The sequence below is a fragment of the Lycorma delicatula genome, chromosome 12 (assembly GCF_047948215.1).
Source record: "Lycorma delicatula isolate Av1 chromosome 12, ASM4794821v1, whole genome shotgun sequence".
Classification (NCBI taxonomy): domain Eukaryota; kingdom Metazoa; phylum Arthropoda; class Insecta; order Hemiptera; family Fulgoridae; genus Lycorma; species Lycorma delicatula.
Window position 1 is genome coordinate 23760651 of NC_134466.1, and position 72089 is coordinate 23832739.

At 29.9% G+C, this 72089-nt stretch overlaps 2 protein-coding genes across 2 annotated transcripts; one reads left to right on the top strand and one right to left on the bottom strand.

Moving 5' to 3' along the window:
• Positions 1-4133: 4133 nt before the first annotated feature.
• Positions 4134-13043, bottom strand: ND-B8 (NADH dehydrogenase (ubiquinone) B8 subunit). The gene is made up of 3 exons (XM_075380081.1): positions 12902-13043; positions 6849-6955; positions 4134-4385 (listed from the first exon to the last, which is right to left on the bottom strand). The coding sequence occupies exons 1-3, from the start codon at positions 12985-12987 to the stop codon at positions 4303-4305; spliced, it is 276 nt and encodes a 91-aa protein (XP_075236196.1). The 5' UTR covers positions 12988-13043; the 3' UTR covers positions 4134-4302.
• Positions 13044-13255: 212 nt separating this feature from the next.
• P58IPK (dnaJ homolog subfamily C member P58IPK) lies at positions 13256-57890 on the top strand. The gene is made up of 11 exons (XM_075380080.1): positions 13256-13449; positions 13780-13893; positions 22033-22157; positions 24208-24282; positions 28392-28532; positions 33122-33303; positions 36175-36325; positions 37916-38108; positions 41456-41624; positions 49250-49362; positions 57426-57890. The coding sequence occupies exons 1-11, from the start codon at positions 13371-13373 to the stop codon at positions 57563-57565; spliced, it is 1482 nt and encodes a 493-aa protein (XP_075236195.1). The 5' UTR covers positions 13256-13370; the 3' UTR covers positions 57566-57890.
• The last annotated feature ends 14199 nt before the right edge of the window (positions 57891-72089 follow it).

The following is a 72089-nucleotide window of genomic DNA, read 5'->3' on the forward strand; positions in this document are numbered from 1 at the left end:
TTTTTAACAATAATATGTCTTTTTTTATATTTTTATAATTGTTGAAATTTATGTGGAAAACCACGATGAAAATAATAAAAATAAGTAAATAAATTCAATAATGTAGACAGTATTGTATTTACACTAGGTTAAGTGTGTTGTAAACTTTTCTTGTGTGATAAGACCATATTTGGCCTCTCAGATAGCTAAAACTATAAACATTTAATCTGATCTGTGTAAGAGGACAATTAATTCTACTGAATTGAAAAAAAAAATAACGAACGAGAAGCGAGAGGTTGAACATGATAAAAAGTTTACTCGGTTTAGCAATCGAAAAACTTAGATAATAATATTATTACTGTATATACTAAATTTATAAATTATAAAAAAAAAACTACAATAGATAATAAAAGCAACTAAAAATTCTTAAGTTTTTCTAACGCTGACTGCCAATGTATCGGCTCTTAACTTTATTTAACATCCTTTTTATCGAATCATCACTCAATTAATTAGTTGGATGCAATTTTTCACCCCTATTATGTTTTGTACTGATCGTTTAATCTCATTATATTTATTAAATCATAAGCTCAATTATCTAATTTATATATTCCTCTGTTTTATAAGGAGTGAATTTTTATCAGATGCTTCCTAAAATGGCAAATCCATTCTTCCATTTTCAAGAATATCTAGTATTCCATTCTGGGTCTATTATAACGTGTAACATGTTATGACTATAATGCTTTCTTTTCATCAACAAAAAAAAACTTTTAAAAGTCTTAGCCAGATCTGTCTGAGAAAATTCTGTTACAGTTATTTCTTGACTACCATCATTTAATCTATTTCTGTCACAGTTAATTGATGCACGACTGAATGATTTATCTTGCTTGCATCATTCTGTTTCTGCTGTTTAGTCTATTGATACGCAGTGTATTGGTTTCCAGCTGGCTTCTTTACAAAGCTGGAATATATTGTTGCAAACTGTCGTGCCTGGCCCACTGAAATTCAGGTGACATTTAGCCATACAATTGTTACAGTCACTGTTTTACTGCAGGGTTTGGCTGTACAGCCCAAGTCATTATTTTCAGTCAGATAAAGTATCTTAAAATTATTACCTCTATTATCTCAAGAGATCTTTAAAATACATCATGGCTGAAAGAAAGACTGGAACTGATAATGTAAAACACCAAATTAACGTAATCCTGTTTGTTGTGAAATAGTCCATTACATAAATTTGTGCAATTTAAGGGCAGATAATTCAAAGGAATAAAGTTGTGTCTGTTATTTTATTGAAAATTCAGTTAATGATAACGTGCTTATTGGTTAAGTCATGTTGCTGTATATTGGGAAAGATTCAGTTAAGTCTCTGAAATTATTCCATTATCATTAATAAAAAATAAAATAAAAAAAGAAGAGAAGTATCCTTCTTCTGTAGCTCTGTACTTAATGTTGTGTGTCATATGAAGAAGTCGATCCTTTTGATTTCAGTTTAATATATATAAAAAAAATTACCAATTGGTTTTGTAAATAAAAATTTTATTAAAATAATACATACAGTGCATCCAGAAAGTCGCTGTTCTTTCACGGCGATAGGTTGGTTGCTCTGTGGGTTTGTTGGGCATTGCTCAGAAATAAACCAAGACTTCAGTTGTTGAGTTGCGATTGAACGTGCTTCGTTTTGTTTATTGAAATCAATAGTCATGAGAAATGTAATGGTTTTTTTCGGTAGAGGAACATATTTTTCTTGTTAAACACATTTTTCATGAAGGTGTAAGTATACTGATTTAGTGAAGCACAAGTTTTCAAATGCTTCTGTTCCTCACCAAAATTCGGTTTGAACTGTTATTGATAAATTTCAGGCAACAGGCTCTGTTGAAGATGCCGATTGAAATGGAAGACCACCTAAACTAAACGAGCAGAAGCTAGTTGATATTTTGGATGCTATGGCCGAAAATCCATCAAAATTAATGCTGAAGTTATCATAGCAGCAAGATATCGGACTTGCTACTGTACATAAAGCTAAGAATAGAACTGAAACTTTCATAAGAACTAAAAATGTAATATCATAAGTATAAGTTCTTTTTACTTAAGTTATATGCCTGTAATCTGATAATGTTATCGTAGATATAAATATTGTTAGGCTGTTCTTATCAAGGTTTTGCTACAGTGTCCCTTGATACAATAGGGCAAATGCCAGAACAGGTCATTTAGCTTTCCGTGGAATTTAATCTTTGTTATCCTTATTTACATTTAAAATAATAAAAATAAATATTATTTATTTTAAATTTTATTTTTTGTAATCTCATTACCTGTTTAATGCTCACTTAATATGATCCGTTAACCATTTAAACTAGAAATTTAGCTCAAATATTGCGATACATCTACATATAAATATAAAGCATTGATAATATAACATTTTGAACTCATTTAAAGCAGTGTAGTATGTATCGCCGTTTGATAACTAAACATTCATGAAGCGGGATATGATCCTGATTGCATATTTAAATCACACAATACAACCCAACTTTAACCAAAAACAATTTGATTATTATTATTATAGATTTAGTTAATACATTAGCGCAACTGATTCAGGACAATTATTGTTTAAATATATTTGATATATTGATTATTGTTTAAATATAATTTTCGATGTCAATGTTATCCAACAGTCATTACATAAAAAGCTGTTGCTGTTAAGTAATATGTTATGTGATTATTATCATAAGATGTAAAACAAATCAGTTTGATAATAAAACTAAAGAGAATGACGACTATTTACATATTTAACAAAGTTTTGACAGTTTGAGGAATATTGAATTTCGATATCGATATCAAAATTTTGGAAAGTTTTACTAAATATATTATCATTGTCTAGTGTAGAAGCACTCTGTAAATTTTTATATACTGAACTAAGAAATTCCATTAGAATAAGCCGTACTCTTTGAGAAATGTGTTAGGTCTCAAATCAGCCAATTTTGTTTCTCACCTGAATTTGAAAGATATTTCAAGAGGTAACATGATTAAAATACGTAACCGTTGCGATGCCAAAGAATGGAATGATGAAACTCCTGGGCTTTGCTGTGCCTTAGGAAAAGTAGTTCTTGAATGATTCCAATATCCTCCTGATTTCATTAAAAATTTGATTTTGGAAACTCATCTCTTAACTAAACTTTTTATTTTATCTGGTAAGTGGTGAATCCAACATACGAAAAGTTGTTTGGGCAAAAGCCCACACATAATTACTAAAAATTATTTTGAATTTCTGTACTTATATTATGCAGACAAAGCCACGTCGGGGGTGGTAGTATTATAATATACATTTCAATAATATATAAATTTCATACATCATTAATAACACAAATTCATAATTAAATTATATTACAATAAATATAATTTAAATAGAATATATAAAGTAATCGACAATCACTAACATGTTTGTAAAACAAATTGATTATATGGCTTAGATTTAATTTTCTAAGCATTTGGCACTGATGGTATTAATAAAATTTATATAAAATAATATTTTCACTTACCAACAATTTTTAATTTAAGTAATTAAATAATTTTAAGTAATTTAATTTAAGTATCCGAGCGCTTTAGGATCACTTCTCCATCATCAGAGATTATATGAAGTTATTAATTTATATTTATGTATAATAAAAGTTAAAATTGTTACGTTCATAATAGTCGATTGTCAATTAATAAAATAAGTTATATGTTAATAAAAATATAACGTCATATCTGTAAAATGTTTACGACTATTAGTAGTCGTTTAACTTATATAATAGATAAAAAATGTACATTTCCAGCATGATGACGCGCCTTCCCAACCTTCTCTTGTCTCGTTTCTACTCACTTAAATAATCATTTCTCGTAGAAATGGATCAATTGCAACTAAACTAAGTGATAGGGCCTCTTTTAGTTGAACATTCTGTATAAGAGCATATATTGGTAGAGCTGGAAAGATAACTATCTACAAGAAACATAATATTTAACAAATTTTATAACTATATATAAGAGTTTTTTATTTAACTCCTAAATACAAACTAATATGACAAGATTATTAATCTAGTTTGAATGACATACAAAAAAAATTAGTTACAAGACCTAATTTGTTATACAGGTATATTTTATAATGTAAATAAATTGACAAGTAATTCACTAATACACATTTAATTTAATCAGAATAATGTTTATTAATCTATATACATAAACACAATCTTATTTAAGCAAAATAAATTCAAATACTAGTAACAAATTAATATAGATTTTTATAGTTAAAATAAAATATTACAGATTTACATAATTATATACTATCAAATTAAGTTACGATGATAAATTTTTGATGGTGTCATAAACACAATCTTGTTCTAAGAAACTTAACGGTACACATTTTTCTTCACCATAGTCTAAAAAAAAGAAAAAATTACAAACAATAAACTAATAAAAGCAAACATCTTTTATGCAACAGCAAAAATGAAAATCAGTATAACAAATTTCTTAATTTCAGTTTACTGTACAGAGTACAACATTTAATTTTACCTATTCTGAGTTGGCAATACTGGTTATATGAGTTGTGGAGGGATTATTAACAGTGATGGTTTGGTTTTATGCGGAACATTGTTTGTATTAAGCAAAGTTGATCGTATCCATACAGTGAGAGTTTTGTGGGACGTTTAGTGATGATCGACAAACACGGGGTTGTACCTTCAAGAGATGCATCAATGACATAAGACTAGATCCATACAAAATAAAACCCTACATGTTGAAACACCATCTGGTCGCCTGAAAATATAGAGCAAATGAGAACAACCTGTACGAAGAGTTCATATCCATCAACGTGGCAAAACAACACTTGAATTTGCTGGAAAATGCAGAAAACATTTTACACAATAATCTGTATTTTTATTCGTATAAACTGGAAATTTTAAAGGCATTAACTGTTACATAAAAAGTGCTTACTGTCGATTGTTTGTAACAGATGGTGACACATGATGAACTGAGAGGTTTCTTATTGTGAATAATGAAGCAATATTCTCACTAAATGGATATAACAAACAAGATTTCTGATATCGGATATCTACAAATCCACACCAATAACATAAGCAGCCACTACAGTCTTAAGAAGTTATCGTATACTGTTTCAATACAGGGAATTATTATATCCTATGTTTTCAAGGGTGATGACAGTAAACACCAAATATTTATTTTAAATGTATGTTGGAAACCTTCTTGTTACGAAAGTTGAGATGGATGCCGCAGTACATGCAGCACAACTCTCAAAGAAAAACTATATGCTGCATTCCTTGGGTGATTTCTCTCTAAGTGTGTGATAGGCTCTCTCATTCATTGAACCTTATTACAGTAACTTTTGTAAGTAGTTGTTTGATATTGCCTAAAAATGGTGTATTTCTATCATTTATCATATAATATAAACAACATTTAACAAATTAGCATAAAGGTAATTCTTTTTTTTTATTAACTGAAACCACACATGACTATTAATTCCCCCATTACTCACAGATTGTGCCAACATCCATCAAGTTATTACACTAATATAATCTCAATGTTATTTATGCAGTAAAACTATAAAGGATGGAATTTTTTTTGTCTTCAGTCACTTGACTGGTTTGATGCAGCTCTCCAAGATTCCCTATCTAGTGCTAATCGTTTCATTTCGGCATACCCCCTACATCCAACATCCCTAACAATTCGTTTTACATATTCCAAATGTGGCCTGCCTACACAATTTTTTCCTTCTACCTGTCCCTCCAATATTAAAGCGACTATTCCAGGATGCCTTAATATGTGGCCTATAAGTCTGTCTCTTCGTTTAGCTATATTTTCCAAACGTTTCTTTCTTCATCTATTTACCGCAACACCTCTTCATTTGTCACTTTATCCACCCATCCGATTTTTAACGTTTTCCTATAGCACCGCATTTCAAAAGCTTCTAATCTTTTCTTATCAGATACTCTGATCGTCCAAGTTTCACTTCCATATAAAGCGACACTCCAAATGTATACCTTTAAAAATCTTTTACTGATGTTTAAATTAATTTTTGATGTAAACAAATTATATTTCTGATTGAAGGCTCGTTTCACCTGTGCTATTCAGCATTTTATATCGCTCCTGCTTCGTCCATCTTTAGTAATTCTACTTTCCAAATAACAAAATTCTTCTACCTCCATAATCTTTTCTCCTCCTATTTTTACATTCAGCGGTCCATCTTTGTTATTTCTACTACATTTCATTACTTTCGTTTTGTTCTTATTTATTTTCATGCGGTAGTTCTTGCGTAGGACTTCATCTGTGCCGTTCATTGTTTCTTCTAAATCCTTTTTACTCTCGGCTAGAATTACTATATCATCAGCAAATTGTAGCATCTTTATCTTTTCACCTTGTACTGTAATTCCGAATCTAAATTGTTCTTTAACATCATTAACTGCTAGTTCCATGTAAATATTAAAAAAGAAATGGGGATAGGAAACATCCTTGTCGGACTCTCTTTCTTATTACGGCTTCTTTCATATGTTCTTCAATTATTACTTTTGCTGTTTGGTTCCTGTAAATGTTAGCAACTGCTCTTCTATCTCTGTATTTGAACCCTAATATTTTTAAAATGCTGAACATTTTAGGATGGATAAAGAAGATAAATAATTAAAAACAACATAAGCTTTCATGATAAAATAATTTTACTAAGGAATATAAAACAATAATGATTGTAGCAATAAATAATTTAATAAATTACTTGGCATAACTGATGCGGTACAGGTTCAGTTCTGTTTCAATTAAGAGAAATGCTGTTTTAGTTTGTTTACTTTCTGTACATTCTCTAGTATAAGATATTTTAAACAAATTAACAAACTTACCATATCTTGCCCATACAATGGGCTCGATACCACTGCATTCCCTAATAAGGATAGGAAATTTTGGATTTTCTTTCTTTATTGGTACATATGATTTTTCAATAAATTCCCTAAAACAAAAAATACAAATAAGTAATGATTAGAAATCATAAAATCCTCAGACAACCCTAACAAAGATAATTGTTAATTAATGCTTTCCACAGCTACTTTTAAAAATGATCTCTTGTATTTTTAAAACAAATTAAGGAACAGTGGAACCTAAAAAAAAATTAGCAATACTCCAACCTCAAAATTGTATATTTTTGGTATGAGACCACTACTTGGAATGTACTGTATGCTATTTTTGAATATTAAACGGCTACCATTTAATTTTGTCACAGCCTGAAGTTTTTAAATTAACTTTTTTTTTTTCAATGCTCTTTATTAAAAATGGTATTACAAACCTACCATTCCATTTAACATTTTTGAGTTCCACCTCTTGATAGGCTTGGGGGTGAGGTGGATTCAAATGAAAAATGGATCATTTTGAGGTGGTAATATAGCGACATCATTTTATCGAGTACATCATGACATAATACAAGATAATTACACTACAGTCTACAATACAGAGATACATTTTATTTGATTCATGGAATGTAACTATACGCAACTGATAGAAATGTCCACCATTTTACTGAAGGCAGGTCTGAGCGCTTCACACCATATTTTTTGAGATAAATTCTAATGTAATTAATCATGTACAACTGTTGGAAATGTCCACAGTTTTACTGAAGACAGGTCAGAGTCCTTCGCACCATATTTTTTGAGATGAATTCAATTAGCCCTGATATTCTATGAAGGGTGTCAAAAACTATGGTGCGATGGGTTCGGACCTGTCTTCAGGAAAATGGTGGACATTTCCAACACTTGCTGTAAGACATTACCAGTTGTGCATAACGACATTCCATGAATTGCATCAAATATGAGTATCCCTCTGTATTATAGTCCATAGTGGTATAGTATCATGATGAGTTCAATAAAATGATTTCGCTATGTTTGTTAAATCTAATTTTTCTACGTTTACCTGTAAAATTGTTTATTATTTAAAAGTTCCCACGCTCTATTAAGACCTTATATATGCTGCATTATTTCACAATAATAACAGGTATATTAATTTTTTGCTTTATACTATCTGATCCAGTTTTTCGCTATGACACCAATTCCTACAGTAATCAGAGTGAATTTAAAGAGTAAATTGTAAATCTGACTTAGTAAAAAACGCAATGAAAAAACACTCCATTCTTAACTATTTCAGTGAGCCTGGCACACTGTGATTATTATTCTTGAAAACAGACTCCTTATTTTAAAAAATAACTTGAATTACTGATAATGAACTAAGTATTCACCTTTGTTATTTTAGTTAATATGTCAGGATAGTTATCAGCGAGTGAAACATCTAAAATTAATAGGTTTATTTTAATACTAACTTACATACAATGTGTTGCTTGGGGTCATAATTTCTTCATAGGCTCACCAATCTCTCTCTCTCGTTTTTTTTTTTATAAAAATTGTCAATAACATTCCACAACAAATATAGATATCCTCTGTATTCCTTCTTGCCAAATTTAACCTCTCAAATCTAGTCTGTTTATTGTCCTACAATAATACGATTTGAATGAAAACATGAGGAGCTTTGAAGAATAAGTATGTACTTAACCTTTCAAATAATAGACTGTACAATACATAATGCAACTATACAAATATGTACAATTTAATTTGATTTAATTTAATTAAATTAATCCTACCATGAGCATTGAGAAAGATGCTATAGACAGACGTAAGTTATATAGACATACATACAAATGTACAATATACAAATAACTAATGCAACTAAACAAAGCATTTTTTTATCTTTCCTCCTGGAAATCAGATAAAGATGTATTTTGGGGGTTTTTACATAAAGCTCTCCGTGAAAAAAAAAAACAGGAATACTAGGTTAACACCACACCACTTGAGTGACCATCCTTGGGGCCTTGTTAACTGCGACTGCAAAAGAATTCTAACAGGAAACTGTAATCAGTTAGGACCAATGGTATCCGAGGAATAAGCATATCCTGACCTCTCTTCTTTCCTGTTAATGTTATGGTTTCTATGATATTAGCTGACATTCTTTTCACATTGATATTCTGGTACATTGTAAATTTTCTGTGAATCTAAATTGTGTTAACAACATAATATTCCACAATGTTCCAGAATTTTCAAAAAAAAATCTAAAATATCCCAGAATGATATATACATGTACAATGATCTATTATTTTCAAAAATTTAAATAATGTTCAAAATTGTTACAAAATGCAATAATGTTAAAAAATATTTGAAAACGATGTAGACTGCACCAAAATGTTCTAGAAACTTTTAGGAAGTTAAATAAAGTAATAAAGTATAAATTTCCAAAATGTAATAATGTTGAAAATATTCTACAATATTTTCAAATGTTGCAGAATTTTAACCTTTTATGTTTCTCCCCCTCACCATTCCCGCAGTGATTGCAGTAGAGATGTCTAACACCTACAGTATTTTTGCTAGGTTAGTAAGTAATAATTGTTCCAAGTTTGGTTGAAATCAGTCCTGTGGTTGAGATGTGAAACAAACCTACATATATCCATACCCACATGACCTTTATTTGTGTTGTGTAATCAGATTTGTCTTCTAAATGGATCAAACTATCCCTAACAGTTCTATTACTTTAATGTCTAAAATGCTAAGAATCCCTTTGTAAAAAGTGAACTGGTGATCACTATCTTTTAAAATTTTTATGTCTGGAATAATTTTTTACATCCTCTGACCCCATTCCTCTATAGCTCATAATAGTTCTTCTAAACAACAAACACTAAGCCTAACGTTAACACACAATAATTTAAATTTCATAGCTATTTCCTTTTAACTTGACATAAGATTCTCTTATTTTCAAAATTTCATATTTTTCTTCCAATATCGCCTTTCTTGAATTTTTTAAGAATGTTGTTTTTCTTTTTTCTCTCATTATACTAATAAAAATTAATTGTCTAAGAAGAATATATTAACTACCTTAATTACGCCATTAAATTATTTGTTAGTAAATAATGAGTAGTCATACTATGAAGTTACATAAAACTATAAATGGATAATATGAATGAAAAGCTAAACAACATACTGAAAAAGCCAAAAGACGGGCACACTGCAGAAGTTAAGCACAGTAACATAAGAATATTAAGTACTATTCAGGATAGTAAATATATATATTTACTATTCAGGATACCACAACAAGTTTTGTTTTCCTACTAATTGGTATATTATAGATTTAATGTTTTAAACACTGAGAAAACCATTATTTTGCAATTGTTTGAGGAAGAAACAGCTGTCTATGATAGCAGGTTATGTGGGATAATTTCCCATATTACCGGGTTATTGTATAAGTGTAAGTCAAATAGAAACAGGAATTATGTCTTCATGGCTTGCGTATGAACATAAGCGAGTTGGCATGAAGGAATACTGACAGTGGAGATGTGGGAAATGGATTCACTTTTCTTTGGTCAGTAATGCCTTGTCACAGTAAGAAGTTAAATCATTGGTTGCACAACAAAAACAATTTCTCACAAAATCTTTGTCTCTTTGAAGACAATTAGCACTTTATGGTCAATGAAATCAATTTGGAAGGGTATATTAGTTATGGAAGTACCCATTCCATTATTACAAAGTACCTTTTGCTTCTACAAAGTCTGTGTGGTTCCAAGACTTATCACACAAGATCAGAAACAGGCCCGACAGGAAATTTGCCAAAGGCTCCTGAATTGATTTTGACAAAAGGGAATTTTTTTTGCATTGAATAGTCCCATGTTGAGACATGGATTCAACACTACACTTCCAAGTCGAACTCTGAGGGTATGGAATGGCATAGAATGGAGAGCCTTGACCTGGTAAACAAACATGACCTGTAATGGCTAAAATGTTTTTATCAGGTGGAAAAATCCAGCAAACTGAATTTTGGGACTGAAAAAGTATATTGCTTGTCAATTTTCTCCACAAATGTTGCACTGTAAATGCTGCTTTTTATTGTCAGCTCTTGCAGAAAGTGAAAGCTACCTACAGAAATAAAAATTAATGCCAGCCAATGAAAGATGCGCGATTCTTGTTCATAACAATACTAAGCCTAACACAGCCATTAGCACTCAGGATAAACTGTATGAAATTTACTGGGAAACCTTAGAACATTCCCTGTCCAGAATTATCTCCCTGTGTTTGTTTTTGTTTTTGAGCCATTTAAAGAAGCTCTGGGTTGACATTGTTTATAAGGCAACAACAAAGTAGAGTTCATGTGCCTCGTGATACGTTCACATATTTTTTTATGAAAACGGAATTAAAAAGCTCCCATACATGGGAAAAATATTTTTTTTCAACTTTAGAGATACTCCAAAGAAAACCAACAAATATATTTTGTATTTTTATTCTGTACTAACAAAATGTTAAAAGCAGAGGGCCAGTTTATTTAAACTGATATAATTGTTACAGACTTGATAATACTGTAAAAATATTATAAATATATATGTTTTCATGTTTATTACAGATCATTGTAAATATAAATTCTGCTAAATGCTTTACAAAATGGTGTTTATGATTCTAAAATTGGGTGTGTGTATTTGTATATACCTCATACCAAAGCCTTTCAGTATTTTGTGTATAGATGTTACTTATTGGTTGTATCTGGATCCTTAATATTATTTTACGGTTCATGCTGTAGAAATTAAACCCTTCTACATCGATAAAATTGTATGATTGCCAGAAGTTACTGATTACAGTTGTACATGGATATATCTGTTTCTTGATAACTAAAAGCAACATATTGATGCCATACTAGTATAGAAATTAGAAAATATTTTCAACTGCCTTGTTCTACTCCATTAAAACACCGACTTTTCCCAAATTTTTTTTCATACACCTCAACTAACTTACTTGATCCTCCTAGATTTAAAATGTTTTGCTGTACTACAAAAATGCACACCTCTCAAAAGTTAAGACTAGTTCAAGGCAGATTTTGCTAGATATTCTGAGCTTGTTACAGATTAAACCCTGCCATGGCACATACAAAAGCACTCAAAATGGCATACTTTTTTACATGGAAAATTATTATTTTGAACCATGTATGTCTTAATTGTAAAATTTTAATACTGCATTATTTTCATACGTTCTTCCAGTTATGTGTCACAGTAATTGTTATACATTTATTATAATGAAATACTATGATTTTTAGGGCCATCATCACTATCACACTTTGGGCATTTATATTTTCTCATATTACAATAAGCTCTTTCAAAAATTTAATTAGTTTTAATTTTCTGTAATTAGAATAAAATTAGCAAAGTCATGGTTGTAATAAAACATGTGGCCATAACTAAGAGTAGGATAATAGCCTATACTGATATTGATAAGATCGTGATACATAATCAATGCTCAAGAATAATGTTACTTGTCTTTCCAACCTTTTAAGTACTAATAGACATTCTTATCCAAGCTATTTTCATGATATTTTACATTATTAATAAAACAGAAGATGTCTTTTAATAGTAAACAATTGCTAAAATTGTATATTTAAAAAATTTTAAATAACCATCACAAAATTCACTTGGCTTAAAAATACTAAACTATATTTTTTAGGTTGTTTCATTTGCTTTAACTACATCAATTTTACTTTATAAAGTTACAAGTAATATTGGGATGCAAGAACAGTCAATTTGAAGAGACAGATAAGTTTAAATTTAGAGAAGTAATAAAATAATCCAAGATAATAAAATTGTGTAAGTACCAAAAACATTATGGTTATACATTGTGAATAAAGTCCTTAAAAATATATCTGAAATCCAATTATATCTTATTTTTGTATAATCATTATTATTATATCCTTATTGATTACTCGTTCATTTGCAAAGGAGGTTTAGAGGTTAAACATATATGTAATACTTCACATTTTACTGACAACCCACTACTAATTCTGCTAATAATAGAAAACAATCAATAAAATCCCCAAAAAAATCTTTATTTACCTGACACCTTTACTAGAAGGAGATTTCTGACATAAATGAATTCTAAGTTCTTTCAGACAAGACGAGAATCGGATAGTTCTAGCCATGATTAGTAAGGTTAAGTGTACACTACAAAGATTGTTAGTACATCGAGTATCAAATACGGTGACCACAGAGAATATAATTAGGATATTTTTAAATTGATATAAGTGTGGTATTTGTATAGCATTGAAATGTATATGTTAAATTTTCATATAATGAAAAACTTTAGTAAACTTCTAAGATCTAAATTTCATTTAAAGAGATAATGTAATGTAATTCAATCCATTTATTTTAAAGAAATTAACATAGCCTTGGTGTACTCATCCAATCAGAGAAGACCACGATTATTATGGAGTCCGGATGGTCGTAGTAAACATTAGTTTCGTTGATAAGTGCGAATTTGAAGTTGTAGTCGTAAACATCTAGTCTTTAAGTAGTATTAAGAGTAATGGAATATTTTCAAGCTTTTAATTGGAGATTATATTCATATTGGATTTTTCTAGTATCGTTCGATGTTGCACTTCGAGGTAATACATAACCTAAAACATCGAATAATATCTTTAATAATTTTTTTATAATTATTGTCTTTACAATGGTGTTATTTTGCGGTATTCAGTAATTTATCTATTATTATTTGATGCTTTGGTAATATTTTATAACTTATGCAAATTATATACAATTACGAGACTTCATACAATTCAGATTTGTTAAATTATATACACATATTTTTTTTTGTATAAATGACTGTTATCTGAAGTGTTTTTTTTAATAATTCATTAAAGTGTTATTAAAAGTACCTTTATATTAATTTCGGTATCATAGTTTATATAACTAATATTTTGCATAATAATTTGTAGGTAGTGATGGCTCTGTTTCAAAAGCAGAAATTGAAAAACATCTTCAAATGGGTAGAGATATGTTAGCTAGAGGACAGTTACAAGATGCACTTTCACATTATCATGCGGCAGTAGGTAAGTTACAATGAATATATGCTGTATTTTATGTGCACTGTTTGTTTTTTGTTAGTACTACTTTTTAAGGTTATTATAGCAGTATTTATAACTAAACTTTAATAACAACTAACCATATCAAATTTCATAAATACAACAATTTTAATAACATAGTACAAAATGTTTTCTGTCACACTTGTAACTGTCATCAGTGACTGGTACTAATGTTATTGTTGCACTTTTTTTAAATGTATTTTGAATATAATAATATGATGAGAAATGTTGGATATGAAATTGATCTAGTCATTAAGTATTTTTTTTTTACGTATGTGTATGTATCTCTTTTTCATCTATATTAAGATATATTTATGGACAGTTATTTACAACTCGCCAATTTATTTCTAGCTCTCCTGTGAGTTAAAAAAAATTGTCAAAATACTACTAGTATACTTAGCAAATAAATGTAAGTGTAAAATGTATACCATGGATAATTGAGTAAACTGCTGCTGTACATTTTATACTAGTATAAAACTACTGATAATGCCGGAAAAATCTGTAGTGTTCAGAATCTGGAAAAATACTGTGTTCATATTATGTTCAGTAATATTTATTGATAAAATCTTACCTGAAACGTGAGAAATCTGATTTGTTAATTCTAGTCTAATAGTCAGAAAAATGTCATCGTGCATAAATAACAGGTCATTTTATTGTTTTTCTTTTTAATTATATCAATTTTCTTAAAATAAAATTCTATACAAAATTTGTAATAATATATTTATATTATTAATTGGCAATTTAACAAAGTTATCTTGTATTAACTTAAAAAAAATAATGTTTTTAAACTTATTTTTTTGATTTTATTGACTTTCTTTAAAAGAAAAAAAATATTAGTGATAACTAATGTTAATTTTGGGAATATTTTTTATATTTTCTTGTGAAATAACATAAAAATGGGTGGAAATTTTACCATAAGTAGAATCCAAAAAAATTGTACTGCATTATATTACCTATGCAGCAAAATTCAGGATGAAATCAGTCAGCTGTAACTTGGAAACAAAGGATTTCTGTATATATCAGCTGTTCTCCAGCCCTTGAAAGTCAGGGAAAGTCAGGTTTTGAAAAATTACCATAAGTCAGGGAGATCTATTGAAATTTCTAAAATGTCAGGGAAAACTTCAAAAATTCTATTTGAGCAGAAAAATTACTTAAAAATAATGACTGAAAAGCAGTCATTATTTTTCCCATTGATGAGGCTTCAGTCATTGGAAAAAAACAAAAGAAACAAATTCTAGAAATTACTTTTTGCAAATTATACATCTGATTCAAGTTTGAAATAAACAGTAGTAAAATGCATATTTGAGATTGAGCTTTGTACATGAATTTGGATTCTATTCAGCGACTTTTCAATAACATTTGACTGGATTTAACAGGTTTCTTCAATGGGGAAACAAATCTTATTCAAATTATGTAAAGTTCTAGCCTGATCCCATTGAGATGAAATCAATTGGATTCGGTGGGTTTTTTAAGCAGAGCAGTAAATTTTAAATACGTAAAACAATTTGCACATGAATAAGAAAGTATTCATGCTGGTAATGTGCACATACAGAGTGTTGCTTGAGGAAACCGACATACTTCACAGGTGTATTCCTTTCATCAAAATAATGAAATAAATTTCACATGAACATAGGTCTGAGAACGCTTCATTAGTGAGTTACGTCTGTGAAAGATTTCGCCCAGAATCCATTCAGCTTCACCAGTGAAATGAGGTTATACTGAAATTTTTAGAATGTTAATTGAGGGGCGAAATTGATAATTTCCTATGGTTTTTGACCAAAAAATTGAATAAAATAGGTTCCATAACTGTACTTTCTGTAGTTTTCATGATATCTGAAGTAAAATGAAAACTTTGTTGTCTGAAACTGTTTTTTTAGGTTTGCAGTACAATAACCTTGTTAAATGATTAATGCGTAAAATGTATTAACAATACTTATTACTTAACAAGTTCATATTTTATTGAAGAAGAAACAGAACAAAAAATAAATGAAATGACTGAACATAAATGAAATGATAAATGAAATGATACACATAATTGTAATTTGTTATTCTGTTTAATTTTGTTTTATTTATTTATTTTTTTAATTTAATTTTCATACCCTACAGATACTGTTCAAAATGATCTTAATAGTTTTTGCAAAATCTAATGTGACGCATAACATCAAAGGAATTTTCTAATAGTATCACAGTCATTCTTATGATGTTCAATAGCTTTTAAAATTTGGGTTAATAATTCTTCTTTGGAATTACATTTTTTTGCATAACCAAGTTACTTTACATAACTCCCAAAGGTAATAGTCCAAGGGAATTAAATTGTGGAACCGAGGAGGCCACTTTGACAAATCCATCTGCGCGGAAAACTTGAGTGTAAATGCTGTCTAACATCTTGTGAGTAAAAAATAAGGTGGTGCACCGTCATGTTGGAATAGCAGTTGCTACCTTTTTTCAAGATGTACATCTAGCAAAAGTAGCAGTTGATTTTGTAAAAATTCTTTGTTCACAATACTGGAAAGGCGTTTTTGAAAAATAAATTGTCAAATTAACTGGTCCCTGGTTATACCACACCATACATTTATCGAAAATTAAAAGTTTGACTCTTTACGTGGGTTCGTATTTTCAGTTGATCACCTATGAATATTCTTCAAATTTTGTATTCCATTTCTTGTAAAAATAGATTCATCTGCGAATAAAATGCATGAGTAATATTCTGATTTTCTTGTACCCATCAACAAAATTTTAGGTACTTACCTATTAACGCCACCACAGCTACAGCTGCTGTTTAGTTTATGTTGACTTCGTGTACTGACAAATCGTACGTATATCAAAATAACCGAACTAAATATAACCTACGCTCGCTAACCTCTTTCGTATTAACGCCACCGCAGCTACAGCTTTATTTAAAAACAAAGTAGTCAATCGGATTTCAGTGGATTAACATTAATTGGATTTTGGTGCTATAACATTAAGGTTATATTATTAATAAGTTGTATATATTATGCATATTTAATGTTAATTATAAGAGGTTAGCGAGCGTAGGTTACGTTTGGTTAGGTTATTTTGATATACGTACGATTGTCAGTACACGAAGTCAACATAACCTAAACAGCAGCTGTAGCTGTGGTGGCGTTAATACGTAAGTACTAAAATCTTAATTCACCATCTCCTGGTTGAAGATTTTCAACACTTTGCAAACGATAAGGATAAAAGTTCTCTTTCTTTACTGTTACTACAAGATATGCCTGTTGTTTGATTTGCTATTCAATTAATGTTGAGTTGAGGGCTGCCGCTGTACCATTTGAATGATATTTTCTTATTCCAAGTACTGGCTGTTCTACAAGACATTCAATGAAACAAACAACTGTTGGAAAAGATCCATTAGTTCATAAGATATTGAAAACTAAGGAGAATGTTTCGTGAGTAGATATTCTTCTATTCGGAAGTCTTCATTCATATTCACGATTTGCAGCCTGGCTATTTCCATTAGTAAAACTGTAAACAAAAACAATATCTGCATATTCTTGATTTGAAAATTTGAATGTAACTCACTTTTTTAAAAAGGCATGAATGCTTTATACAAATCGCAGATAAGATACTAGTTATGATTAATAATAAGTTAATTGTTGAACAGCTGTACAATAGTTTTGATTAAAATTTTGTTTCTGAAAAGAACAATGTTGTTCAATAAACTTAAAGAACTTTCGATTTGTATTCTTGAAATTCTTTTTGTAGAATGTTTTAAAACATTTTGTATATATTTGATTAACTAAATACTGAACTGTATTTGTTTCATATTAACTGTCTTTTTTAAACAAAGAAATGAATGGATTGCAAAAATTTTCAGAGAAAGTCATTTTATTTATCTTTGCTCTTTTTCTTTTTTGGTAAAATATGATTTTTTAAATGTTTACTTGATTTTTATTGGGGTTATTTACCTTTCTCTATTTTTACATTTAAATTCTCTATAAGTTTTGTTAAATATATTTTATGCATTTCTTAGTCATTTAACAAAGTTATTGTATTTCAAACCTAAAAACACCAGTTTTCAGACAACAAATTTTTCAGTTTTATCTCGATTATCATGAAAATTACTGAAGATACAGTTCTAGAACCTATTTTATTCAATTCTTCAGGTCAAAAACCATAAGAAATGTTAATTTCACTCCTCAATTAACATCCTAAAAATTTCAGTACAATGACCTCACCTCATTTCACCGGTGGAGCTGCATTCCGGGGGAAATCTTTTGCTAGCCATAATTTACTAATGAAGTGTTTCCAGGTCTATTTTCATATGAACTAGTTTCATTATTTTGATGAGAGGAATACACCTGTGAATTATGTCTGTTTCCTCTTGTGACACTCTGTATTACGGGTGTGTGAATATTCAAAGGTTTTCGAATAACTGTTGAGTTGAGTATTTTAGAATCAATTAGAGATGAGTATTTAAAAGAATTTTTAGTAAGAAATATTTTAATATTCATATAATCTCAATCCCCAGTTATTTTTGTGAATAAGATTAAAATACTTGTACTGTGAAATATATTTTCGTATTACATTGAGATTAATCTTGTATTGATGATATTAGAAAATATCACCAGTTATTGAATTTCCAAGTTAAAACATCATAATTGAATTATTTCAGTAACCTGTTAACATTCCATATGTAATATCATTGCATATAATGGATTTTTGAAATAAACGATTCAGTTATGAACTATTTTGAACATTGTTTGGAAAAATATTGTTAGACTTCATCCATATCATGGTTATTTTAGTCAAGGAAAATTCTGAAAATGGTCTGGGAAAATCGCTATCAAAATTTTGTGGAACCCTGCACATGTGTTATATAGCTTTTTTCTTACTTTTAACTGAAGAATCACTTCCAGAGTAAGCGTTCTTTCTTGGTAAAACGCCTTTTTATTTCATAAAAGAATTGTAGGGGTTTAAAACAAGAATTATATAAAAACAAAATTACTTATTTATATTGTTTAATTTGACATCTGAAATGTTTTCATAATCAATAGATTTTAATATGCTTTTCTATATGCGATATAACTTATCTTCTGTTATGGTTGTAACCACTTACTTAATTTTTTCATTTATGAGGTTCATACCACACAGTTTTTATGATTAAACAATATTTTTAATGTATTTAAATAAGAAGGAAAAGAATTTGCAATAAAATTAAGACTAGACTTCTTGAAGGCTAGTGTATGTGGCTTTCTCGGCCTGTCCATCTCTCCGTTTTCAAATTTTTCATTCAAAGTCCAGTTAATGAATGCATTAAAGTATTGGCGCCATCTAGATGGAAATAAATTCATTGTACATATTTGATTCATCTGGTTAGTCATTTAACATCAAAGTTTAACATTTACATCGATAATCTTTTCTCCAAAAAAGAAAGACATGGTTTATATGATTTTTATCATTGAACCACACCAAATACCAAGCATTAACGTCATTTATGTTGTATGCTTTTCCATATCAGTTTTCAGATCCCCATTCACGAATTACGAATATAACACATTTACGAGTTCAGCTGCTGTAGATGAGTGCAGCTGGAGGGGGCCACATTGAACATTTATGAATTGTATCTGTAAACTATATTGTGAGTATAATCAGATGTAATTTGCCTCATATTTGTCATTAATTCTTAATTTGGAATATAGAGCTACGAAATTGAGTCTGTAATTTTGAATTATTCTGTATTTCTCTTAAAATTTCCATTCATCTTCTGACATTGTGAATAGTGACCCCGACCGATTGAAACGCACCACATGTTTGTAGTGATTTTTCAATTTCTTAAAGTTCTGTAGAATTTCCAAACAAGAAATTTTTGTAACTGTTTGGCTTTCCTCTTCAAAACAGTAAGTGCCTTAAAACATAAGAAATCTTTAAGCATTTGCCATTAACCATGATAGGACCATTTTGAAGGACCTCCTCCCAACATGCTGTGCAGATTTACCAGTCAGGTACATTAAGCTTCTTGAACTATCATATTTTTATTCAGATGAAACTTAAGTTTACTGTTAAAAATTTATCAGAATTTGGTTGGATTGCAACCAAATTGTTGGAATCTTGTTTATGGGTGTTACGTATAGAAGATTTGTAAGTGGTCTGTCTTTTGATATTTTTTAGCTCCAAATTCCAAAATATTCCAGATAGTTTCATTGTAATATTTAATCTGCGTTTTGAAAATTTCAACCCTCTGCAATGGATTTGAATGGTTTTTATTACAGAACAACAGCATTTAAATTAATCATGAAGTGAATAAAGCTTTCGTGTGTTACAATCACAGATTCATTTTTTTATTTGTTCAATTAATTAGCATTTTAGCAACAAATACATAGTACGTACCTTTCCAAGCCATAACGATAACTGACAATAGCTTGGCATTACAGTGCTGAAAGTTCCTCTTCCACGATAACCCACCTTCTTACTTCAGTAACATTGAACTGAGTGAAATATTATTACCACATCCACTGTATATTATATAAATAATCTTGTAAGAAAAACCATTTCACTACAAAAAATGTGTTTTTACCCAATAGGACGCTGGGTAGCCATTGCGATGCACCACTGTTGATGCTCAGCTGTGAGTTCCTTGGGTATCCACTCAAATAAACTTTACGGTTCCCTAATTCATCACGCTCTATTACATATGATGATCTGAAACTGATATCCAAGAGTTCTGCCACTTGTACTGGTGTGACTCTTTGATCGTCCCTGATACTGGCATCCAACCGTTGGATATTTTCTTCTGTGCAGGATGTTTTTAGGCATCCTCTTGTCTGTTACACTTGCGCATCCTTCTCTAAAGCAGTCCACCCACTCATGTACCTTAGAATCAAGGTGCTTATTTCATACTGCGCTGACAGTGGTCCACCAGTTTGATTCCATTCGACCACAGAAATGGTGCGCTGTTTGTGCTATATTTGTGGAGTGGTGCATCCATATGTGTGACCTTTTTCCCTCGTGATACTCGACTGAATGAACCAGTTTTTTATTTACCATCATATTTCTCTTCTAATATTTTATATGCATCTGTTATATTTTTATACTCTTCCTTGAGTTAAATGTGACAAATTTTTCATTCGTGGATTTGTCCTTTTGTGACGAACAAGTTAGGTCTGGTTTACCATGCTTGTCACAAATAACGAAAATCAAATTTATATATTGAACTTTTTTTTTTTATTAGAATCATTATTTCTATGGAATACAATTCTACATATTACACAAACTAGTGCAACCACAGATCCCAGCTTTGGCTTGATTTTCAACCTCCATCGCACAAGAGAGCATCCACAGTACCCTTTCATTGCATTGAATCAGGTCGAGCTATTAAAGTAAATAATTAATCTGATAAATAAACTTTTAAACCCCAGAAAACTGAGGGGGTTGAAAGGGACCCATGTTGTAGTTAATATCATTTTTTTTTAAACTTTAAATTTGAAGATTTTTTTAAATTTAAATTTTCAAGACTGAAAATCTAATTTCAACTAGTATTAATGTAAACGACATGAGAACATATTTAAAAATGGGGTCTCACATGAACCGACTTAAAATTAACATTTTTTAATTAAAATTTCTCATACCTGGTTATCAAATGTGGCTGTAAAAAATGTCATACAGCTCTGTCCGAGTCAGGAAGTCAAATGGGAACAATATTTATCTAATAAAAATTTTTATTTTTTTTTTAAGTAATATTTTAAATATGTATAATTTTGTTGATAAAATATGTGTAATTTTCATCACTTCCATGATCATCATTTGATCATAGAGGTGAAATCGGACCTAAACATTTAACCTGAAGATTTTGTTCTTTTTCGCAGTTGCACTCCAAATATTTCATAATTAAGTCATTGATATTTAAAAATCCAATGCTGTATTTGAAATAAAGATCTTTCAAGAGTAAAGCCAGAAAAATTAAGCAGCTGTTTTCCAATTCTTAAAAAAGCATGTGATATGTTATGGTTACTCTTGTTAAAAAAAAATAATTGTTTCAAGTTGAAATAATTTTAGTTACTGAAGTGTTTGAATTTATTCTGCTAAATTTATTATAAGTATGTAAAAAATAATTATAATTGATTTTCCAATTTTTTTTTTCAGAGGGCGACTCAGAAAATTATTTAACGTATTTCAAACGAGGAACTGTTTATTTAGCCTTAGGAAAGGCTAGGTTTGCCATTTTAGATTTCAACAAAGTCTTAGAATTAAAGCCGGATTTTGCAGCTGTATGTATATATTTTTTTAATTTTATTATTGAATTAAAATATTTAATTTATATTAGAATTGTGTCGATTAAGTATATTTTTTAATAATTATGAAATGGTCTGCATTGATTAACTGCAGTCATAGTTGTTTGGTGTATGTTTGTATATAACTTCTGACTTTGTTATGACAGGTGTTTCATTTTCTAGTACTGCAGAATTTTATTAAAAAAATATGTAGTTAAGAAAATATGGTTAGTGTTATAAGAAAATATTTAATTTACTCAAATATTTCAGCTATAGCCTTAAAAAAAATTGACTGGATTTTTTATTCTTAGATGTATTTAAGGATCCTTCATTCAAAATTCTATATGTACAGGCATTCATTTATTTTCAAAAATCTTGCCTAATTAAGAAAGTTCAGCTAATAAAAAATTAAAATCTAATTGTAAACTACTAATTTCTGTAATGTATTCTATAAAATATAATTAATACATTTGTAATCTTATTTTTGGGTTTTATTTCTGTATAATGTGTTTTGTTTTCTTCTTTTTTTAATATTTAAATATTTTCCCAACAGTTTTTTGTTCTCTCTTTTGTAATAAATATATAACTTGAATAGATTAATTGTCAATGAAATGTATTTATTTATTTATTTCAAACGCGATAATATTCCATGAATATAAAAAAATAATATAATTTATAATAATATACAAGTAGCACCCCGTGCGAGGCTTAACCTAATGTATTATGTGAGCATCCCGTGTAAGTCTACACCATGATGAATCCTATTGTGTGAAGCTAGACCAACACACACACACAAGAGTAAATAATATTTAAAGCAAAAAAAGTAATTGGTGTGTCTAGGTTTTGAACTTGTGATCACCGGTTGACTGCAAGATGCGGCTGACTGACTCGACCGTTAAACCGATTGGATCCAGTGACTCCCCGATATATCAAGTGAAGTTTGTTTTATGTCGTGTGTGAAACTACAACATTAGTTAGTAGCAAAAACTGTCACCCATTTCCTCACCACCATACCATCACCTAACCTTTTTTTTTATAACCTCCAGGTTCACTGTTAGGTATTGCTTCAGAGGATGAGGTAAGTGATTTATAACGTGTGTGAAAATGTGCCTGACCAGGATTCAAACCCAGGACCTCCAGATGAAAGGCCAAGAAGCTACCACTTGCACCATGGAGTCCGGCACCTAACCTTGCAAAATTTTGAAAAAATTGACTCAAATCTTCCTCCCTACCCAGAAATATTAACCCCATAATTTTACCAACAAATTTCCCCTCACATACAAGTCTCTGAACAAAATTTCATCAAAATCAGTTTATCCAATCAAAAGTTATTAAGCTTCAAACTTCCCAACACAGTACATATGTATGCCCCCTTTTTTTTGGACAAAGGATTAAGAATAAAAGGTAATCCAGAAAGCTTTTTCTCTTAAAATTCATTCAGCAGTTAATATTTGGTTCATTACTGTTCAGCTTTAGTTAACATTTGTTTAAATCACTAAAAGACGAACGAATATTTTCTGGTATAACAGATTGATTTTTTTCAGAAATATTATTACGTTTTTCATTTACTGAATTATGAAAAAATATTTTTTTTTTACTAAATGAATTAAAATAACGTCGATGCTTACGCGTGGAAATATTAAGATGGAAATTTTGTAGCGAATGAATTTATAAACATAATCTTCAGAAAAATCATTATGTATTACGATAAGTATTAACTTAAAAATTATTAAACACTATTCGTAATTGGTTAAGAGAAAACTGATGTGGTGTAGAAAAATGGGTGTCTGATGAAAAATTAATAGGAACCAAAAGAGATAATAATAATAAATAAAAATTGTTTCATTCATAATACAATAAAAATGGTAGTACATTCATAAACTATTAATATTATTCTGTTAGTAATCGTATATACTGTGTCAGGTTATCAGTTATTTTTTTCTCATTAGAGATGTATTCACTGTTATTTATTTATTTTTTTTTTACTTTAGTATTTGATACAATATATTTTTAATAATAATTTATTTTGATTGTTGATTTGATTCAGGCTCGATTACAAAGAGCTCACGTTTTAATGAAACAAGCACAGTTAGATGAAGCTAAAGAAGATTATATGCATGTGGTGAGTTCATTTGTGCAAACTTTTTTTATATGAATTTATTACTTATTGTTTTTAATTAATTACTATGAAAAATATGATTATTTCACACTTTTTTATATTCTTCTTTTATCTTCTTAATTATTTAATCTTATATACTAATTATTAAAATATTGAATGCTTTTCTAAACACTATTTTTATTTTAATAACTTCATTAGCAATTATCAAAGAAATCATTTTTCATTGCTATCATATTAGATAGACTGGAGATCGTGGACTGATCTCTATATATTTCTTTAGATTTTCATCATTCTTTGTAAAAAACTTTCTTCAGTTCTCTTCTTTTTTTCATATCTTTTAATTTTCCTGATGAATATAGCTAGATTAGCTAAATTAAAAAGGAAAGTATGGTATGGTGATCATTCAGAAATGGGGTATTGGATTTTTTTTAAAATGTTTTTGTTCTAGAATCCAACTAATTCATCTAGATCAAAAAATATATGTATGTCTGTGTGTACATATGTACAAATGTGTGTTGTACTGCTTTCAGCCTTATATCTCAGGATTGACCCAATTTTCTTCAAATTTAGCTCAAGTGTTTCTATATGTGGGGCATTGATCGTATTAATTTTTTCAAAATTAATATTAATTTATTTTAAAATTAATAGTTAAGTAGATATGGGATTTGCAAAAACCTTTTTTGATTTTCATCAGAGGGATTTTAGTTGAACACTTTAATAAAGCAAATTTGTTACCAACAATATTATTTCATAATTCTTAATTTGCAAATCAAAATTTTTTTTCAAAAATAAACCTCCACCTTATAAAATTGAAATGTGTTTTTTTGTTCTTTCATTCTGTCTCTCTTTGGTTTTAATATTTTTCAAGTTTTTTTTTTTAGTTTTTATTTCATATACAGAATTATTAAGAAATTTTTTTCACTTATTTAAGCTTCTGTTGAAGGGTGTGTTAGATATAGAGAAAATTTTACTGAAGCATATTTGTTAAGCATAACTTATATATGAATATTTTCAGAAAAATGTTTCCTAAAAATTATTCCCCATCTCTAAAAAATATAATACTGTTTTTCTGGCTCTCTTTTAATTTTTATTATTAAAAAGTTTTTTTTTGTTGCTTAAAGGGCTATTAAATTAGCTTTGGCAGCCATATCATGTTTGGAAAATGAAAAGCAATTTTTTTTAGTAAATTATAAAGATATTAAATTTCTGTATAGAAATTTCTATAAGAATATTTTGATCACTTCTTTAGACTGTAACACATTTCTTCAATATTACGAATATGTAAAAGTCAGAAAAGATTAAGTCAGACTTTATGAATTGTTAGTTTTTGTTTCTTGCTGGAAGAGTTACAAAAGAGAGACAGTGATTTCTGCAAACCAAAATGTTGGTGAGCACTGTCATATTGAAAAATGATTCAGTAAAAACATCTGCTTGGTTGCATGGTTTTGAGTACCTGACAAAGATTTTTGACAGTCTAATTTTAACAGTCGGCAGAGATAGCAGTTCCTTGCTCTAAAATGTCAACATTTATACAATTGCATGTAACATTATTGTACGTTTATTTTTTATAAAATTGGTCTTCCATAATATGTTTTATATTATACACGGATAATTAGCCATTACTGAACATTTTTCAACAATGATGTATAATTTTCTTTACACCTTATGTGGTAAGCTTTTATTTATTTGGCTCGTGTAAAAAAATTGTAAGATTCATTTTTTCTTTACTGTAATCATGTTCAGTGCAGTTTTTTTTAATGTGTCTTCATTGGTTTAAAAACTTATATTGAGATCAGTGTAATCTAATTTTACTCGAAAAGAATCATTTCTTTCTATAATTTCAGACCAAGTAGTTTCAAGCAACATTTATGATAAATTAATGGATATTACTTTTAAATATTACACTTTTGTGTTAATTCTATTGATAATTAACAGTAATTAGTATCAGTGTAACTGATCAGTATTTTATTGTTATGAATTTATTAATGAATGAATTAATGAACACTGATGGTAACTAATTCAGGTATAAATAAAAGTGTTTTTAACATAGCAAAAGGATTTAAATCTGTAGAAAAAACTGTTTCTCCGACAGAGACAGGAAAAATATTAGAAAATTTGGCATACGAGGTCTGTTCAGAAATTAACTGAACATTTGTAACTACACGTCAACAGAGATATTTAGTGACATGCAGTTGGCAGCATTGTGTTCCGCATAAACTCCTCTGTAACCACACATTCTTGGATTGTTGATATCTCATTTAGTTCTCCTGTTACTATTATTTAAGTGCAACATGTGTAGGTGTTTGTAATGTGCAATTTTTTGACGATTGAACTTCTTGTCTCAGTGTTGTAGCTGTAAACCCGGTTTTAGTTTTCCGATGATTGTTTCATCGTCATTGGCTTGTTAAAGAAATTGCTGACAAACATCCACTTGATGTTCTTTCTGCTGATCGGTCATGGAACGAGAAACAAACTTTGCTGCAACTCAATACATGTTCAGTTTTTTAGTCAAAATGTCAGGGGATGATCTGGTCGAGATACTAACCTCTTCTACAAGTTCTCTGACAGTCGATCGGCGATGTGCACACACCAGATCGTTGATTTCCTGAGTGCGGTGTCATCAGTTGAAGATAAAGACCTTCTTGGTCGAGGGTCATCTTCGATTGACTGACGACCGCTTTTAAATCATGAATACCATTCGTAACATTGCATACAACCCAGATCATCATCTTCGTAAGCTTGTTTCAAAATTGAAACATTTCCAAGAAAGTTTTTTCCAGTTTCACACAAAATTTTATTTTATATCGTTGCTCTTGAAAATCTCACATTACAAAAATCACTACCAACACTAAAATACGTTGCACTCAAATAACAATAACACAAAAATTAAATAATCCAAGAACATGTGGTTACAAAGGAGGTTATGCGGAACACAATGCTGCCATTTAAACATCACTAAATATCTTCATTGGTGCGTAATTAAAAATGTTCGGTTATTTTATGAACAGACCTCATATAGAGTTAGTAAGAAATGTCATTTGAATAAATATTCACTCTTATTCTTTTTTATTTTTTAAACGTGCTTTGTATATTCATTAAGATTTTTAGTTTATAGCAGGTAATAGAGATATAAATAGAACAGCTGTATTTTGTCTTATGAAACATATATTTTCTGTTAAGTATGATTGTATGGCAATTTTTTTTATTGCTTGTTATTTGGTATGTATTGCCCAAACTTTTGGTTTTACTTTAAAACAAGAGAATGTTGGTGTCAAGTTTGATTTGGATATTAATGGATTTATCTGTATTCTCTTTCCACTGCTATGCTGATCATTATCATCAGGCCATAATCAAACATCCTTCTTATAGTACCAAGTTAGTGCTATATGATTACGGTTTGCTTCTATCGCTCAAGGAGGTGTTGTTAGGTTCAGTGATTTGAAAGTAATAAATTAGTGGAGCTTTATGTTAATTTAGATCAAACACAACCTACTATTTTTTGTATTATGGGAATCAAAAAAATATCTGTTTTAGTGACAGGAGTATTTAGAAGTTAATGGGAATTATATAGAAAAATAAAATTTAAAGAATTATTCATTAAGTAAAAAATGGCAACTATTGGTTTTTATTTGACTGATCCTTAATATCTAAAAAATGAAGTAGATTTTTATTGGAGATTAATTATTTGTATTTTAAATAAGAGTGATATTAATTGTATATGCCTTACCAAGCATTTTCAGTAATCTTAAGGGTGCTGTTCGAAAGTGGGATGTTTAATTATATCAGTTTTAATACGAGGAGTGCTGTTAATTTTTGTATCTATATTTCAAAAAACGTTTTTAAAGTGATTTATTACTGACTGATTAAATTATCATTTGGAGGGTTTTCCTAAAAAAAAAAAAAAAAAAATTATATATTAAGCTATGTAAGTTATATTAAGTTGATAAAATTTTTATTAACCTTCGCAGATTTCTGTGTGAATAGTTAACTTATTATAGTTTAATTGTAAATATCGCATAACATCTTATGTAATTAGTGTTAAATTAATAATAATAATAGTAATACTATCTTGTTTTTAAATATTCAATTTAAAAGAAGTTTTCTTATTTTAGTATAACGTAGAAGGTAATGAAGAAGCAATAACAAATTATTATAAAGCTGATGAATTAAAAAGTGAAATTGAATCAGTTGATTCATTAATGAGTGTGAAAGATTATCAGGGAGCAATTGATGCGCTGACTAAAGTTATTGAGGTAAGTTTTTCCTTAAATTGCTAACAATTTTTTTAATATTAATTTTCTTTACAGATGATAATGATTGATATAGATTGTCGCTGAATGGCTTTGATGGCACATGGCACTTAATAACCTTGTAGTAGCTCTGAGAACTGTTGTCATTGACTGGCTTCAATGGTAGCCCTGAAAAGAGCCGTTTTTTGCATTAGCTCTGAAAAGAGCTCTTGGGTCCAGAAGCTGGTCTCCGGCAAAGTCGGGAAGTTGCAGGTCGTCTGTTGAAATCAGACCGGGCTTCCCCTTAGTGGCAGTTGGGTCCCCACTACAGCATGGCAGTGGTGGCCTCTGAACCCCGCAGTGTCAGGTCAGCATTGATTATTTTTCACTGGTGCAGACAAGGCAGTTCTTCCCGAGCGATCCCACTCTGGGCTGGTACCTGCTGCTGAGTCCGCTGGCCAGGGTGATTGAAGCGAAGGTAATGTCTGTGTCCAGCGGCACTCTTGGCAGGCTGGCCAGGTCTGGCAGGGATGTTTGCATCTGCCAGGAGGTCCCATGTTGAGGCAACCAGGGAACTTCTTCTGTCTTCTGCCATCTTCTTTTTCTTCTTGGTCTTCTCCAGGTGGTGGTCGACGAATTAAAAATTCACTCTCGTGCACATTCTTTTATTGGAGCCTGAGAGTGGTGGTTCTGCAGTGCTGCTATAGTGGGAGAACTGCATGGCGAGAGTAACGCTTGTACCAGTGCATACGTATACTGTGCTCTGGCTGATATCTGAGCTGCTATTGATTGTCACCGTCAGCGGCAGCATCTATTTTCCTATTACATTTTATAATGTAATAACTGACACGTAATCAAAGATACTACAACGAACAACTTACAGACAACAATACAGTTTGTACATACTAGCATGGCCACGAACGACACAGTTTCGTCAACCGTAAGGAGAGATTTCCCGGCTCTCTTTACTTTAGAGATATCCGTTGTAAATACTCTTCAATTAAATATATAAAACCATTTTCGGGTTTTTTGAATTTTGATTTTATAAAGGGTACGACGTTGCGGCTCAACCAATACAGCCACTGTTACTGTATGTGCGATTCAACTGGCTGCACCTGTCTTCTGTTACTTGACTAAAAAGCATAACATAAAAAAGTAATTAAAATATTTGCTTAAAAATTAGAAAAGGATTACAATCATCTCTTCATGGTGTTGGTCAGGTAGTACAAAGAATCGAGCAAAATACATTTTACTCGTACGATGTACGGGAAACCAATTATAACTAATATTTTTAAGACAGAGACTGACTGTTTTGAAATCCACAATCTTAGATTACTCAAAGTTTCAGGTTCTTTACTGATCAAATTGTTGCTCTGAAGAAATTCAATACACTGATAGATTTTATAAACTGAACAAGCCTTAATTTTTATTTATCATTATTACTTTTACAAGCTTGAGTTTAATGAAGACAATGGGATCCTAGGGGCAGAGCCCTTTAGCTAGATAGGAAGTTTGAGTAAATCAAACCAGGACCAGCTAAATATCCCCTAACCGTGACTGGAAACACACGTAAGTATATAGCGCAAGCGAAATGACTAGGATGCTTATATATATATATAAGCATAATATGTATATGAGAGGTTATCTCTAAAGTAAAGACAGTTTCATTGTAAAAAAATTTATTCTGAAAACTATAAATATTTTTTATTTCTCATAAACTACATACCTTATACTACTTCTTTATATAATCGCCACATGAATTAAGACATTTACCATAGTGACATCAGCTTCAGTATACCCTCATCGTATTCTGCCACCAGAACATTAACAGCATTTTTAAGTTTGTCAGCCACCAATTGCTTATCACTCAAAAATTCTTTCAATTCCCCAAACAAATGGTAATCAGAAGGAGGTAAGTCCAGACTATATGGTGGGTGATCGTAACTTTTCCATCCAAATGTTCTCAGTAAATCATGTGTCGGACTTGCAACACGTGTACATGCATTATCAAGCAGCTGCCCATCTCATTAATATTGAATGGCGCATCATAACTTACGTAGAGTTTTGCAGTAGGCTTCTGCATTTATAGTCATTCCACGTGGCATAAAATCGATCAGCAGAATGCCAAACCGATCCCAAAAGACTGTGGCCATCAGTTTGCGTCCAAATGGCTGTGACCTTTGTCAGTCTGGTTGGTGATTGAGGAAGATGTTATTCACTTTTAATATGAAATCAATGTTTCATTGCCGGTAACAATTGAATTAAGGAATTCATCATCTTTTTCTGCGTGATACATCAAAAGTTCCAAAGCAGAACCTATTCAAATTTTTTTATGATGTTCCGTTAAGACGTGCAGCACCCAGTGTGCACAAACTTTTCTGAAGCCTAAATGATCATGAACAATGCGATCGATAACAGCTCTTGAAACATCAGGAAAAAGAAGCCAGGTCGGAAATTGTTGAGCAACGATCTTTTCTAATTTCATCATTGATGTGTTTCAACAATTCCAAGATGATTATCAAGGGCCTCTCTCTGAACGTTCTTCATCATGCACATTAATTATATTATTTCTAAACCTTTCACATCATTTTTTGTATGTTTCTTTCGTTCATTACATTATCACCATACACAACAACCAACTGTCTTTGAATTTCTGCCGGCTTAACGTTTTGATGGTTTAACCATGTATTTCACAATCGGCTGCAACTGATTTTCCTATTCATTTTATAACTAATAACTCACACGTAATCGAAGATACTACAATGCGACAACTTATAAACAATAATGCAGTGTGTACATTACTAGTGTGGCATGAACGACAGCAGGTTTGCCAACGTTAAGGAGAAAAATTTCCCAGTAGTCTTTAGAAATATTACTTGTATGTAGCTTTGTTTTTTTGTGAACTTGCTCTTGAATTTGACACTGTTAATACTGATTCTCATGCACTTCTGTTTTTCCATATTATTTTTTGTATAATGTTATAAGCAGGTATATTTCATATTCATGAAAATTAAACTGAATAAATCATTAACTACTAACCTCCGTTTTTATATATATATATATATATATATATAGTAATTTGGCTTTTATTTGACTTTATGACATGAAAAAGTCAGTGTTAGTGTAGCTAGCTTTTATCTGGGATCTATTTCATAAAGCTTGACAACTCAATAGATGATTTGTAACAGTCTTCTATCTGAGAACTTGGCAGGTTTCTTTTTCATAAATTGTAACATTTTGGAGAGAATTGTCAAAACAGCCTGTCAGTTTTCATAACAATTATCAGATTTTCATTTTAGGATGGTAGACAAATTGTGATAATTTTTCTGGACAGATTTATTTTTCATAAAATATAAAACCGGCATAACTTTATTTCTTATAAATAAAATAAAACTATTTTCAATTACATAAATAAATAATCATAAATTAACAGGTTGACTGCTATGAGATCTGATTTAGGGTTTAAAATTATATGTGCAGCCGGGCTATGAGACCCATTTTGATGTGTCAGTTAACAGTGATTTTCAATTTTTAAGGCCTTTATTGCATCTAAATTTTTTTTTTTTATTGTGTCTTGTGTTTTGCAGGACCAAAATATCATACTCTAATAGAGCAAACAATTCCATTGTGTACTCCTAATTAGCTTCTTCATGCATTGCCAAAAGTTAGTAAGCTGTTTCTCAATAATTATAATTTTTACATTATCGTTATAAAATAACTGTTGATTTTTACAAAATAAATTAAATTGGTAAACATTTTTTTTATTTAGGTCAGAAAACCTGTATCAAGGTGATATGCTGTGCATTTGTCCCTGGATTGTTTTTTTCTAAATCATCTATTGATGGAACTTATTATAAATAAAACCTTGTTAATAGTGTACAGAAATTCTTTTAAATATTTTTAAAAAACTGATACTTTCATTAGAAATATTTTATCTTTTTCCATTCGAAGTTCCTTCTGAATTGCTAAAAAATAAACTAAAATTTTATTAATGATTTTACAGAAAATTGGCAGGAATTTGCAATAAGAAACAAGATGCAATCAGGCAATATAAGCAAAGGAACAAATTGTATGAGTGTTATATTGGTTTGCAGATAACATTCTATAAAAAGTTGATGCAGATGCTTATGGATTATAAAGAGCAGCTGTTCATCATATTTTCTCTTATTAAATTTAAAATGCAAATTCTTTTCATCACTTATTTTTACGCAGTTAGAAGAAACAAAAGACAAAAGATGAAGTTAAAAATTATAATAAACATCAGTCACTTTTCATAGCCTACAGGCATTTTAACAATTGTCAAGCCTTTATAAAACAGTGAAGCTTTAAACTATGACAAATGTTATAACAATTACAATTTTTTACTTGTCAGAAAATAAAATTATAAAATTTCAGTCAATTTTGACAAATTTATCTGATCGTATGCTTATCAGTAGGGCTTTTTTCGAATCTCAATTATGCAAAGCAGTTTTTCATTCAAAAATTCATTTCTCATTTGTAATTAGGATTCAATCAGTAGTTGTTGTAAGAGTAAATAAGTAAATAATCTTTGTAACTTCTTTTCAATTTGATTTAGTAATAATGAAATTTTATTTCCATTTTTTATTTTGCAGTCGTGCCCGTGGTCATCACGTCATCGGGAATTGAGATCAGTTTGTCATGTGGCCCTTGGTGATACGATGTCTGCTATATTAGACTTAAGATCTACGACAAAATTACAACCGGATAATACAGCCGGTTATTTTAAATTAGCTATTCTTCATTATCAGTTGGGACAGCCACAAGAATCGTTAAGGTATTGAAGTAAATTGAAATTAAGTAATTGATATGGATCAGAATTCTTAATATTTGTTTAGTGTTTTTTTTTTGGATTTAATTTTTTATTGATTGTTAGACAATTAATACTTTTTATGTAAAGCGTATTTTACAGTTTGTTGCCTTCAATGTTATAGTTGCTATGTAAGAAGAATTGATAATTTACCATCTAGTTAAAATATTTTATAAAAGAGATACAAATTATAAACTTTTCATTACAGAAAGTATTAATAACTAGAACATTGTTGTCTATTACTTTTTTTAGGATGTGTACCATTTTCATTTTCACTTCATGAACTGTAAGGAGTTACTTTACAGTTCAATTGTCATTCATTGCGGATAAAAACATTGTGATAACTTTTATTAATACAGTGGGTGCTATTATGCTCAAATGCATTTGTGTGCAGTAAACTATTTGAAAACTTATTTTGTATGTAGTTTGTAGTAACTATCTGACTACAAACTAGTTCTTGCACACCAAACGATTGTGCAAATAATAGAGTTATTCCTGACCTTATTCTTGGTTGTTTTTAATTTTTATAGAAAAAGTATTTTTTTCTTTTTTGTTATAGCATATTGTATTTAACTTGTTCTATGAAATATTAACTCTTTACCCGTCTTTGACAGAATATTTCAACATTAGCAGATGTGTATGATTAGGGTCTTTGTTGGAATATTCTGACATCAACACACTTCTCCGGTTTTGATTCTTTTTGTCATAATATTTTGTCATTTTAGTAGTTTTATGCAATGATAGATAAGGCTAGTTGTTAGTGTTTTAATATAGTGTAAAGTGAGAGATTTTCATGTATATTTGATTGTAGTCAGCTGACCTGGCTGTAGTGGTGAGTTGTTGATTTACCATGTTCTGTGTAGTCAGATTGTGAGCACTATATTTCTTATTATATTGTGAAATTATAAATATATCAATATATAAAAGTATGTAAATGTTTTGTGTGTAGGGTAAAGTTATAAAGATAATCACATAAATATTTTGTATATATACATGTGACAGAAATTCTGCATATATCTCATTGTGCGTGCGTGTCCGTGTGCACGTGCATGCATGTGTAATAAAATACATTTTGCCTGTAAAAAAATTGTTTTTAATTACACATTAGGTTATTATTAATCAAAATACATACATACAAAAAAACATTCATATCTATAAAAAAATTAACTGGTAGGGGGTTTAAATAATGTGCCGTTCCTATCTAATTAAAAATTCCTCGGTCTGTTGAGGGTTCTGTCAGCTACCTAGTGTGATGTTACTGGTATCTAGTAAAAGCTTTCCTTTAGGTAGGGTTGTTTGTCTCTTAATGTGGTTTCTTCTTTCTAGTTGGTCAGCTACTGAATGAAAATAACAAAAATTGTAAATGATAAATCCACAAATAACAATGGACTACTGCAGTTCAATAGGGTATGACTGGGTACTTCTACAGCGTGTAAGTAAAATAATCATGAGGTTCAAACAGTCATAAGTTCGGAACAAAGCTTGACATAAAAACATTGTGATCACTTTACATGTAAAGTGAAAATGTCCCAAAATTTCAACACTGAAACAAATTCTAGTACCAGCACATGAGGGCTTTGTTACAAGTTCAATAACTGCATGTAGCTCATTAGTCGCCATGATTACAGGGCAGAGGAAGGTTCAGCTTATTTTGTAGCTTGCTAAATTTGACTCGATTATACTTATCAGGTGTAAATTTTGTCTTGCATTTAATGAAGGACCACCACATGAAAATAACATTTGCCGATGGGGCAAACAACTCATGAGATGCAGGCAGCCTACTGAAGCCATCACATCTAGGACAACCACATATTGAATACTGATGAGGAATGTCAGGTCTTGTCAGTGTATGAGAAGACCAATGAAGATATCAAAAAACGCTATTTACATGTGTAAAAAAAAAAAAATCAGTTCCATAAGTGTTCTGTAAAGTTAGGTAATCCAAAAACAACTGTTAACGGTAATTAAAAAAAAATTACTATGCCTTACTGGTAGTAATATAATTCAAATGTTACCATCTGAATTATATTACTTCATTACAGACATTTGGATAGGTTAGATGATGGAGAGTTTTTGAATTTTTTTTTTTTTGTGTAGTTACATTTCATATTTTGGGAATAGTACATCGGCATAATGTTCGAATACAGGGTACTGAACCTCCACATATCATTAAGGAACATTTATGGGACAGTCCAAAAGTTAATTTGTGGTGCACAACTGTATGCCACAAATAAGTTTAAATGGTTATTAGTTTCTTCTTTTTTGTTTAAAAAAAAAAAATAAATATATATATTTATAACAACAAACCTGAAACAGCAACCTGGATAAGTTAAAAAGATGTGCTGTACCTCAAACACTGAAGAATCCATTTTTTTCAATTAGATGAAGCTCCTTCACATTTGTGTGGAATTACTTAATCGAAAAATTAGGATAAGAAGATTACATTGCCTTTTATCCATGGTCTCCAGATTTTATCCATATGGATTTTTGTATGTGGAGTTATGTAAAGACACAAATGTTCTCTGTTCTTAAAAGAATTTAGTCGATTAAAAAACCAGTTCACTGAAGCTGTTTCCTTTTCCGCACTAGATGTTTTCTGTTCTGTATGGCAAAATTTTGACAGTTTCTTTTTATTTTTACGTTTTCTTCATGTTTCTACCGTGTTTTGTTACTAAACATTTGACTGTTTGAAACTCCACTATTATTTTATGGTTACAATATAACCATTTTCATTTATTTGTTGGTGCGTATATGTTAGTGTTTTCATTTAATGTTAATTCTTTTTTTTTTGTTTAATGCTAAAGCTAATTAAAACTTTTTTACATTGTTTTTTTACAGAGAAATAAGAGAATGCCTTAAACTAGATCCTGATCATCCAGAATGTTTTCCACATTATAAAAAAGTTAAAAAGATTGATAAATTTCTTTCAGATTGTCAGACTGCTGTAGATAATAAAAACTATAAGGATTGTATAGAGAGTGCACTTAAGGTAAGAAATTGTTTTTGGGTGGGGGAGAGGGTTTTAATCAATATGAACAATTTTTGTATTTCCACTTATTACAATAAGCCTACTGATCAAGTTCATGAAACAAAAAATCCATTATTTGTTGGATTAAGCAACTAGAAAAATTACCCAAATGTAATATTATTTTAATAAGTAATAAAGTATTAATATATTGACACTTATGTAAAATGCCATGGACATTATAGATGAAATGTTATGGTCATAAAGAAAAAAAATTTATATTCTGTTTCATGAAGATTGTGTAAAAGCAGTATCCATTTTATAATTAAAGATACAATGAACTGAGATAAAAAGTTTTTGAACAAAACTATTTAACCTAAACTAATGTTACGCTATTTTACTTCATAAACATTGTATATACAAGGGCACTAGGAAAGTTTTGCAGTACAACGGAATACATCTTCACAGTTATGTTATGCTTGTTTATCATCATCACTTAAAAAATGCCTCCCTTTCAGTCTGTTCTTCACCTGCGGGAAAAGCATAAGTCACATGGAGTGAGGTCAGGACTATAGGAATGGCACTGTAACAGTTTTATTTCAGTGCTGGCTAAATACTGTTGAGAAAATTTTGGATCGGTGCACCGAAGCACATTATTGTAGTAAAAAAAACCACCGTGTGTCCATCCTTGATTTGGGTGCAGCTTTGTGAGAGCTTTGACAACTTTAGGCAGGCGTTCCTCAGTATACATCTTCCCTGCACTGTCTTCTGAGTTTCTAACACAAGAAGCTCTCGCACTAAAAAATATTACATTACATTGAAGTCATTCCCTTAAAGGGAATGACTTCCCCTTTAAGGGAATGACTTCACAACATTAAATCATTGGAATCACGTTGATTAAATGTTAGTATTCAGTTTTTAATTATGATGACATCATTAACACAGCTAAAAAACAAATAACACTAAAACAGCTAGTCTGTAACAAGTCTAAATTAGCATATGTTTAAACTAGGGGAGAGGAAGTGAGAGTGTAGAGAGAGAGAAAGAGAGAGAGACCGCAAGTGCTCCTTTAATGTTTAATTCAAATACATTGTTTTAGGTGATGATATGACTGAAATTGAGAAACTTTTCAAAGTTTAAAATCACAAATCACTTTTATTTTAATTTGAATTTATTTATTTATTTTTTTTATCCAATTTTTGTGATTCTCTTTTCACCCCTTTTTTAACATTCTTATATGTAATTTATTTATTTTTTGGCCCTTTAAATTTTTATAACAACATCTTATGTAATTATTATTTCCTTATAAATGTGGTTTTTAAGTCCGTTCACCTCTAAAAAGTTTCTTTTTTTTAGAGAGGGGAGAGTCCAATCACAATTTTTATGCTATTTACTTGCACAATGTTTAAATGTGTGTTAAAAAATTTTTTAACTTTTAAAAAGTGTCATCTGTTGCTTGTGATTGACAAATGATAACCTCCCTAGTAGTCAACCTTAAAAAAAAATTGGGCATTAAACTGTGGAGCTTTTTTTTTACATTTTGTTAATGGTTTAGAAAAAAATTATCTTTTTCTAATTGTTTAATTGAAATGTTTTTTTTTTTTTTTGTTTTAGATGTTAAAACTTGAACCTGATGTTAAAATGATTGTTTATGCTGCCAAAGAAAAATTATGCCACTGTTATTTACACGATGATCAGATTTCAACAAGTTTATTATATTGTACAGAAGCTCTTGCTATACATAAAGATCAAAATGTATTATGTGATCGAGCGGAAGCTTATATTAACAGTGAAATGTACGATGAAGGTTTGTTTTTTAAATTAATTTTTTTATTTTTAATGTTGCAGGTTTTTCGTTCCTGACTATAGCTCCATTATTGCTGCTTCAGTATCCTATAAAGGAAAAGTACAGTGGTTGGCCAAAATTTGAGATATTTCTCAAAAACCATTCATTGTTGATCATATCATTGTTGATATTAGCACAAAAAACACATAAAAAAAATTATAAATTTCTGAAAGATATATATATGTATGGATATATGTTTGCTTGAATTTTGATTAATTTTTCCAGACCAATTCAGAATAAAACCCAAAAAACTTCTGTGTGTGAGACATTAATGACATTTAAAAATGTTATATGTAGTTGTCAAGCAGGGGGCTCAAATGGGACTCAAATATTTTTACTATAAGTTTTGATTTTATTTTTCCCAATGGAATATAGCTAGAATAGCTATGTTAAAGAATAAAGTATGGTGATCATGTCAAAAATGGGGTATTGAGTTATTTGTATACTTTTATGTTTTAGGGCCTAACTAGTTTATCTAGACCAAATAAACAAATTTATGAATGTTTGTGTGTATGTTCCTGTGTACATATGTGTATCTTACTGCTTTTGGCCTTGTCAGGATTGACTGAACCTATTTTCTTCAAATATTTCTATACATATGCCATTAATCATGTTAATTTTTTTTTCAAAATTTGTTAAGGGTTGGAGGATATTGCAAAAAAATCAATTGCTGATTTTCTTGAGAGGTATTTTATAGAAAACTTTACTGAAAAAATTTGGTGTATAAATAATCCAAAAACGTTTTTCAAAAAAAAGTAATCCTCACCTGTCAAAATTGAATTATATTTTTTTTTGTTCTTTCACTATTATAATCTCCCCTTTGGTTTTAATATTTTTTTAAAAATTGTTGAAAGTCTATACTTCATATATACAACTATCATGAAATGCTTACAATTTTTTTAATTATAAACCCTGAACCTAAAATGCAGCAAAGGTTTTTGAAAATTTTCTTTTTTAATATTTTAGCCTTTATTGAAAGGAGTATCAGATTTAGAGAAAACTTTGCTAAAGGAAATTTGTAAGCTTAACTTGTATATGTTTCAAAAAACCTTTCATAAATTCATTCCCCGCCTCTAAAAAAGTATGTATTTTTTATGGTTGTAATCTAATAATTTTCATTATAAAAAAAACTTTTTGTATTTTTCTTCATCACTTAAATGACTATTACAATTAAAGTAGCTTTGGTACCTATTTTGTATTTCGGAGCCGAAATGAAAATACATTTTTTTCATTAATATACTTCATTTTTTAAAAATATTTTTAAATTATTATTTTTTGCTAGGAGTTACTTTATAAATAAATTTTTCCTAAATTTTCTCCACAGAGTATCGAACCTCCCAAAATCAAAAATATTTTTATTTGATATTAGGGAATTTTGATAATTAAATCTTATTTTGGTAATCATGACTTGATTGGTGCAACTGGGAAAGTCATGTAATACTTTATCAGCTTTTTTTTTTTGCCTTTGTGTTCTAAATACAGTATTGTTTTAATGATAACATTATTTTGTCAGGGGTCAGTTGGAACCCAAATTTTTTTATTGAACATTTTGATCTTTTTTCAATTGTGGGTCAAATATGGTTCCTGTACATACAGTCAGCTAAACTAATAATAATAATAATAATAATAATATATTTATTTATATTATTTAATGAAATTATTTCATTTTATAGCAATAAATAGTCCAGTCAGTATCTGTTTTCAAATGACCACCATATTTGGACTTCTTTTGGATGATTTAATTTTTGCTTTAATGCCTCTGGAATATGATGAGAAATGATTATTTTATTATGCGCCAGTTGAAAAAGGTGTGCTTAAATTTTTATTAAACAACATGTAAAAATCACAAAAAAATTCATTTTTTTTCTCCTATTTCCCTAGATAACTCGACTGTTATTTTAGAGAAAAGTTCAAGAGAGAAAAAATTTTTGTTATTAAATTTTACACACAATAATCATTGGTTGAAAATCGAAAAATGTGTTATTATTCATGCAAAAATAGTAATAACTTTAAAAAAAAATTAAAAAAAAAAATTTTTTGGGGAATTTTTTTGAATACTTATACATAGGTCCTTTAAATTTTGCCTCGAAGAACTTTTTGATACGATAAAGCAACATGCCAAATTTCAACAAAATCGGTCTGACAATTTTTTCACAATAATTTTGTAATCCAAATTTAAAAAAAAATTATGCAATTTTTCCAAATTGCAATATTAACAAACAATTTTTTTTTTTTTAAATCAGTGTCTAAGTTAAAATCTTCAAATATCATACTGGCAAATGAAAGTTATTGCTAAATATTGGTATATTAATTTATCGGTGATTTATTCCAAAAGTTGCACAATGGCAGTCAGTTTCGATTGGATTGGTTTTATCTCGGGAGATAATTAACTAATCAAAACTTTTTTTTTAAATATCTTTCTGATTACTTTTAAGCTGTGCCTTTAAAATTAATTTAGATTAAAATTCATGAAGATATTCAATTTGTTTTAAAGCATAAAAATTGCAAGTATGTTTGTAAAATTCCCTAGGCTCTCCTAATTAACAGATTCAAAATTTTCAAACTGCATTTGAAAGTTTGATTGCTCTTTTACATGTGATTAAATTTTCAAATATCTAGACACTTTATTTCAGGCTCTGCACAATTTGGAAAAATCTCTTTTTTTTTTTAAAATGTGGATTGTAAAATTATTGTGTAAAAACTGTAGACTGAATTTATTGAAATTTGGCATGTTGTTTTATCTATTAAATAGTTCTTTGAGGCAATATTTGAAGGTTCTATATGTAAGTACTCTAAAAAAATTCCCAAAAAATCTTTTGACAGTAATTGCTATTTTTGCATCATTAATAACATATTTTTCGATTTGCAACTGATGATATTGTGTGTAAAATTTAATAATAAAACTTTTTCTCTCTATATTTTCTCTAAAATGAACGGTTACCGAGTCGAGTTATCTGAGAAATAGGAGAGAAGAAATTGGATAATTTTGCAATTTTTTTTTTTACATTTTATTTAATAAAAATTTAAGTACACCTTTTTCAACTAGCACACAACAAAATAATAATTTCTGATGATATTCTGGAGTCATTAATAGAAGAAATCCAAATATGCCCATTTTAAAACAGATATCGCTTGGACTATAAATATTGTTTCATTTTTGCATTGGTAAAAGCCAACTAATAATAATAATAATAGTATAATAATTATCGGCTGATTAGAACAATTCTATTTAAAGAGTTAATTTAAAAAATAAATAAATGTATGTATAAAACATTTAGTGTCTTCGTTAAGAGTTTTTTATGTTTTAGCTGTTCGTGATTATCATGATGCATTGGATATTAATGACAATTACCAACGGGCAAAAGAAGGTATGCAGCGAGCTCAAAAACTATTAAAAATATCAGAAAAGAGAGATTACTATAAAATACTAGAAGTTAAAAGAACAGCCTCTAAAAGGGAAATAATAAAAGCTTACAGGTAATTTAAGCGTTTTTTATGGTTTAATTTTGATACAATAGTTTTTCTTGGTTTAAATTTTATAACCCAAAACTTGACCGAACTGGTTTTTTGCAAATTCTTTTTTAATATTATTTTTTGTTGTTTTTAATGTTTTGGGTGATTTAAATTACTGTGGACAAAACATAACCAATTGAAAATATCCAAGGTCACATTGCCAGAACAAACTTTATTTTTATGTGAAACAGTTAAAGAAAACAATTTATAGACTGGATGTTGGTTCTTCATACATTTCCATTCTGCAGTGTCCAAAAAGTCTCTTATCATAGGTGAAATCATATTATTTGTTCAATATGTTCTTTGTTGAATTCCAGACAGATCTGTAGGCAAATTTCTAGTTTACCCTGGAGCCATAATGATTTTCTTTGTCATGGCTTTTTTCATCAGTTCTGAAGCATAGGTGGGCCACATCGCGAATCTTCACATTGTACACCTGTGACTTCAAATAACATGTTGAAGAACATTCAGTTCCAGGCTGGTTTGCTGGATTGACTTCTTTTACTACTGTTGTAAACCTGGGCAATTACATCTTTTTGTACTGTTTTTAAAAAAAAGAAAAAAGCCATCAGTCCATGGTATTCCCAATCAGGGCAAATCAGCAACATTACCCATGCCCTTAAACTTATTAGTAATCTTCCCACAGTGCTGTTTGATACTCGTAGGTGTTTGGAATATTGTTGATAAACTCATACTAACATCATGATGTGAATAAGCTTCACAGCCACACAACAGGATGATTTCTATATGTTCATCCTGTGTGACAGCATCATTATCTGTAATCAGACAAAATAAAAATGAATAATAGAATTTCATCTATTATGGTGCGGGACTTTTTTGACACCTGTATTTTTTTATGATCTTTAGGAATTTGAATTTAAATTTTAAAATTAAAAAAAAATTATTCAATTTTTTTTTTTACTGCCATTCTGGTCAAGTTTCCAATGAGATATTAAAAAAAGGATGGTTTCTTTTTCTACTTTATAATGCTGCATCTAAATCTCAAGTCTGGATATTAAAATTTTAAGAAAAATGCACAGATAAAAAAAAATCCATAAACTAATGCTCATTAATAAATTCATGAAAATGAATCATTTTCAAATTCTTTTCTTTGTATAAATTTCACCTATATAACTACTACATACACTAGTTCATAATTATTTGGACTGCCACACTTAATAATGATTTAATGTTAGATTTGGGGAGAAAATGATACCAAAACCTGTAGAGTATTATTCTAAATAATCAAGCTTAGGTGATTACTTGTTATTTGAAAACTAAGTATGGAATGTCCTAAAAAGTCACACTATGATAACAAATACTGTAGTCGTTAAAATGTGTATTAGAGAATTAAAAATTTTGTGAAATGGCAGCTTGGGTGCACTCAATTTTTAGAATAGCAGCTTTTATAAACCTTGTTTAAAATCTAAGCCTTGTTATATAAGCTTTGTTATGCCTTGAAGCAACTTAATGAAATACTTATCATTATTCCTGCCTGAAGTATAATGTCGTCTCTTGAAATCCCTCAAAAAATTAGAATGAGTTTTCAAGATACAAAAATAGTCTGTCAGATCATTGTTTGGTACCCATAACTAGAAATCATGTAAACTGATGATATTTAGTAAACTAAAAATGTTTACATAAAAAAAAAAACTAGGAAATTTTTACAATATGAGTTTATTTATTTATAATAATTTCCACCACACATTATACACTTATCCATCTTTCATAAACAGTCTTCAAAGAAACCCTGCCGTGTTTCATCAGAGATTTGGGCACGCTCATCATCCCAAACCTTTAAAAGATCATTCTTTCTTGTAAATGGCTCCCATACAGTCTGTTCTTCTCCTGAAGGAAATGCGCAAAGTCTTATGGTGCGAGGTCAGAACTGTAGGGAGGGTGCTCTAGCAGTTTTTCCCAGTGCTGGTCAAACACTTGAAGCAAACTTTGGAGAGATGCACTGCAAGCATTATTGTGATTAAAATAGCATTTGTTCTCCATCCTTGAGTTTGGGCGCAGCTTCTTGAGAGTTTCAACAACTTTAGGCAGGCATTCCTCCGTATACCACTTACCTATAACTGTTTTCTGAGTTTCTGACATGACTCGCTCTAAAACTCATCTCACACTGAAAAAAATCTGGATTTTTGAACAGCCACAGGGGTCTTCTGATCTTTGAACCCACACTTTGTTTTGAGCCTCAGGACGGGATCATAATAGTACAGTTGAGTTTAATCACCTGTTCACATAGGACGATTTCCCATTTCCATATTTTTTCAGAATTTCACAGTTATCAATTTATTTTTATCAGTTTTTTTTATTTTTCATAGTTTTAAGTTGTTACAAAGCTTTCTCACTTGGCACAGAGTTGCACAAACTATTGGTGCATTAATGCCCAAGGACACCTCTGCTAGGTCATGTCTCTGTCTGTCTCAAGCATTTTTCATAGTTCAGCAGTGTTTTCCTCAGTGACAACAAAGATGGTCAACCTGACCAAAATTTCCTCTTTCAAACTCTTGGTACTACCAAAACATTGAAAGATGAGAACAATCCTCTCCAAGTGCTGGAGTCATTTTTTCTAAATACTGATTAACATTAGTCCACATGCAAAATTGTAACACAAAAATGGCCTGTTTAATCAGTTTTGACCATGATGACATCACTACCTCTTTTCACTAACAGAGCTAAAAACAAATAACTCTGAAACATTGACTGGGGCTTTAGATTATTCAAACACATTCAATATGATGATTTGTACCATCATATTGCAAATTTTTCCTAGTGTCCTTTGTATTTCTGAATGTGCAATCTTTATTGAAAAGAGTAGTCACTTTGCTTAAAGAAAAACAATAAAAAATATCCATCCTGTAATTATCAAGGTTATATATTATTTTGTCCCCCTTTCCATCCTGGCAAATAATAGGGAAGTTCTTTTTTACTTTCTTTGTTATAGCAATGTATGCTGCTAACGATGAAGTGTATAAGTCAGTAAAAACAAAACCTTAAAAAGATTTGCTTTTTGTTAAGTGTTGTGCCTTAAGGAGATGTTTAATAAAATCTCCTTAAGGCACAACAATACTCAAAAAACTATTGTTTGAGTTTATACAATTTAAAAATAGTTTGAATTTCTAATTGGAGCAATTCTATTCATAATTTTTTTTTCCAAAAGTGACCAGAATCAAACAAATCTCATGCTATAGATGGCATATTTGATTTGCTTGGCATTTCTTCTGCCACCACCCCATTCGGTCTCCCTAAAACATAAGACCGAATGTCTGTGCCGCAAACGGCTATTGAGCCTTGAAACAGATTGAAGCATTGTAGATGGCATATGTCCATCGCCTGTTTTGGCGGTTTTTTAATACAAGTTCTACCTAGCTTTGTCGGTGACAACAATTGTTTCATTGCTTTTGTTTGCCGCAGACCCATCAGTAGCGAAAAATTTACTGATATTTTCACTGGTTGCAGACTTATATTTCACAGTAACACCTTGATAATGAGTTCTGGGATTTTTGAGGATAATTTCCTCTGAGCAAACTATGCAAACAACATGCTCTCCAGAGGTTGCCATTTTTGTAAATATACATTTATAGCCTATAATTTTTAATTACTATCATAGGATTTCCCCTCTTTTTTCTTCTTAAAATTCCATGATTTTTGCAGGTTTTCAGTACACGCTATTGAAATATAGAATTGCAAAATAAATAAACATATTTACTTTAGATCGAAATCGTATATTTTTTAAAAATACATAGAGCAGTTCATTCATTACACTCGTAACGTACAATAATAGTGTGTTTTAAGAGACTCTAAAATTCGATATTTCAAGTAGTTACTATCATGTACATAATAGGTAGCAAAATCATCACAGCTCCCAAGATGAACTCAGAGTATAGAGTTAGAACATTGCATTGTCAGTCAAGCGTTCTGAGGTTCTAGTCCTAGTAAAGGCTGTTACTTTTATATGGATTTGAATACTAGATCGTGGATACTGTTGTTCTTTGGTGGTTGTGTTTCAATTAACCATACATCTCGGGAATGGTCGACCTGAGACTGTACAAGACTACATTTCATTTACATTCATACATAACATCCTCATTCATCCTCTGAAGTAATACCTTGTGGTGATTCCAGAGGTTAAACAGAAAAAAGAGAGTATAGTGCATCTATATTGGTAAAACCCAAAAATTCCGCTTTTTACTGTTAAAACAAAGTTACATTTTTATCCAGAAATTTGGCAAAAAATTAGCAATACGTGGTTACATCTGAAAAATTCAAAATTTCCAATTAAACAAACAGGTTCAAACAATATTCCAGATACATTTACATATGAAGCTTATTAATTAGTAGTAAAAGTTGGAGTGAGCCAAGATGGTACGAACATGAGCTTTTTTGGGGATAAAAATGAAATGTGAGCAATTAAAAATCCAAATATCAATTTCATAACAATTTTGCTTTTTTGATGCATTTTTCTCATAAGAAATACGTGGAAATTAAAAAAAACATATTTTAATTAATTTTTTTATAGTCACTTAAAATTATTAAAGAAAATCCAGGTTCATTTTGTCATACATCATCATACTTTATACAAAAGACGGTAAAAAACTTTTGTGTGTTTATTAGTAGTAGGAAAGACACATTAACATATCTATATCAATGTATAAATTTAGTTTTTAGTTTTTGTATTATTCACATTGTTACATTAACTTGGTTATACTAATACAATACCCTTTTTTTTGGGGGACTATTTTTAACTACTCAGGGGCAACCGGTAATCGCCTAGAAGATGCTGCCTGGGTTGGTCCTGAGTGACTTGATTGTAGATTAACCTATCATGTGCACGCAGCTAAAATCGCTGTCCTGCCTGTTGGGGTCTCATGACCACCACTTCTGGTAGCCACAATGCCCCTCTCCAGAAAGGCTACCCTTCCTGTCCCTTGACCCTAATCAGGGTCTGGGTATGCACCCAATGCATCCCCCCCCTGAATCGCATGCCCACCTCACATACTTTGAGGGTCCTCAATGCTCAATGCACCCCAATCCAACCACTTTTGCGTGTGGGTGGACTAAAACATCCTCAGCATTGAAGTTACCTCTCTCATCCCTACACGTATCCACGATTCGATCCCTGGCGACCTTATTTTTTTCACCAGTCCTAAATTTTTTTTTAATTATACATTTATTTCCCAGGCAAAAACCCCTTGACGTACTCCCAGTATTTCTAGGTATCATTTTACTAGAATTCTAACTGTCATTATGGACATAACATCCAGCAAGGTAGGAACAGAATATATAAAAATTTAGTAAAGAGAATAAGGACCTTCAACTAGAATGAAACTTATTGTCACACAGTTTATTTATTTTCCTGACATATATATTAAATATTATGTGATTAATAAAACACTGAATTAGTGTAGTAAAGCCACAAGAGGATTATATGTATATGATTATTCATGTATGCAACAGATATTGTTTTAAGATAAAAAAAACTTGATTTACAAAGGTACGTAACCTTTAGAATAATTGCTTTCCCCTAAATAATAAATTACAATATTCTACTTGATGTAAAACTATTTCCAGACATGTAATTTCTTGAACTTAGTTTTTTCATGGAGTTCTTTAATTGCCACAAGTCAACGCAAGTAATGACTGATTACCTGTAACCTGGTTACCTGTGGTTACCTATAATGCGCCTGAATAGCAGATAATAAGCATGGAAAAAACAGCATTGATGTGTACAAGTATATATATGAGTGTTTAGATCATATACAACGAAAGCAGAACAAAAGAAGTCTACATACCACTCTATGATACTTTCTTGTCTTAAAGAGATACATTCTATGTTTAACTTTACTTTAAATTTAAGAACTGTTTTGTATATTATGCATAACAAAAAATGAGGTAAAATATAAATTAAATCAAATAAACATGTACGCATAACTAGATACTTAAATAAATGAGTTAGAAAAATTCTCTTTCCTTAAATTTTTCTACCATTTACAAAAAAATTGTTCTGAATCATTTTTCATTTACGCAGCAGGCGATTTATTTGCAGCTGTAATTTTCGTTCACAGGACAATCTTTCTGCAGGCCTAATTTTCATTCTGTGACAGTATTGTACTGTCACCCGCGTTGGTTGCTTTGGGGTGTTCAGTTTTGTCAGATGGATGACAATCCATCATCATCATCATTTTGTATGTATGTTGGCCTGTACTTTGTCCTGTAACTCTGGACTAGTGGTGGGATAAATGATTCTTTTTCAGGAATCGATTCTTTCGATTCGATTCTTAGAAAGGATTTGTAAAAAAAGAATTGTTCGTCCGATTCAATAATTCTTTTCTTGCCACCGCTACCAGTAATGTAAACTCTAATGCGCGCATACTCTCTTTCTCTTCTTTACCCATGTTTAGGGTTCATCTCTCTTCATACTCCTCTTCGACTCAACTGATACGTACCAACTAAATGTCTTTGATTCTTCTCTTTTCAACTGTTTAAGATAGATTGCTGTGAATCTAATTGTATCTTAACTGAGGAAGATTTGGTTTCCTATCGTCTATCCAATTCATTGTTGAGAATCGTAAACAGAATCTGTTTCTCTCGCAAACCGATTCTTGATTCTTTCGTTCAGTATAAAGAACCAAATCGAAGGAATCTTTCATGATTCTTCCCATTACTACTCTGGATCGCCTTGATCAATTTTCTTCAAACTTAGTAGTCAGTTACTACCTTCAGGGACAAAGAAAACATAATTTTTTTTTTAAATTGGAAAAAAGGGGGGTATTTTGGTTGAAATAAAATTTCAAATCTTTACTGGGGCACTGTATTGGAGCAAAAATCTTTTCTTATAAAAGTTCAAAATTTTTTATTGAGATCAAAAATTATTATTTATTATTCACCCCCAGAAAAGGAATTGATGGTAATATTTGCATCTATGTTTTCTGCATTGGTAGGCCTTCAAACCATTATAAAAATTTTTTGCCCGTCCCAGCAAGTTGTCTGTGGTAACAGAAAATATTTCTTTAATTTAAAAAAAATTCTTTAATTTATTTTAAATTTAGATCTATCTTGCAAGTTACCCATTGCATTTAAAATGTAAAAATTTTAATTTTTTGATAGTCATTACTTTTCAGTGTTCTTGGAAAAGAAAAATTAACTGAAACTTTTTACTTCTTCTAGAAAATTACAACTTTGTTTATTTAGTACTACGACTGGCTGTATTTTTGTATTTTCCAAACAATTCTAAAAAATTAAAAAAGGTTATTTTTTTAAATCTATTATCACCATGAGAGATTATTTTCTTAAAAATTAATTTTACCCGAATACTTGCCCTTGAGTATGGGACCCCCCAAACTGATAAAATTTTTTTTTGCAATTTCAAATATATATCCTAAAAGATGATTTGCATAATTTGACTACTGTAGCTAGGAAAGTTTTGCAATTCATTGCTGGATTTTTTTTTATTCATGTAGTTAACATATCTGTCTGTTTTCTGATGCATTCTATATAATATATTAATATGTACAAAGTATAAGATTTAAAAAAATATCTATTATAATAAGAAAAGTTTTATCTATTTATTTATTTTTTTATAGAAAAGCTGCTCAGAAATGGCATCCGGATAATTTTCCAGAAAATGAAGAGAAAAAACGAGCGGAGAAAAAATTTATAGATATAGCAGCTGCCAAAGAAGTTCTTACTGATGAAGGTTTGTTATCATGTAATACCTATATATATATATATATATATATATATATATATATATATATATATATATATATATATATATATATATATGTGTGTGTGTGTGAGTGTGAGTATATGTGCATGCATGCATGCGCATGTGTATTCATAACACAACTGGGATAAAATGATAAACTTTTGTCCTTCATCTCTGACTTTTTCTGTGTTGTAATTACTAAGCCTTCATAATTGTTTTTTAGTTCAAAAACCAGCAACCTATCCTTGATGAATGTTGTAGAGTACATCATTAAAAAAAAATAATCTTTTTTATTAGTGTTATAAAATTTTTACTCATATTTTGGCATTTTTTGACAAATAATTAGCTACATATTTATTTTATTTTTTTATATATATAATAAACATCAATGTTAACTTTACTGTTATCATATAGTAAAATAACAGAACAGAATCTACTGATTGAGAGTCAACTTTCAGTCCTTAGAAGATATGTAGATTTTCGATTTGGTATACATTTTTTAATCAGCATTTTCAATTGAAAATAAGATTTAATTTGCAATTTTAAAAATTTTGGTATTTTTAAATAATTTTTCTTTAATTGGTTTTTTATTTTATTTAACCCTTTAATGTGTTACTTAGGCAGGTAACTGTGACCCCCCCCTACCTATGGGTTTTTAAAAAATAAAATTACAGAAAAAAGCATGTTAGTTGAATTTACTTTATACTTTATTTTAAATTTTACTTAAGATATGCATATAACATTTCAAACTTAAATAGTAAACATTCTATAATACTGATTAATAAATGTGTTACATGAAAAAGGAGATATACAATTAGCTTAAAAGGTTTTGGTAGTGTGATAGATCTCAAAACATGGATCTATGCACAAGCCAGCTTCTCAGTTATTCAAGCCATCAAACTTATACCCCAAGTTATTACTTCAATGACTTGTAATGCATCCCCAGAAAATAAATCAGTCATTCTATTAAAAATTTCATCTTGTAGGTCTACTGCATCACCAGAACCATTATGCATTATACTACCAAATTCATCATCATCGTCAGTCTCATCTAATGTAACAATATCTAAATGTTCAGAATCAGAGAAATCATAGTCTGATGCTATGTCATCTATTCCATAACCTTGCTGCTTCATTATCAATCACATAAGCACTATTTTCTGTCATGTTTGAATTGTTTACTTTCTACAAAAAATATCCCTAAAATACAAATTGAGAACAAGAAATCAAGTGCATACAAGTTCAAAAAAAAAAATATACTAAAGAAAGAAAACTGGTATTATAAATACAATGTTTTTATAACCACATTTGGAAAAAGAAAATTTTATATAAACACAGCATTACTAAAAAAAAAAAAAAAATTAAATTACATTATGGAAAGAAAACGTGCCATGATGTTTTTATAACAGAAATAGCGAAAACGTTAGTGTAAACTGAACAACAACATTGTACGACAGGGTGGAAATTGGAATGACAGCAGTTTGGTAGAAGGAACAGGGCACAGTAAAGGAATGTTCAAAACACCTCTTGGCAATTGTTACAGAAATTAGGCCTATGAGTAACATTTTATAGCCTAATGATACTATTCCCTTATATTACTAAATAAATTGAGTCTAAGACATTTTACACAGCAGCGGCTGATAGCAATACACGAATCATACTATTACAGCAAAACAAAGTGGGACTGAATTTTTACTGCTGTAATAGTACGGCAAAGTGCATCTAAAGGTTAATTTTATTAGAAAAAAGAATCTTAAATATTTTATTACAAGTAAAATCTAATACCTTATTTGTTTTAATAAGATTAAAATAAACCATGTTATCATAGGAATTGTTAGACTGAGTCAATCTGAATGAGCTATTTTTAATTTCCTTTATTAAAAGAGATAATTATATATAATACTGTTAAAAAAAAACTTTGGACACTGAGCGTGCTTTGTAAATTCATTCACTGTAAGTTTTAATATAAATGGATTGTAGGTTTAAGAATACTCTAATTAAGTGCGTATCTGTAATCTAGTATTTAGTTAGGTTCCTTTTAAATAATACAAGATGTACAAAAAGAATATTAGGGTTTTAAAGTTATTTTATTACCTCTCTAACTTACAATAATGAATCGCAAATAAAATTAAAGAGTAATTCTTACAGTTGATCGCTACAAGTGATCAATGTGAACACCTTTTGTTGCATGGTATACATCAAACATAGGATAGGACAGCCTGTCCCATACTTTAACCAGCATGTTTGGAGTAAAGGCAGCAATAGCTACTTCAATGCTGTGCCTCAAATTGGGTAAATCAGTAGTTACCGAAGGCGCATAAACAAGATCCTTTATGAAACTCCAAAGGAAAAAGTATCACATCGGGTGAGATCAGATGACCGTGGAGACCACTGCAAACAAGTTTTCATGTGTGGTCTGTGCCGACTGATCCAGCAGTTGAGGAAAAATCATTCAACTGATCCCGTTCAGAGTTATGCCAATGAGGAAGAGCATCATCTTGTTATCAATAAAATTCTCTTGACAATCTTGCCTTAGAAGAAAGAGCAATGTACACAGGATATCCAAAGGTATGCTCCTATTGTGCAAGCTTCAGCAAAAAAGAATGGCCAGTTAACTTACTGTCAGAATGTCATACAAAAAAACATTTAATTTTGGGGAGTCCCTTTCGAATTTTAAGAGTTTATGGGGATTTTCTGCTCCCAGGTATGGATGATATACGTGCTAATTTTTCAATTAACATGAAATATCAACTCATCAATAAACACTATATGATTAAGAAAGATGCTGCAAAATGTTGCAGCATCTTCATGCTGCAAAATTTTGATAGCAAAGTCAGCATGAACAGTGTAGTCGGTAGGTTTCAAATCCTGTAACAGCTGTTAACAGAATGAATGTGTATATAAGCATTTCCTTAAAACATTCCACACTGTTAATAACAGCATAGTTAGTTTGTGGTCAGCCTTCCTAACAAATTTTTTGGTACTGCAGGAAAGACTCCCTGACTTGTTCCAACATTTTCTGCATACACCCTTGATGATCCTGTTTGGCCTTCCCAGCATCACCAGTATTTTTGTTATGGATCTGTTTGCTATTAATAAAGCTTTACATATAATTACACAACGTTTCGACTTATTCATGTTTGCTCAGATTCCATGAGTGCCGTACAGGCGGTTAGCGACGTGTACTCCAGACACCCCGTTGTGAGATTCAGTATGTTATTTTGTAAATGAATCACCGTAATACAGTTGTGAACTTCTGCTAGATCCCCAGCCATATTGAAATTTCAGGCAATGAGCGTGCTGTTGTGACATGCGAAGTATGTTGGGGAACAATGCAATGATGTTATTGAATGTCTTATAGTTTATAAGTGTCGTGCATCTTGATTAAAATATTTAATTATTTATATGTTCCATATCGTTAGTGTACCATTTGGCATATACCGGATGTTAATTTTGTTCTTTGAAGTTTTCTTTTTTTACGTCATAGAATCTTTCCATCTATGGAAAGAGTCAATTTTATTGTTTTAATTAAGATTGTGATATATATATATTTTTTAATCAAACATGGCCCGTTAGTATGATTATATAATTAATAATTATAAACCCACTTGCCAACAATTTTTTTTATGTGTTGAAGCGCTTTTGGAGTAGAATTCCATCATCAGGAACTTAAAAATTTATATTATATTCTTAATAAAACTAAAACTTTGTTGTCACATGTAAAGTATATAAAATATAACAGTGGTATAGCAAATAACAGTTGCAGATGATCCATGCTCTGGAAGATCGTTAATGTCTAAAAATGATGACAGTGTTGAGCAAATCAGAAACTTTTGGAGTTTTTGTCTACAGGAAAGACTGTAAATCAATATGTTTACCGAGAAATTCTTGAAAGACTGCAAAAAAGAGTTGTTCGTGTGAGACCAGCCGTCAAAGACAACTGGATGCTGCATCATGACAATGCACCTTGTCACACTGCACTCTCGCTTAATTAGTTTTTGGCAAAGTAAAACATTCCTGTAGTACCTCAACCTTCATTCATCTGACTTGAGTCTCTGTGATTTTTTTCTAGTTCCTGACTTTAAAAAAACACCTCAAAGGACACCATTTTGAAACAGTAGAAAACATTAAAAAATGTAACCAACCATCTGAAGGATATTCCAGTTTTTGAGTTCCCGTGTTGTGTGGCTTCCCAAGGGAACTATTTCCAAGGTGATGGAGTCGATGTTTAATTGGATTGTAAATAAAAAGTTTTCTGAACCAGCCTTATTACTTATTTACAGACCTTGTAAAATTAAAACTTTACAAAAAAATAGCGAATGTAAAATTTAATGCAAAACATAGAAAGCTTTCTGTTCAGTAGTCACCATATCTATACTAGTGGTGCTCAACCAAAAAGATTTGGAATTAATTTACGCCTATGTGCACAGCTAAAACTGTCCTTTTTTGTCTTTGCTTCTGCCTTAAATCAGCACAGCACATTTCATCCAAGAGATATTACAACATATTAAAACCTCAATATTTTTTTTTACATCCGGTTTAACAGAATTTGCTTTCTTAATTTTTCTTTCTGGCATTATTTAGGAGAGATATGTTGATATTTTTACTGTAAGATATCTTTCTGATTTTTTTTTTTTTTTTTTTTTTTGTCTTCAGTCATTTGACTGGTTTGATGCAGCTCTCCAAGATTCCCTATCTAGTGCTAGTCGTTTCATTTCAGTATACCCTCTACATCCTACATCCCCAACAATTTGTTTTACATACTCCAAACGTGGCCTGCCTACACAATTTTTCCCTTCTACCTGTCCTTCCAATATTAAAGCGACTATTCCAGGATGCCTTAGTATGTGGCCTATAAGTCTGTCTCTTCTTTTAACTATATTCTTCCAAATGCTTCTTTCTTCATCTATTTGCCGCAATACCTCTTCATTTGTCCCTTTATCCACCCATCTAATTTTTAACATTCTCCTATAGCACCACATTTCAAAAGCTTCTAATCTTTTCTTCTCAGATACTCCGATTGTCCAAGTTTCACTTCCATATAAAGCGACACTCCAAACATACACTTTCAAAAATCTTTTCCTGACATTTAAATTCATTTTTGATGTAAACAAATTATATTTCTTACTGAAGGCTCGTTTAGCTTGTGCTATTCGGCATTTTATATCGCTCCTGCTTCGTCCATCTTTAGTAATTTTACTTCCCAAATAACAAAATTCTTCTACCTCCATAATCTTTTCTCCTCCTATTTTCACATTCAGGGGTCCATCTTTGTTATTTCTACTACATTTCATTACTTTTGTTTTGTTCTTGTTTATTTTCATGCGATAGTTCTTGCGTAGGACTTCATCTATGCCATTCATTGTTTCTTCTAAATCCTTTTTACTCTCGGCTAGAATTACTATATCATCAGCAAATCGTAGCATCTTTATCTTTTCACCTTGTACTGTTACTCCGAATCTAAATTGTTCTTTAATATCATTAACTGCTAGTTCCATGTAAAGATTAAAAAGTAACGGAGATAGGGAACATCCTTGTCGGACTCCCTTTCTTATTAGGGCTTCTTTCTTATGTTCTTCAATTGTTATTGTTGCTGTTTGGTTCCTGTACATGTTAGCAATTGTTCTTCTATCTCTGTATTTGAACCCTAATTTTTTTAAAATGCTGAACATTTTATTCCAATCTACGTTATCGAAAGCCTTTTCTAGGTCTATAAACGCCAAGTATGTTGGTTTGTTTTTCTTTAATCTTCCTTCTACTATTAATCTGAGGCCTAAAATTGCTTCCCTTGTCCCTATACTTTTCCTGAAACCAAATTGGTCTTCTCCTAACACTTCTTCCACTCTCCTCTCAATTCTTCTGTATAAAATTCTAGTTAAGATTTTTGATGCATGACTAGTTAAACTAATTGTTCTGTATTCTTCACATTTATCTGCCCCTGCTTTCTTTGGTATCATAACTATAACACTTTTTTTGAAGTCTGACGGAAATTCCCCTTTTTCATAAATATTACACACCAGTTTGTATAATCTATCAATCGCTTCCTCACCTGCACTGCGCAGTAATTCTACAGGTATTCCGTCTATTCCAGGAGCCTTTCTGCCATTTAAATCTTTTAATGCTCTCTTAAATTCAGATCTCAGTATTGTTTCTCCCATTTCATCCTCCTCAACTTCCTCTTCTTCCTCTATAACACCATTTTCTAATTCATTTCCTCCGTATAACTCTTCAATATATTCCACCCATCTATCGACTTTACCTTTCGTATTATATATTGGTGTACCATCTTTGTTTAACACATTATTAGATTTTAATTTATGTACCCCAAAATTTTCCTTAACTTTCCTGTATGCTCCGTCAATTTTACCAATGTTCATTTCTCTTTCCACTTCTGAACACTTTTCTTTAATCCACTCTTCTTTCGCCAGTTTGCATTTCCTATTTATAGCATTTCTTAATTGCCGATAGTTCCTTTTACTTTCTTCATCATTAGCATTCTTATATTTTCTACGTTCATCCATCAGCTGCAATATATCGTCTGAAACCCAAGGTTTTCTACCAGTTCTCTTTATTCCGCCTAAGTTTGCTTCAGCTGATTTAAGAATTTCCTTTTTAACATTCTCCCATTCTTCTTCTACATTTTCTACCATATCTTTTTTACTCAGACCTCTTGCGATGTCCTCCTCAAAAATCTTCTTTACCTCCTCTTCCTCAAGCTTCTCTAAATTCCACCGATTCATCTGACAACTTTTCTTCAGGTTTTTAAACCCCAATCTACATTTCATTATCACCAAATTATGGTCGCTATCAATGTCTGCTCCAGGGTAAGTTTTGCAGTCAACGAGTTGATTTCTAAATCTTTGCTTAACCATGATATAATCTATCTGATACCTTCCAGTATCGCCTGGCTTTTTCCAAGTGTATATTCTTCTATTATGATTTTTAAATTGGGTGTTGGCAATTACTAAATTATACTTCGTGCAAAATTCTATAAGTCGGTCCCCTCTTTCATTCCTTTTGCCCAGCCCATATTCACCCACTATATTTCCTTCCTTGCCTTTTCCAATGCTTGCATTCCAATCTCCAACTATTATTAAATTTTCATCTCCCTTTACGTGTTTAATTGCTTCATCAATCTCTTCGTATACACACTCTACCTCATCATCATCATGGGCGCTTGTAGGCATATAAATGTTAACAATCGTTGTCGGTTTAGGTTTTGATTTTATCCTTATTACAATGATTCTATCGCTATGCGTTTTGAAATACTCCACTCTCCTCCCTATCTTCTTGTTCATCACGAAACCTACTCCTGCCTGCCCATTATTTGACGCTGAGTTAATTACTCTAAAATCACCTGACCAAAAGTCGCCTTCCTCTTCCCACCGAACCTCACTAATTCCTACTATATCCACATTCACCCTATCCATTTCCCTTTTTAAATTTTCTAGCCTACCAACCTTTTTTAAGCTTCTAACATTCCACGCTCCGACTCGTAGAATGTTATTTTTTAATTTTCTGGTGACCCCTTCCTTAGTAGTCCCCACCCGGAGATCCGAACGGGGGACTATTTTACCTCCGGAATATTTTACCAAGGAAGGCGCCTCCATTGTTGCTATGTGAAAATGCAGAGAGCCACATTTTCTTGGAAAAAAAGCAGCTGTAGTTTTCCATTGCTTTCAGCTGCGCAGTACTCAGAGGACTGAGTGATGTTGATACGGCCGTTTAAGTCATTGTGACTCACGCCCCTAACAACTACTGAAAGAGCTGCTGCCCTCTTTCAGGAATCATTCCTTAGTCTGGCTCTCAACAGATACCTCTCCGATATGGTTGCACCTTCGGTCCAGCTACTCTGTATCCCTGAGCACTCAAGCCCCCTCACCAACGGCAAGGTCTCATGATTCATAGAGGAGGTTTTCTGATTACAACCTATTAAAAAGGGAATGAAGTCTGGAAATTGATACTGTGTAGTGAGGTTCAAATCTGAAATATTTTAGGTAAAACGGTTCGTGGAATTTTTATATTTTTAAAATGTATTACTTTTTTTTCAGAAAAAAGAAAGAGATTTGATGAAGGAGAAGATCCATTAGATCCTGAATCACCAGCAAACCATCAAGAAGGATTTAATCCGTTTCAACAGTTTCATCAATTTCACGGAAGTCCCTTCCAGTTTAAATTCCACTTTAACTAGCCATATATGGTTGAACGGTTATCAGCTGATATTCAGGTTTTAATTTTTGAACTGTTTTTCAATACCGTATAATTTATTTTCATTACCTACTACACTTTTTACTAGAGATCTTTTCTGTGAAAAGGATGTGATATGTTAAATAATAAAGTAAAACATTTTTTTATAAAGAAATGTGTAAAGAATGAACAGTTATCAACTTTATTTTTATTAATAATATTATTTTGTTCTTGTAAAGTAATTCTTGTTTTTTTTTTTGTTGTATATATAAAATATTTTTGTCTTTATTGTTAAGGTATGCCATAAAAAATATATTTATTATATTTAATTATTTTATCTTTTTGTTAATATGCTGTTTGTTTATTTACTACTCTATTATTTTTTTTTTCAGTGTGACTTTCATGTATTGAATTACTCGAAATTTGAAACGGGTATTTGCTTTTTTTTTTAACACTTTCAGTACAGGTTATTGAGTTCATTATGTTGATATAACAAAAATATTAGTGATAAAAATCAACAGCTTTACCAGAAATAAAAAAAAATAAAAAAACAGTTGTAGTATGCTTTCAGTTGCTAAATCATCCTCAGAAATATTTAAATTTTACAGCTTTAGTTAATATATTAAAATATTTACAAAAAAATTAAATATTTTAGATGTAAATTCATAAATAATGATTAATTTTTTTATGTTCCCCAAAATAAGAGCGATTAAATAATTGCTTTATCTATCACAGTTTTTGTTGTATTATTATCTCAAATAGAATTTCTTTCTCGGAAGAATGATGTTTATTATGTAACCAGTCATTTTGGTGAACAGATTGATTGCATTACGGTGGATTCTCAATAACTCGAATCCTAAGAGAACAAAAAATTACTTCAATTGAGTTATAGAGGTTAATTTTCAAACTTTTTTGACATACAGAGGTTATAAATTATTTTGAGATACATAGTTGTAAATGAGTAAACTTCAAAACACAGAGGTAAAAAGTTTTGTGCTGAACTCTTTTTTCTTAGAGCAACTACAAATCTGTAAGTACTGTACTGCGATGTACATTAAATGATTATAAAACAACTTTAAATATTTATTAAGTTACTATATGATAGATGATTAACTTATGTAAAAATATGTTTAGGTAAATTGAAGTTAACAATAAACACAGTAATGTATATTATTGACTTGTAAAAAGTCTACAATTTTGCTTTTCTTTGGTTATTGGCAACCTGTGAGTTTATCATGTTCTCAATAGAAACAACAACAGAAAATATATCGTGTGGAACTTCATTTTTTTTCAAGAAAATGTGCAAATTGTTATAGAATCTTTAGCGTTCTTAACCGTTAACTTAAATTTATATTTTCTTCTAAAACTTATTTTTCATCTGAAGCAATCATTTTTATTATTATCTAATGATGCTACAATGTTACTTTCAGTTAATATTTCCGTGACTTCTATATCCTCATCTACTTTGATAAATTCTTCAAGGTTTTTTTTAGATGGCTGGTTACTGCCACCTAAAAAAGTGTCTAGAGTCATCTATTGCGTCTAGAAAGGTAACGTAGAGTACACAACACTGTTAAGGTTTGTTTTGGACATGGTTTTTCATGTTATAGAGGTAATCATTTGATCACTTCAACTTGTAGAGGCATAATTTTTTTTAGTATCTACTATTTTTTTTTTCGAAACGAAAAGAAATTTGCATTACCAAGATTGTAAGTTATCAAGGTTTGTATTATCCAGAGTAAACTGTACTTATAAGATTGAAATCAATTACATTTTAGTACATTAAGCGTCTGGATTTAAAATAGTATATCTGGTTGTATGAAAAAATACGGAAAATCTCTATATTCCTTATGTTTCTTTTTATTAAGTCAGATCTAATGATTATATCATAGGAGAAATATGATTGGAAGAATATTTCAAGTAAGCTTATTACACTGGTCTAGTTACATAATAAACATATTTTTTGATATACGGAATCTAATGTTTAATATGTATTAAACCTCGATGTAAATGCATTTTAAGTTAAAAAAATTATCAGTTGCAGTACAGTCAATTTTAAAAATTAAAAAAATTATCAGGTTTTTAATTTGTGTATAAAACAAGTTGATTTTCATTGTTAATATTTTTATATTGATTTTTTTTAGACTTGCATTTAATAAAATTTATTATTACTGTTCAGAAATTTTTTTTTAATTTCAATTCTTTGTAAAATGAAATTTAATGAAAATATTTATAAAAAAAAATTGTTACTATTATTATAAAATAATATTTTATAAAATTATTTTATTTATTTGAAAAAAAAGAAATAGATTTATTTATTTGCAATAAGAGACTTACGCTGAATAACAGTTAATAATGTATGATCATGACTTTTTGTTATGTGTGAAAAAATGACGTGCCTGAGTAGGACTTGAACCTGGAACCTTGAGATGAAAGGTAGAAGTCCTACTATTCTGTCATGGGGATCGAAAAGTTTGATTAACGTATTTAGCACTCAGGTTGTTCCTGTATGATTATAGTGTAGCATGCACATAGCTTAGTGCCACGTGTTATATAAATAACATGTGGCATGTTTACTGCCACATAAATATATATATAACTGTACAATTTTCTTTTATCTTTATTTGATTGCTACTGTCAACTGTTAGAAATATTTTGAACTACAAGCTGTATATCATTTGGACATTTGTAAATCTATTATATTGTTCTTCTGTGGGCTACATATATATCTGATTATTATGTACAATGTTTTATTAATATGAATAATAACAATGGTTCCAATATTTCAGTTTTATTCTCCTGGTAAATATTAACTAAAATAGCCAAATTAAAGGGGAAAGTACAGTCATCCTGTGAAAAATGGGATGTCTAATGTTTTTCTAAATGTTTACATTTAAGGTTCAACTAGCTCATCTAGTCAAAAAAAACATATGTACATATGTGTGTTGCACTACTTTTGGTCTTAGATCTGATTGTCCAAAACAATTCTCTTCAAATTTGGCTCAAATATTTCTATGTATGGGACATCAATCATATAATTTTTTTTTTTTTAATTCATGAAGGGGGTGTGGGATATTGCAAAAAAATCATTTTGTTTTTCTTTAGAGGCATTTTAGAGAAAAAGTTTATTAAATCAAATTTATTATGGCCAGGCATACATAAATAATCCAAAACATTTTTCAAAATATCAATTCCCACTTCTTAAAATTGAAAATATATTTTTTATTCTATAGTTTCGCATTTGTAATATTTAATTTAAAAAAATAATAAATTGAATATTCTTAAAATTGTATATTTTTATTTTAGGTATCATTTTTTTAAACATAGGGTTTTACAAATTTTTTTGTTTTCTGTAAACTTTTTTTTGTGCATAAAAATTCAAATTATGTTATTTGATTTACCAAGACAAATTTTTTTTTGTCATGTTGGGTGTTTTAAAAGGTAAAAAAACATTCAAATTATTTATAATTTAGAAAAACAATACTTATAGAAATATATAAACGTAATTTATAAAACTGGTGTACTTTTGTATTAATTAATAATGATACTTTGGCTGTATGGTACTATAAGTATACGGTATAGTTGTTCATAAACAGTATCTGCATTGAAGGTGTTTTTATTGTACCTAAAGTGGACTAAAACTTTATTGGCAATAGAGGGTGTTCTACTTAAAATGTTACCTATGTATCATCGCCTTATGTCTGTTGCTGTACTTAAATGAAAAAGTCACGATTAAGTTATAAAGTATGTTTTACTATAAAATGTTACTATATCTTAAATTCTAGAGTAAATGCTGAAAGTAACTGTCATCTTTTTAGATAAATGCTTCCACTCTTCTCACTTAGTTTCTTACAACTATTTTCAGTTCTAGTGCTCATGGCTTTTTCTATGAAGTAACCCTAAAGAAAAAACTGGCTGCATCAGATCTGGAGATCTCAACGGTCATAAACACAAAACAGATGTTGCGATCACCAAACATTTTGTTAATGAAAACAAACGACTTCGCCTAATGTGATGATATGCTATCATGTTGTAACCAACCGTATCAATCTTCCTTCTTCAAAAATGGATTGAATTGCCATAAAATATTCTGTTGTTCTATGTTAATAACAGTATACTTAAAGAAAATAGGATCACAATTTTTTCTATTAATTCACACACGAAATGCCCATTTTCTGCGAATCCAATGGTTTTTCATGAATACATGGGGATTTTTGTACTCAAAATTGTACGGTTTATGTAGCCGTCCAAGAGGAACCATTTTTCATTAGATAAAAGTAGTGAATCTATAATCTGAATTCACTCACGTGTAAATCAACGAAACTGATAACAATATTGTAGATGTTTTACTTTATTGGGATAACTTTATGAACCGTTTAAATTTTATATGGTTGTAGGTTTAACTGTTCACTCAATTAATGGTCGATTTCAACTAACAAGTATCTAATTGATTTTTTTGACAAGGCAGTTAATCAGTTGATTTTAGCAGCTGTTTTCTGGATTCAATTCTGTCTGGATTTTTTTGTTAACAGAATTTAGTTACTGAACTCAATATTAATGTCTTATTAGAAATCAGTTTATTTCAGTATATTTATGATAAAAAGGTACTTGCTCTACAGTCTTTGATCATGTAAGTAATAAAAATATGTCCTCTTGTGATAGCACATATCTTCTCATTAACATTTTTGTGCTGAGCATTCCGATCACTTTGTTATAGCTGCTCTATCGGCACAGTTGTCAATTGTTGGATGGATGAGTTCACTCCAGTAAAATGTAGGAGAGTCATTTCATATTTTATTGAAGGTTGATTAATGGGTTATGTTTTGCTTGGAACATTCTGTATTTGGGGAAATTAATATTCAAAATTTTGTGAAGATACTAGGTTTTACCAACAAAGACCATTTGTTGAAGGCAAATTAATAATAATTAATTAATAATTATGTTTATTATCTCCTTTCAAATTTATCTAGTTCAGTTACTTTTGTTGAAATTCTTTTAACAGTGATCTAATGTTAATTCAAACTAACATTAATCTTCCACTTAACTAGATTCATTTACAAGTCGTTTGTTTGATTCAATTTGTTAAAATAAATTTTTGAAGTTATAAATGAAATATTTTTAATTACATAAATACTTTGCTGACATTTCAAATAATTTATATGCTAAAATGCATTTTGAATTACCACTTTTATCATATATAAGATATATCTGTCAAGAAATGAATTTTAGATCATGCACTTTAAATTAATGCTACTGTATATGAATCATATCAATTTTATCTCAATAAATATAATTTTATTGAAAGTACAATTTACTAAATTAAAAAAAAAACTATTCACCATTTTTTTTTTTTATTATAATTTAAAAAATATGTTTATTATACTGTAAATTTTGTATTATTTAAAAATTAATTACTTGTAAAATTAAAACTTAAGATTGCTATTATTTGCATTTAGTCAGATTGCTTTTATTTTATTGGTATAATAGACAAGTAAATGTAGATGTCTACAAATAAATTCTTGTCACTATTGCAATGTATTTGCTTACAGTTTAAAAAATTGCAGTACTAATTGCAAAATGAAAGTCAGTAGCTAACAGATAACAGAAGTAGATCTGATTAATATTTTTTTTTAGAAGTTGTAAAAAATAGATAGTTTTAAAACATTCGATGCTGAATGTTTTGTCTCTATGTACCTGCAGCACTGATTTTTTTTTTTAATAAATTTTATTAGTATATACACTAGCATATGTAGCTAGCATTTTATTTAAGTCTAAATTTTCATATTTTACATTATATGAGGGTCTGTTCAGAAAATAACCGAACTTTTATTTTTTTAATCTTTATTATTAATTTTACAGATTGTTGATCCTTGTCCCCTTCAGTGTATTCTCCTCTCCTATTCACACACTTCTACCAGCGGTCCACACTTTGTGAATCAGTCCTGGATAGCATTATTTGAAATGGCCTTTAAGGTTTTTGACAAATTTTCTTTAATATTATCAATAGTCTCATTCGGTGTCCTTTCATCACTGATTTTAAATTCAGAAATAAGAAAAAATCACAAGGAGCCAGGTCTGGCAGAGTAGGGAGGCTTACGGAGGACAGTCATCTGATTTTTTGTACAAAACTAACAAATTGATAAACATGGGTGTGCACTGTCTTGGTGAAGGAACCATGTATTGTTTTGCCACAACTCTGGTCTCTTTTTGTGGATTTTTTCACGTAACCGTTGTAAAACACCTTGTTATAGTTCACGGTTTCACATTACAAGAATTCAAAATGCACAATTCTATTAAAATCGAAAAAACAGAGAGAGCATCACTTTGATATTGGATCGAGAATGATGTGATGTGCTTTCTTGGGGCGTGGAGATCCTTTGCCGATCCATTGTGATGGTTGAACTTTTGTCTTAGTGTCTTAGCCGTCAACCCAGCTATTGTCTTTTGTTATCATGCTTTGCGTGAATATTTCATCATCATCGGCTTGTTCAAGAAGTTGCTGACAAACATCCACTCGATGTTCTTTGTACTGTTCAGTCATCAAACAAGGGACAAACTTTGCTGCGACTGTATACACGTTCAATTTTTAATTCAAAATATCACGGCATGATTTGATCAAGATGGTAAACTCTTCTGCAAGTTCTCTGACAGTTGATCGGCGATTTGCACGCACCATTATCATTGACTTTCTGAATGCAGGTGTCATCAGTTGTAGTTGAGGGCCTTCCTGGTTGAGGGTCATCTTCGCTTGACAGATGACCACTTTTAAATCATGGAAACCATTCATAACATTGCGTACAACCCAGAGCATCATATTCGTAAGCTTGTTTCAAAAGTTGAAATGTTTTTGTGAAACTTTTCCACAGTTTTACATAAAAGTTTACATTGCTCCTGAGAATTGCACATTACAAAAATTTCTACTAACACTTGAAACACATTGAACTCAAATAACAGTTACATGAAAACAAAATGAGATGTCAACAATCCAGTAACATGTGGTTACAGAGGAGGTTATACGGAACACAATGCCATCTGCAGGTCACTAAATATCTTCGTTGACGAGTAACTAAAAATGTTTGGTTATTTTTTTAACAGACCTTGTATACATAGGCCTGTAATTAGTTATGAGAAGATAGCTTTTATTAGAACTGTATAAAAGATTAAAATTTATTAGAACTGTACAAAAATTATTCTAATGAAGTTTGTCACAAATAGCTTGTATTTATTATAAAAATGGTAAATTAATTTACTATGTTTTAACAATTATTTTTCAGGTTGTCAAAAAATATAACCTTTACTAAAGAATATTTAAAATACTTAACAGTTTTAGTGTACTTAAATTCTAACGGATGATAACTCTTTATGTATTTAAATTATATAACATTTTGAAAGAAATAGTTGTAAAAAATAACAAAAATTAAAAAATGCGTAAATTGATTTCTTAAAAGAACAGATTAATACTGAAAATGCTAATAATATATTTACTTGTTTAACGTAACCTACTAATTACAATAAAATTATTTTTTGTACAATTTCTTTGGATCCCAGCAGTGTTTGGTGAACGTGCACCAGTTTTTACTCAGATTAAAATCTTTCTAGTTTTATTTTGTGTGAGCTGCTGATTCCAACAGTAGAAGGCTGTGATTCCATTCTGAAACAAATAAAAAAAAAAATTGCAGTATTGTTATAAGATTTTAAGCATTTATAGTATACTGATAATATTGCGTTCCATTTTTAATCAAATTTTTAATTTTAAAATTTCTCAAATGTAAAGAAAAAACTAAACATATTAGTATATGATTATGGATAATTCAATTTGAAGTGAAAATTTAAATAAAATAATTATAAAAAGTGAAGGCATGTTGTATTATACTTTGAAAAATTTTCAACAAAATAAAGTGAAAAAGTTAGTTATGAATTAGGGCCTAAAAAAATCATGTTAAAAACAAATTTCATTAAACTATTGATTGAGTAATTTTATAAGTAATTCATGCATTTTTTATATTTTACTATGATACAATTCCAATTCTAAAAAAAAGAACTCTGAGTTTCATCTATTTTCCAAGGATTTAAAAAAAAAAAAAATATTCTCTAAACATTTTTTGTTACTATTAAGTTAATATTAAGCATTTAAAAAATAAAGTAATAAAAAATATAACAAAAAGACTTTTAAAAAAAGTTGTACTAACCTGATTTTCTGTAAAATAATCTCCAAGAACTTGAAAAAAAAAAATAATTACATTCACCAAAGCTGTACGAGCATAATACAATAAAAAAGATAACGAACTACACAACCAAACCTAAGAATCATTTCTCTGTGCTAATACGTAATAACAAAGCCCATAGTGTCATAGAGGGGGATGGATATAAAAATGCCTTACCGTTGCGCATAGGTGGTGTGATGCACACACAGCAATTCCCCCTCTATGACACCACCAATGATGTCATCAGCAGTGAATGTGTTAAAAAAAGCTTTAGAAATACTTCAATAAAGCTGTAATGGCTATGATCAATAATCAAATTGATTTTTGCTTAAACGGAGAATTATTTTCAAATGCAAAATTTCATTAATTTTTTGGCAAATAACAAGATAGAAACAAAAAAATGTATCTTTTGTGTTAAATAATTTTTTTTTTCATTTTTCAATTAATAAATTTCAATTTTTATGAAACCGAAAGGCAAAAATAAAATATATTTAATAAGTATTTTATGTATTTATATAACAAATTTATTAAGCTGATCCAAAACATAAAATAATGTAATGCACCATAATCAACTTGGAAGGATCAACATTGAATAATTTCTTTTTGTTTAATTACTAGGAAAGTTTTTACTTTAGAAAAATTATGTTCTGAATATTTAGATAGTTTAGCATCAGAATTTTAAAAAAATGTCTGTGTTCAGTGTCGGGTATTAAATAACAAAAAGCAGTTTTTTTACAGAAAATAGTTAATTATGTGCTATTTACTATGAAATTATCAAATTGTTTGTTTATTTTGAACTAAACTGCACGACTGATTAGTCTCACTTTATCGTCTACGATTTAAAAATTTACCTTTATTAATGGATATGTATATATATTTCTTTATAACAAAATAAAGTATAGAATTAAATAAATTCTCAAAATAATTCAGTAAAAATTAATGCAGATTTACAGCCCACAATAAGTGTACCAAATTTTTTTTATGTTGAGTTAAAAATTAAACATAAGATTATTTTATGATGTTTAAATGAATATTTCCAATTATTGTTTTTTTTTTTTTAAATAAATATAAACAAAAATCTAATTGAATAAACTTTTAAATAAATGAAAAAAATATTTATGATCATGGGTCTTAAATATTTATAATGATTAGAAGGTCGTATGACAAGATGACAAATGAGCTATGGATTATAATGTTATACTTTAGATTTTCTTTTTTAATTCATTATGTTAATGCGTGTGTGTTGTAAATAATGAAAAAAGTTATTTTTTCTTCTGGTTTGAATATTTTTATATGACGGTCGTTCAACATTAAAGATACAAATTTGCTCTCGAACTAAAATGATTTATTCAGTGACATTTTTTCACTTTTTAACGTAGTTACCGGCGACATTAATACACTTGTCCAATCACTGAATAAGCTTATTTACATCTTTTGAAAGAATCGGTGTCTTGATATTGGAGTCAATTAACCCAAATTTTTTTGACATCATCATTGCCATTAAACTTCTTATCGACACCTCCTGGGGTAGACCAAACATTTGAAAATCTGATGGGGTAAGACAGGTCTTACAGATGACTGTGGTAGTAGTACTTCTTGATCCAATTTGTTGAAGGTTTCTCAAGTTACCTGAAATGTGTGATGCCAGTCGATATTGTGAAGCAGAATGATACCTTTGCATTGAGATCCAGGACATTTTTTCAACGTTTCACTTTTACAATAAGCATGTCACAGTAGTATGTTCTGTTTATTGTTCGCTAATCTAGAAAATTGACAAAAACTGGATCTTTGCATTCCAAAAGATTGTCATCATTGTTTTTTCTGCTGATTGTCAGGTTTGGAATTTTTTCTTTACAGGTGAAATCATGTTCTTCCACTCAGAGCGTAGAGTCTTTTTGATTCTGGTTCATAATTGTGAATCCAAGTCTTCATCATTGGTTAGAATACTATGAAAAAAAATCATCACCTTCCTGTTGATACTATTGTTTCAGTTACGTGCAAATGCAAAATCTTTGCTCCTAATGATGATCTGTTGGTTCTCTTGGAACCCATTTTGCATTTGTTTTTTATAGTACTTAAGTTTGTTCTTAAGTATTTAAGTTCTATAGTACTTAAGTTTGATAATGTTATGAACGGTACCAACACTTATAATTTTTTAGCTATAATCTCAACTATAATCCAGTGGTCTTTTTGAATGAGAGAATTTATATCGGTTTTAAGTGCTGGTGTTGAAACTTCATATGGATATCCAAATACTAAAGTTCTCATGCATCACAGATTTTTATATCTGCTTGTAAAAATTTTTACGATTATACATATTGTTTACTGTACAAAAGTAAATGTTGATTGGTTTTTCACCTTCAGAAACCAAAAAAATGGATCTGTGCATGCTGTTCAACTAATTCAGAAACTTTAAGCGGATTTGCTATTGTAAAATGAGATTTTGAAGTTATAATCAAAACAATTTTACTCAAGTAGCTGATCAAAAGGCAAATTACAAGGTTATCAACTTATTTTTCTGAAAGTATATCCCTTTTACTAACTGTTTTTCCTCCACAGCTATTTCTGTATTTTAATTATTGAATGATCGTCATATTTTTAATTTTGTTTTTTAACGTATGATAATATTCTAAACCCGTAGACTTTTGATTAGTTAATTTTTTTTTTTTTTTTGTTTAGAACATAACTGAATGTGATACATACTTTAAAAATTATGTATTTTAATATAAATCTATAATTAGAAGTTTTTAAGGTACTGTCGGAAGTAAAAACTTTTTAACTTATAAATGATAGATCACGTTATTTTTCATATTAATTTTTGAAATTTGTTGTCTGTTTTTTACTGCAAATATCTGATATCATTTGTTGGTAATAAAAATATAATTAAATTTTTCTTATAAATCAGCCAGTTCAACAGCCAGTTATTTTACTCATAAATCATCCAAGTTTAATGACATTTTTTGTTTTTAATACTATTTACAAAAAAGAAATGCAAATAGAATAAAGTGAAAATATTACAGAGTAGTACAAAAGTTATGTAGCAATTTAAAAATTAAAACGACCTTGAAGTAAAAAATGTAAAGAGTTTTTTTTAACTGTTGTCAGTACTTTGAGCTAATATTGGAATATAATATCCCTTGAATCTTTTGTTTTTTGGCTTTACAAAGTTGAATATTTTTTAGGTTGTGTATGATTATTGTTATTCAAATCTTTTATCAAATGTTATTGTTAAGCTTTGGAGTGTTCAAGGTTTGCTTACGTGAATTTTTTCTGTAACATGTCTGCTGCAATAATAGTAAAGTATCAGGTGTTTCAAAAAGGACGCTACCCCTTTGTTTGACAATGTAAATTTATTATAAAAATGTTAATGTTAATAAAATACTTAACAAAACTATTCAAATTACCTTCAATAACTTTACAATAACTGTTCAAAATGATTTCCTGTAAAATTTCTCTACGATGCAGGTTTGTACACGTTTAATAACATGTACAGCCACTTTTTGTGTTAAGTTCAGTAATGTTTGAAATCTCACTTTCAGTTAGCTAACACTTTCAGTGTTAGCCGTCAATTCGTCAAGTATGTGAGGATTGTTTTTAAAAACTATACTTTTTAGATAGCCTCAAAGGAAAAAGTCTGCTGGTGTAAGATCTGGGGATCTGGGAGGTCACTACCCTTTTGATATCCCTTTTTACTTCCTTGTACAAAGTACAATTATTGTGATTGTGAATAATTTCAGATTTCAATGGAAGTATCAATTGTGACTATCCCTGAATCCATTTTGACTAGTTTCGGCATGACATTTGTACATATGAATCTTGCACGTATGCATTTGTACGTATGTATCTTGCATAACTAAAAAACGATTAGCTGTAGGATGTTGAAATTTTGGATTTAGAACTGTTGTAACATCTAGTTGTGCACCTCCCCTTTTGATTGCAATTGACTGAACCAAAAGTGTCCAGAAAAACCCAAAATCCAAAACAATTTGGATTTTGGACTTTTTCTTAACTCCAGTAATAAGCCCTCATTGAGAGCTTTTAAATGATATAAGTGATACTTATTTTCATTGGTTCCAGAGTTATAGCCAAATGAAATTTTAATTAATGAAATATTTGGATCTTAGGGGAAGACACATCCGTTCAAATCAGACTTAATCTACTTTTTTTTAACATTTTTTTTTTTAATTTAAATTATTGATTTATTAATAATTATTAACCTGTGATTTAAAAAAAAACTTTTACGAAAAATAATAATTGAAGAATAAAAAAAAAATAAAAAAAATATCAGAAGTTATTAATGAAATAAAATTTTATGTACTTTTCATTTAAAAAAAAAAGAAAGTAATTTAATAGGCGTACAAGAAAGTCATGTGGTCTCCATATCAGATTTTTTGATGGCCAAAAAATTCCTGTAACATTACAGGAATTTTTACACGTGTTTCATTAGCAGTATCACTATGTTGCATTATCCTGCTGGAATCAACATTCTTGTTCCAATAAACTGTTCGATTTAGTTGTGATAAACCATACCGTCCACAGATTTATAAAAAAATAAAAGCTCTATTATACGATACTGGGATATTGTACACCAAACATCAATTTTATGTGCATGTTATGATTGTTCCTGAAACGTGTGAGGATTTTCAGCCCTCCATGTTGACAGTTTTGGCTGTAATTGTAGCCATCCAAATGAAACCATGCCTCATTGATTAAATAAACATGATTCAAAATTTCAATACTGTTGTCAGCAACAAGAGAATGAAACTGACGACAACACTGTAAACGTTTTCCATGGTCTACTTTTTTCAATGCTTGTTCAACACCAATGCAATGAGCATGAGATTGTAATTTTATTAGCCTTGAAAGTTTGGCCTGTGAAGATAACTTTTTGGGCGATTTTCTGGACAAATGAGTCAGATGTTCTTTCACATCCTCCAGAACTTCTACTGTTAACAGTTACGGTTGACCTAACCTTTCATACTTTTCCGATAATGTATACATCTGGTCTTATGAAATTTATTTATCAAACTCGATGTTGATTTATTAGGAACTGAAGAATTGAGAAATTTTATCTGAAACCTGCTCATAACATTTACTTCACTTGTTCATAAGATTTATACATGCAATAAGTCTCATTTATACACATTTGTACATTTATACAGTAAGATCAAGATTTTTTACAATATGTCTCAATAATATACACACGTCCATCCTTGGTAAACAACATAATTTAACATAATAGGGATACTAGTGCTTAAGAAGGACATTTCAACTATTACAAGCTGCTAACCTTGAGTACAGTGTTGCCAACTGATATGAAGGGAGAAATAAAATTTACATATGCATGACTTCTACATTCTTAATATTAGGGTTGCTTCTACATTCTTAGGGTTGCATACTTTTTGAAACATCCATTATATTCTGTATAAGTATTTACTTCATTTATTTATTCCTGGAAATTTACTTTGTGCTCTGTTTTCCTTTTGATTTTCCACATGGGTGCAGGTTTATTTTTCATTATCCTAATTATTACTTTCCTGGTGAATGTAGCAAGAATAGCTATGTTAAGGGGAAATATGGTATCATTAAAAAATTGGGAATTGGGTTTTTTGCAAATCTTTATGTTTTAGGATCCAACTAGTTTATCAAGACTAAAAAAAAAAAATGTATATGTATATATGTGTGTCATACTGCTTTTGGCCTTATCTCTCAGGATTGACTAATTGATTTTCTTCAAATTTGGCTCAAATATTTCAATATATGTGGGGCATTGGGCATTGATCATATTAATTTTTTTCAAAATTTGTTCAAGGTGATATCACAAAAAATCAATTTCTGTTTTAAAATCAACTTAGAGAAAACTTTATTAAGGCAAATTTGTTATATAAAAACAACTTCGTAAAATCAACCTCCCACCTCTTAAAATTTAAATGTATGTTTTTTGTTCTTTTGGTTTATCTCCCTTTGGTTTAAATATTTTTCAAAAAATGTTTGAAATTTATATTATATATATAGTTTATCAAGAAATGTTTACATTTTTTAAAAATTATAGACCCACAGACCGAAAATGCAAAAAAAAGGTTTTTTAAATGTTCTTTTTCCTATTTTAGCCTCTATTGAAGGGTGTGTTAGATTTAGAGAAATCTTAAGTGAAGAAATTTTTTATTCTTATCCTACATATGAAAAATTTATTCCCCACCTCTAAAAAATATACTATTCTGGTTTTGGGGTTTGTTTTGGCTCTTAATTATTAAAAAAACCTTTTTTAAAATTTTTCTTCATCATTTAAAGGGCTATTAAAATTAAAATAGCTTTGGCTCCTAT

What these genes read in the sequence shown, in the direction of transcription:
- ND-B8 (XM_075380081.1), bottom strand. Translation starts at nt 12,987, where the DNA reads ATGGCTAGAACTATCCGATTCTCGTCTTGTCTGAAAGAACTTAGAATT. An exon ending in CCTTCTAGTAAAGGTGTCAG is followed by an intron (nt 6,956 to 12,901) that starts GTAAATAAAGAT and finishes TTTTTGTTTTAG; the next exon opens with GGAATTTATTGAAAAATCAT. An exon ending in CATTGTATGGGCAAGATATG is followed by an intron (nt 4,386 to 6,848) that starts GTAAGTTTGTTA and finishes TCTTTTTTTTAG; the next exon opens with ACTATGGTGAAGAAAAATGT.
- P58IPK (XM_075380080.1), top strand. Translation starts at nt 13,371, where the DNA reads ATGGAATATTTTCAAGCTTTTAATTGGAGATTATATTCATATTGGATT. An exon ending in GTTCGATGTTGCACTTCGAG is followed by an intron (nt 13,450 to 13,779) that starts GTAATACATAAC and finishes AATAATTTGTAG; the next exon opens with GTAGTGATGGCTCTGTTTCA. An exon ending in ACATTATCATGCGGCAGTAG is followed by an intron (nt 13,894 to 22,032) that starts GTAAGTTACAAT and finishes TTTTTTTTTCAG; the next exon opens with AGGGCGACTCAGAAAATTAT.